Source organism: Alligator mississippiensis, chromosome 1, assembly GCF_030867095.1.
Source record: "Alligator mississippiensis isolate rAllMis1 chromosome 1, rAllMis1, whole genome shotgun sequence".
Classification (NCBI taxonomy): Eukaryota; Metazoa; Chordata; order Crocodylia; family Alligatoridae; genus Alligator; species Alligator mississippiensis.
In genome coordinates this window covers 449,930,978-450,002,190 of record NC_081824.1, presented here as the reverse complement: position 1 = coordinate 450,002,190, position 71,213 = coordinate 449,930,978, and the positions used below count along the sequence as shown (strand labels likewise).

At 48.7% G+C, this 71,213-nt stretch overlaps 2 long non-coding RNA genes and 2 other non-coding genes across 5 annotated transcripts; 2 read left to right on the top strand and 2 right to left on the bottom strand.

Annotated features, from left to right (window-relative positions):
* Positions 1–1,795: 1,795 nt before the first annotated feature.
* Positions 1,796–17,320, bottom strand: LOC132248373 (uncharacterized). The gene is made up of 2 exons (XR_009459556.1): positions 17,052–17,320; positions 1,796–12,483 (listed from the first exon to the last, which is right to left on the bottom strand). It is a non-coding gene; the product is annotated as an uncharacterized LOC132248373 (long non-coding RNA).
* Positions 17,321–20,523: 3,203 nt separating this feature from the next.
* Positions 20,524–20,709, top strand: LOC132247968 (U2 spliceosomal RNA). Its single transcript, XR_009459343.1, has one exon. It is a non-coding gene; the product is annotated as a U2 spliceosomal RNA (small nuclear RNA).
* Positions 20,710–42,724: 22,015 nt separating this feature from the next.
* LOC132248377 (uncharacterized) lies at positions 42,725–59,941 on the top strand. Of its 2 annotated transcripts, none has more exons than XR_009459561.1 (3): positions 42,725–43,162; positions 49,947–54,336; positions 55,304–59,941. It is a non-coding gene; the product is annotated as an uncharacterized LOC132248377 (long non-coding RNA). The 2 variants fall into 2 exon arrangements; XR_009459558.1 differs by having other exon boundaries at positions 42,739–43,162; positions 49,947–55,154.
* Positions 59,942–62,508: 2,567 nt separating this feature from the next.
* Positions 62,509–62,695, bottom strand: LOC132247965 (U2 spliceosomal RNA). Its single transcript, XR_009459341.1, has one exon. It is a non-coding gene; the product is annotated as a U2 spliceosomal RNA (small nuclear RNA).
* Between the last annotated feature and the right edge of the window lie 8,518 nt (positions 62,696–71,213).

Below are 71,213 nucleotides of genomic sequence, written 5' to 3'. Positions count from 1 at the left end.
CTCCCCACTCAGATCCAAGAGCAGCACAGGCCTGGGCCTGGGGCCTGAGTCACTACTCCTGGGTGACCGCTGGGGGGGGGGGGGTGGTCAGGCCCTATGCAAATTGGGGCCAGCCAGTTCACAGGGAGGCTGGAAGGGGCTTAGGCCAATGCATGGGTGCACACTCACCTCCCTGCCAGTCTGGCAGATGGCAGGCTGGGGCAGCCCCTGTTGCCAACAAGTACAGTGGCCTCCCTCCCTACCCCTCAGCCTCTCCAGGAAAGCCGCCTAAGACAAGATGCTGCCTTCGTCGAGCATTAGAAATCACCAGCACCAGCCAAGGCAAGAGGAGCAAGGGGGGGAAAGCCAAGCCAAGACACAAATAGCCAACCCCAAGAGCACGTAGGCATGCGACTGGCAGGAATGAAGGAACAGGCAGCACCTCACTGGTTGCCTGCCTGCCAGGAAGCCTCCCCCCAGAAATGCAACTGTGCCCTACAATGCCCCACCCCACCACACACCTGCAATGCCACCCACAGGGCCACTGACTGACTGTGGCTTTCCTGCAGGGGAACCAGGCACTGTGGGACTGCCACCCAACCACAGCCCCATCCAGAGAGCCTTCAGGCCCTGCCATGACCAGGCCTCATCTTGGTGGGCCAGGGCCCATCTTACCCTCAGCCCTGGTCCTCTCTGACCTGACCTCACTCATCAGGCCCCCTCGGCCCCTGGCCCTGATCCACCTCTGGCCCTGGGCAGCTAATCTTGAAGGCTCATATCAGGGCAGCCGGGGTGAAACCCAGCTGTTTCCTGGCTTGCCCAAGAGGGACCCAGGAGGATGGCAGAACAGGAGAAGACAGCAGAGCAAGATCCGGGCCAGACATGAGGGTGATCAATGGAGGAGAGACCCACAGGACTGCAGTGCTTTGAAAAGGTCAGGTACCTGAGGGGAGCAGGCCATGGGAGCAAGAGGTGGTGGGAACCCCAGGGTAGGTCAAGACCAGCAAGCTCATCATGGGAACTCCCAGCAAAGATGGAGTCCAAACCCTGGTATTCAATAGTTATAGGATTTGGATGGGGTCATGGAAGGCATAGGTAATTTTACATGCACAGGTGAGACATGGATGGGATTTATCACCTTCCTTCAGTAATTTCTTTTGGGTCACCCCAGGGTTATTTTGGACAGCCCAAACTACGTAGTAAGCGAGGGGGCACTTGATTTTTTTTGTTCTAGGACTGTTTGCTTTGGGTGTGGGGAAAAAGGCTAATACTTGTCTAACAAAAATAACATGCATCATGTGCAAGGAGGAGGGATATATCCCTTGGGATTGCCAGACCTCATACACAAATAGAGCAAAAATGGGGAAAGCGGGGAAGGGGAGGGAGGAGGTGGAATCTGAGAATGTATGTGAAAGTGATATGAAATGATCAATGGGAGACGCGCACATCTATGGAGCTGGGTAAGGGGGAAGGAAGGGTAATTGAATTGGGGTCAGGGGTGGTTATTTGTGGAATGAAGCCAGTGGCTCAGTGCATTACAAGGGATAGGGGAAGAAGGGGGTGGAAGAAGAGGTGAAGATTTGTTGTATATGGATGATGTCACTATAGTAGTTTGGGGTAGAAGGTCAGTGGAGAGAGTCTTGGGACATGTAGGGAGTGACAGGGAGGCATTGAGAGACATGGGTTACAGGTGCTGGGGAATCATTTAAAAAAAAGGGTTGGGGTACATTTTGAGATGAAGGGGAAAAGGAAGAGGGTGTGGGAGGAGTTGGGGGCATGGATACAGAAGGTGGTGGGATTGTGGGGTACAAGGGGATTATTTTGGGGGTGGGGGAAGGTGGAATTGGGCAAGCAGGTGCTGCTGCCTATTATTTTGTTTACGGGGAGGGTTCACGCTCCTTCATGGTTGCAAGTGCAATACATTTTAAAGAGAAGTTGGCATTTTTTTGCGTGGGGGGAGGGGAGAGGATGGCAAGGGGGAGATTTGTAAAACTGGTGAATTGGGGGGCTGGGGTTACTCAAAATAGAGCTTTTTCTGTAAGTGCATGTGGTGGCTGTGACTAAGGGAAGTGAAAAAGGGAGAGGGGTTACTGGGGAAATTGTTGAGACTGGGGAGAGCAGTTGTTTAGGGGTTACAGTTGTTGGCAATGAGATGGATGGATTTACAGGCTGAAGGAGAAAGAAAAAGAAATGATACATTATGCTAGGATGGGGTTTTGTTTTGTTTTTTTTATAAAGGGCAGAGGGACTAAAGAAGCTAGGCACAGAAGGGTGGGACAATGCAAAACCACTATTTAAAGTAATAAGCAGGGGGAAGCGACAAGGTGATGGATGTAGGGGATCGATCAAGGGCATAGGTGAGAGGTTTGGAAGGGGATAGTAGGTAAAAGGTGGCATTTATTAGCAAGGAAGGGGTTGTTTTTATGGTTAAGGAATGTTTGCAGCTGGGGTATTATTAGGCATGGGGATATATGGGAAAGGAAGGGCAACTGAAGCAGTGAGTATGGCAAAACGTGAATTGGGAAGAATAGTTTGCCCCTACAGGGGACTGGATAAGAAGATTGGGGGCGGGGAGGCGGCAAGTGTGGTGTCGAGGGATGACAATTATGATAAGGGATGTGTAAGAGGTGAAGCAGTGGGGATGAAGATAAGCCAGTTGTAAATACATACATACACACTTTTGTTAAATGTGTTACAGATAACAGAAATCTTTAACATGTTGGATATATGATTTACCAATGTGTAAGGTGACATGGAACCAGGTTGTGCAAGGTATCTGTGGCTGAATGATAAAGGGTTGTAGATGCTTCTAAATCTGGAGATGGTTTTGTTGGGTTTTGTGTTGCAAGGTGGAAAGTTTGGTTGAGGTTGGGCATTTTAAATTCGTTACCTTATTAATAAAAGAAAACCTGTAAGCATCCTGGTGGCACATGAAAATTATTGCATCTGGGACAGAACGTTTTAGGGAAAGGAAGGCATATAGTGTCTTTTGGGAGAGGCATGCAGAGGAATTAGCATGGAAGAGACAATTAACAGAACTGCGCTTTCAAGCCAGAGCAGACTCCCATGAAAGAGGGCTGTTTTAAGAACGTTCAATGATGTAATTGAACTGGAGGACATCCAACATTGTCTGGAGGCTAAAGGAAAAAGAGAGTCCTTTGGGTGGACAGAGCTTTCAATAAGAACAAAATATGGACCGGTTCACGGAGAGCTGGAATGGCGAGAGATCATTGAGGAATCAAACATCTTCCTTCCAGCTTCTGTTTGGGTCCCCATAGGGAATATATCTATTATTTTGGTCAACCAAGGTGACATAGTAAATATAATGGACCAGGGCCCATTGAAACATGTTGTCCATTGACAATAAGTTGCTGATGCAGTGGGATGGGGTATAGGGCAGGGGTATGCAAGGCTGAAGTAATGTGCAAAAACATGGTGGGAGGAGGGGCACAATTTTGAAGAGTGCCCCCACTCATAAGGAAGGAAATGTCAGAACGGGAGGGAGAGAAGATGGAAGGGGACAGCGAGTCCCTGGTATCCCTTCAGAGGATGGAAACATTCAGTATGGGAAGGAAGATGGCTGGGAGAGTATTGGAGCTCAGGACAAAGATGAATTTATTTGAGGAAGTAGAGAAGCTGGCTACATCAACTGTAGAAATTGTTGTAGAGCAATGGACAGCCACAGTAGAGGAGAGGGAGGCAGGAGAAAAAAGTGACAAGAAGTGCAAGGGGCATGGGGTTAATTGGTGTAAGTAACTATTTGGAAATTCTTTTGGGCAGGGAAAGCCTTTGCTGGAAACATCATGCAACCAACCAAAGAGTGAAAGTGGGGATACCAAAGCAAAAACGGGAAGAACAAGAAAAGAGGAGTGAGAAGGGAAAAGATATAGGGGAAGAAGCAAGACTGACAAATGGTGTAAGTGAAATCAGGAGGAGAGTCGGGGTGGGGGCAGCTTTTCTAATAGCCCGTCAGCTATTGTAAGCTAGGCTTAAGCAACAGGGATGTGGAGGGTGGGGGTTGAGAAGAAATGGAGGTATGAGGGGGGAGGGAGGAGGACACTTGGGGAGTAAGACAGGGGAATGCATTTCATATTGTGGAACATGAGAAATTTGCTGAGATGGAGGTAAATGGGAGCAGATTAAGAGGGTTCTAAAAGATAAAGGACATGCTAGTCCTTCAGAAGCATAGGATAGGATGAGGAAAAAAGGTGCTGGGAATATGGGGAGGGAGAGGTTTGTCTAAGACAGGGAAGGTAAAGCTAATCAAGTCTGTGATCTTACCGATCCTGCTGTTCATAGGGTGGGTATACCCTCCATCGTGGAGGCAAGCGAGGAGGATACAAAGGGAATTGTGTGTGTGTTTCTGGGGAAGTAAGGGAGAGAGGGTAGCACGTAGGGAGCTTTATAAAGCGGGGGAGCTAGGGGGATGGGGTTTTCCAGAGATGGAAACGTTCATATATGGGCACAGGGTGGCGGCATTAGACAGGGAGGCACGGAGAGGGGAAGGAATAGTGGGGAAATGGGTAAAGTACTGGGGAGGTAGAGTTTTGAGGGAATGGGGGATATTTGGAGAAAGGTGGACAGGCATGTGGGCAGGGAAACCATCACAGCACATGGATAGGCTGGCGGCATTTGTCAGGGCAAAGGGTTTGGTAAAACGGGATGGAAGGATTACAAAAGGCGAGGGTAATTTTCAATGCAATTAGGGAGGAAGATGGATTAACGGATGTGGGGAATTTGGTATGGGAACAGGTGAGAGAGGTGTGGAGGGGAATAGAAGACACAAGGTGGAAAGGGTTTCACAGGGAAATAGCGTGGTGTATAGTTAGGCGGGTGCTATCAGTCAGAGAAGTACTACACCGATAGAGGCTGGTGAGATCGGCAGAAAGCCTGGGGGAGTTCTGTACAAAGGAAGAAAATGGTTTTTGGGAGTGCACGTCTGCAAGAAGGGTATGGGGAAGAGTAGGGAAGTTTCTAAGGGCAATAGGGTGGGCACAGGGGGTGTCCTATGAGACCGCAGTGTATGGACCAGTGAAACAAGGCAATGGGAAGTGCGGGTGATTTTGATGGGGATGAGGGTGCCATTATGGAAAGTGAGGTGTTTGTTGATAGGGAAGGGGGTATGCTTTACACAAAGGGAATGCGTACAGCTGGGGTATTATGAGATTAAAGACTACATGAAGGGAAAGGGAGAAAAGGGCAAAGGGAGTAGGGCATGGCAAGGCATTCGGTGGCAGGAATTATTCCAGCCGGCCGGGATAGGGAGGAGGGAAAGAAAAAGCATCGGGAAGTAGGGAAAGGAAATGCGTCAGGAATCAGGGAAGGTGAAAACCAAGTGAGGAAAACAGTAATACTGAAACAAAAACGAGTTGTGTATGCTATAAATAAAGACGTGTGGAAAATGTGGTAAAGGCAAATAAAAAGAAGGGAAATACGAGACCACAGGGAAATATTGTGTAAAATGTGAGGATGCATTATAAATGTTGAAAGTGTCCCAAGAACCTGTATGAGAGAGCAAAATGTATTGTCATGGATTGCATTGATGATTATGTAAGAGGAGGATCTGGTGATCCAATTGTGAAGAAATTGTGATGGAGAAAGGAGACAGGAAGTTCCCACGGTTGTGTCATGCATTATTGATTCATGTATGATATTGTTTATTGTGAGATATTGACAAAAGGAGGCGGTGTGGAGAGATAAAGAAATATTTAATATTTCCTTAATAAAAAAATAGAAGGCAGAAAGCGTGCTGTACAGCCTACATGAAGATCAAAACATCCTCTAGCAAGAAACAAGTCACGGGGCATGTCATTAGAAAGAGCATTAAGGCAAAGAGCAGCGAATAGCGAGGCAGCAGGAATAACCTAAAGGCACAGTAGGGATCACCATTAAGATGGCTGCATTACCATGCCCACATCCCTCCTCTCAACATCCCATGGTGAAATCTTTGCATGGCTTCCACAGATCATCCCCTTCTCCACAGGGGCATTCTGATCAGGGTACCACTTCTTCCTCAAAAGATGGAAAGACAGAGCTGGCAGGGACCACAAGAGGTCCTCTAGTCCAGCCCCTGCCCAAGGCAGGGTCATCTCTATCCACGGTACCATATTACTACTAGAACTAAACCAATGGCATTGTCACACACCCACAAATCACACGACCCCAAGATGTCCTTTTGCTTCGCCTGTGGCAATAGTAACCCATGTCCTCCTTCTGCAAGGGTTGTTAAAAGATGCTGAATGGCACACAAGGAAGAGGTCCATGCCTCTGCTACAAGAAGGCACTCATCCCCACAATCTGTACCCATCTGACCAAGGGGTAAAACTTCTTCCTGACCTCAAACTGGGTGACCAGCTTGACCCCGAGCAAAGGGGCAAGTCCCTCTAGCCAGGAACCTACAGGTTTTACTTGAGGAAGGAGTATTGGCAGTCTCCAGCCTTGGTGACAGTCGCTCAACGCTCCTGAGGAAGGAATATGCCTACCACAACACACAGCAAAGGACAAAGAAAAGAGTCTTTCCCAGCCTCATGCTTCTGGGCTTCACTGGTTGCCTCATGAGACACAAGCAGAGTAAAGCATAGGCACAGTTACTCCTAGATCATTCCTGATCAATGTTTACCCGACCTCTTTTTCAACACCCCCAGTGATGAAGGCTCCACAACTTCCCTCAGCAGTCTAGTGTACTGCTGCGCCCTTTTAACAGCCAAGTCCTTACACCTATCCAACAGTAGCAAGACCAGCCCTCTGTTCACGGGACATGAATAAAACAAACCAAGCCTTTCCTGTGGCCCTCTTGATGACATCCAGGTCAGTCCCGAATGCCCTGCCCCACTCCACAGGCATTAAGAGGCACTGGAGCACAACTTCACCTCAAGCTCTCCCTCCTTGACCTCATCCTCTACCACCCGCTCTCATGACAAACTGCTCAGTTCCTTTCCTTCAGCACTATGCACATACTGCTGAGACATCAGCACTGTGCGCCACCATTCCCACATATTCCTAACACAGATTTACATTGCCCGCCACCCCTTACAAGAGCTCTCTACAGCCCCTACACTCCTCCAACCACATATTTGTATTTCCAGAAGACCCATCATTACACAACATTTCTCCATACCCACCACCCCTTTTAGCATGAAGTGGTCAATAAAGCCCAAGGGTAAAACATCTTGGGCACCATCTAAAATACAAATAAAAGCATGACCACTCCTGTGCCACTCTCCACCCTTGTCTTCACTCTCTCCCTTTCAAATCAACCCTTTAAAAATGCCATCCACAGGGATGGGCCAGGAACCACTGAGAGTATGACAAAAGCCAGCAGAGGCCTACCGTTTCTGGTCTGGCTTCTGTTAGACTAGGAAGTGGCTTCAGGAGCTTGACTGCCTGGATGGCCTCATTGAGCCCAGGTGGGACCAGGCTTCTGCTCTGACCTTGCTGAGATGCCACCTGCTCAGGAGATAAGATCAGATTGAGAACCTGCAAGTCCAGGGCCCTGATCTGGCCTCCTTACAGTATATCCAGGAATTGTGCTAGAAGTGGCGGCTTTTGGGCTAGCCTTCTTTGGGTGGCTCTGACAGAAGGCTCATACATTTTCTGCAGGTTGCTAGAAATAGTCTGCCAGTCCATAACCTTGCCAGTCAAACACATTAATACCATTTCCTCCCTAACTTCTGGTTGTCAATGGTGATTTTTTGAGTTGGAATTCCTTATGCCCCCAGCCAAAGAGGATGGTTTGGGGACTGCCAGGAATAGGTTGTCTTTGTGCATAGCTTTGCCAGGGAGATGTAGAAGACAGGGTGGGCACGCAGAACATCAGATAGCTACAAGCAGAAGGACACCATGTTGGTGACTGCAGAGATGGCATAGAGTCCTAGATACCCAAGACCTTGTTTGACAGAGTTGAGGGGTGGCTTTCAGGTATTAGGAAGAGAGCGATTCTTTACTCCTACAATGGACGTGGAGCCCCCCCCCCCCGAGCACTGTTTGTAGCCTAAAACTAGACCTTCTTGGCAGGCTAGTGGTGGTGCTTCACGTCATCATGTATTCATTGCAAGTGGGTTCCCAGTTCTGTGACTACAGGGGTGGAGATGTTGGACAGGGCTGTGGGGAAGTAGGGATGAAACCCACACTTGGCATCAAGGGGCTGCACTGGCTGGGTGACAGATCCAAGTTGTTGTATGCAGATATAGACACGGGCAGGAGCACAAGCCAGTCATGGTGATGGCAGTTAAGGAAGCCTCATTTAGCATTGCTCCAGCACCTGGTTCTCCCTTGTCTGCCAGTGTTAGACAGACTAGAGCTCCTGCTCTACCCCCAAAAGGGACAGAAAATCCCACATGTTGGACATGAACAGAGGGCCCAAGACTGATACAGTACAGGTAAGCACCCCATGCAGCCAAAACAAATGTCCCAAGTTACTGGATCCAAGTTGAGTGGGATGCCCACAATGGACTACTCCATTGTAATGGGGTTCACCCTGTGCCTCACTAGGAGGCACCTCTCTTTGCAGAAACACTTGTCCATTAAGTTGTCCATAGCACCCAAGCCCACAAGGACTGACAGCTGTACTGCTAACCAGATGGCATGGGCAAGGTCCTTTTGCTCCACAAGACTAGCAGAGGCCCAAAGCTCACAGCTGGTTGTTCTAGGTCTCCCACAGATACAGTTCCCTGGATTTCTAGAGCAGTAGATCTTCCTGGGGCACCAGGAGACCTGGGATTGTGGTGTGGGGTCCCCTCTCATGGCCATCTTTTCCACACACTCCTCTGGAAGGCAGTGGTAGATCCACAAAGAGCTTGGGGCCCTTGACTGAGCTAGCAGGGGACTCAACAGGAACAAGTTCATCCTTCAGCTCCTCACTAAGCCTCTGGCAGAATTGCCACAACTTCAATCACCTCATTCCACTTGAGGCCAGGGGCCTACCACTGACGTGAGCCACTGTGGGCTTTAGCTGGCTGCCATGCTGAACATTTTAGGGGGCTATTTTGGCAGAGATGAACTGCAAGGGGTGGGCAGGTGCCTATGGGACTTCTTCCCTGTAAGGCTTGGATGGACAATTTGAAAGACTGAAGCCCTCGAGGAGCAAGGAAGCCCAGGTCAGGACTTCTCCCTGCAAGCAGGCCAACCATTAGTCCCATCTTGGCCTGGTCTGTGGAACAGATGATGGGGCACAGTGGAAAGAGCAGGCAACGCTGATCCAGGAATCCCAAAACACTTCTTTGGATCTGGCTCAAGTGCACTGGGAGTGGGACTTGTGGTAGCAGCAGCAGTCTTCTGACAGCAGGGCCCCAGCCAAGGCTCGATTGTTGCTTCATCTCTTGGGGATGGTTTTGCTCAGCATTTGCCAGGCTCCAGCTTTAGCCTGTGCCCCTTCCAGGCAGTCCAACAGCTCTGGTTTTTCCCCTCTAGCTGTTCAAACAGTGCCTGGAGCTGCTGAACTGCCTGCTGGAGATGGGCGATCATTTCTTGGGATTCAGGGGGTTGGAGGGCTTGCAGGGATTCTCGGGCAGAACGGAGTTTGTATTTCTACTTTGGGTCCTGCCCCACAGCTCCAAAAAGACTGGTCCAGGTAAAAGGTTGGGACCGAGGCATTGGTGGTCTGGCCTAATGATTGGATACTTGAAGCATGGAGGGCAGTCCAAAGTGGTTACCTAGGGACTGGGGGTATCAGGGGGTCGGTACTGGAACTGGAAGCCGCTGTCAAGATGGAACAGGGCCAAAAGCTGCAGCCAGAGACAAGGTACTCCCTGCATCTTCTTCCAGGGTACCCACAGATTAGTCCAATTGGTAGGCATCCTAACTGGTCCCTAGCATGATGTTCTCCCACATTCATTTGCACAGTGATCCATGTCTGAGCCAAGGCTGAGGTAAGCCTCACTACCCTTCATGTATCTCATGGGCTCACCCGGGATCCTGTTACTGGGGGCCATAAGTTTCTCTTTCCAGAGGTGATGATGTATATGGGCACCTTGGACTGGAGGGGAACAAAAGCTCTGTTCAGTCAGCTGCCTCTCAGCTGTTGTCCAGCACCTGCAGGAGTTCATCAAGTCACCCTCAGAAGCCAGGAGGTTTAGCTTTTGGTCCTGGGCCCTTGGTAAGCCTCCAATGGTGGGACTTGGGAGGCAGCCTCATTTCAAGTTCGGAACAGCATTTCACCATTATGATCAGGAAGTGACAGTGTAGTTGTTGTAGGCCTTGGGGACCATGTGTGGAAATCTGGCCTGATATCCCAGCTCCTGGAAGACGCATGGCTAAGGCACTGAGCCAGAGGCCTGCACTGATCTCCACATGGACACCTTGCCGTCTCGGTGCTGTCGTAGGTCATCAGCAGCCAAGGTGCATTCAACAGCCCTCGCTGGACATGAAAGCTTTCTGGTTCAGGCTACAATCCACCCATTCACTGCCCAGTCCATGATCTGAGCTGTGTTGTGGCCCAGCATATTGTTTACATTTAAATATGGTGGAGCAAAGGGTGATGGGCCCTTCAGGGATGCAGATGGTCAGGCTCACTGTTTTTGTGGATGAGCCAGGTCATTACCTTCTTCCAGGACTTGGCCATGCAGCCAGAACTTCCATCAGGTGGCCAGAGACATCAGCACAAGGCCGTCTGGGTCCCACTTCGTTAGCTGGACTCAGTGCGGTCTTGGTCTGGAGCTGTAGTCCATGTCCTGCTCTAACCTCCACCTCTTCCAGCAATAAGCTTAGCTTGGCAGACAGCTTGAGCGTAACTGGCAGCAAGGGTCCCCGAGGCAGGTCTGTAGATCACATTGACAGGCAGCAGCCTTCACCATTGAGGACACCACCATAGTAGGCAGTCTCTCCTGCAGGGACTGTGCAAGATAACCTGGGACCCACCAGATCTCACTGCCTCAGGGAAGACTGAACAGTCCAGTTTCTGGATCCCAGAGCTGGTTGCTGATGTGCAGGCCAGAGCTGTGGTGAGTAACTGGAGCCACACAATGACAGGTGCAGACAGTGGACCTTGCACAAGTTGGTATTGGGGATACTATGGGCTTATGCTGATCTAGAGCAGCATAATCTACACACTACCAAGCCATAGCCTGGAAAAAAAAGAAGGAAGTCTCTTGGTTGCGGCCAACAGTAATGCGCTAGACAAGGAACAAGGAGTTGTCTCTTGGAACGTGTTAATAGTAGCTGAAGGCAACAGCTGTAGTGCCCCACCACCTATTTTTATATAATTAGCCAGTTGGTCTCCAAGTGATAAGGTGTTCTTGCTAACCCCATATGGTAATCCTCCCTTCAGGCCCATCATGGCCATTTGCAATTCTTATGCCATACTACAATAGCATGGCTCAAGCAGGAGGCGTCCAAACTGTTTCTAGGAGACCAAGTGAGCCTTACAGATATTACCGTTGTTTCATCAGTCAAGGAAAGGAATAAATCAACTCATCCAACTAAGCCAAAGCAAATAGAGCAAATGGCCTAAATGATGGCATACTTAAGTAGACCATCCCAATACACAGCATCATGTCTTTGGCTTGAAAGCCTTAGTAACAGCAACTGATCTAACCAGATGCATCTGTTAGAGGAAAATATATTTACCCACGTGTCCAGTTCCTTGGAACAAAGCTTTTTTCTTTTCCATAATTCTAGCAGCTTTGCCAGCATGGACCATAAGTCAGAGGCGAGAAGAACACACAATAGGTGCAGGCAACAGCAGCAGCAGCGTTCCACGATGGTGTGGGGAAAGATACAGTTCTGGAAGGGAGGGTTCTGCATCTTGCTCAGAAAGGTGAAAACCCCACCTAACTGACACCTTCACAATCCATACAAGAACTGCTTTGCTTCAGTTCCAAGAGGTTCCAGGGAAACCAAGCAATGTCAATAAAAACAGGTCACAGCCTTTGCGATGGTACTGGAACAAGCTGTCTCTAAACACAGGGCACAGACTACAAGGGAAAGTTCGAGAACTTCCCAGATTCTAAGCCAGCTGCTGCCAGTGCGTGCTACCTCCCTCCCAAGTTTCCCCAGTTGGTGCAAGTGAGAATTTGTTGTGCACTTGTGGGTTGCTGGACATGCACTGCAACAAGCATGTGTTCTCTTGCTTTGGCATGTAACAATAAGGCATCAGACTGAACAGGTCACCTGCTCCTTTTCTCCACTGAGGGGTGGCAATTATGGGAGCCATGACTGTACCTTAAGTCTTTGTCCAAGCCTGCAAAAGAAGTCCTGATCCCTGAAGGGCTGCAGGCTCATCTCTTCACAGCCTGACAAGTCCCAAGGTTTGGGGAACAGGTGGCTGGCCCACTGCTGGAGAGAAGAGCAGTTGCATGCGACTGGTCTCTTGTTACAAAGGCACCTGGGATGGCTGTCCATCTTCCACTGCCTTAGTTAAGCAACAGCTGACAATTCTTTGGTCAGTCTGTTCCATGAAGTTTCCAACTTCCAGCAGACTGCAGACTTCCCAGGTCTCTTCACCCAGCTTCAAAAGCCTATTCTGCAACTCCCACTTCAGCAGTTCAGGCCTGACTTCAAGCTGCGAGGCTAGAGATGGAAAGAGAGAAAAAGAGACAAGTGTGTCAGTAGCGTTAAGGTGGTTGTTACAGCCTTATGAATGCATGAAGCAAAGGAACCTTATGCCTATGAAGCTAAATATACTACAGGTTTTAGTGGCCACAAACTGGGACTCACTTCACTGGCCATGGCCAGAAGCAGTCAAGTCTGTTTTGTATCCAAGATCCGAATCATCCCAACCAGCAGAGCAATGCCCAGGCTTTCAATACATGAACAATACAGGTGCAAAGTTCAGATGCGGATGGACATTGCCCAGACACAGGATTTCTGTTTTGGGCTCACTGTAGCACCACTATGGGCATGTGTGTACACGTGTTTTACAATCAATACGTTATAGTACATATATTATTAATATGTTACAGAAAATTGTATCTTTCTACAAGGAGTACATGTATAGTCCTCCCCCGCCATAGAGAAAAAGCATTACGTGTTTTCACAAGATTTTGCACATGTACCAAACTACCTACTCCTGGACAATAAATGCAGTGCTCTAGGATGCTTGTACACATGCCAAAACTAGCCTTCAAAAGTGGCTTAATTGCCCTTTTGCACCACTTTAGTGGTGTTGCCGTTTACACACTTGGCAGCACATCGCACTTTCATTTCATGACAATGTACATTTTAAAGCAAAATATGCTGTGAACAGTATAGAAGGAGAGGAATTCAAGGCAGGTGTTTCAGGGCACCTTATGAAATACACCTCTCCTTTGAAAAGAGCTGCTAGGTACTTGGTTTCACTGGGCCCCAGGGGCAGTTGTAAGATCTGGAAAGGTGGCAGGGGAGGGGGAGGAGGGGCTGCCACGTCGCTCCATAACACAATGACTGTTTCTACAAATGATAAAGAAACTAAAAGCCTTGCTAATATGCTATGGGTCCAACCCAGCCTGGCCACAGACGGAGCAGCTCTCTACACTCCCACATACGCATCCCTGAGACCCTCTGCAGGGCCCCAAAATGCCTCCCTCTGCCCTTTCTGCACTGCCCTGCCACCTGCAGTGCCCCTTGCCTCTTCCACCCACCATCCCCTCTCACTCCTCCAAGTCCTGCCCTGCCTTCTCTCCATCCCATAAATCCACTATATCCTGCACATATGCATCCCACCATATCCCAGCTCTCCCAACTCCTCACTGCCCACCCCCAGCTCACTGAGCCCTCCCAAGCATTCAAACCTCATTGTAGCTCCTCATATCCCCTGGCTTCCCCCCTGCCCACAACCCCTTTTCATCCACCCAAAGTCTTCTCCTGCCTCCCAACCTCACCCCCCAGCACCTGCACACCTCCCTATACCTGCAGTGCCCCAATCCTTCCTCCCTATGGGGCCTCCTGCCCCCCAAAGTCCCCTCATGCTAGTGACCAACCCTCATCCTGCAGATGCTCATGGCCTTGCAAGTCCCTTCTCTAGAAAAAAACAAACAAACAACTCTCCCAAGCCCTTTCCTTCAGAGACCCTGACCATGAGGCATGTGGGGACAGGACTTCCCCCTCCCCCCACACATCCCCCCCCTCCTCCTTACACTAGGCCAACTGGCTTCTGTGCTCCACAGACAGAGACTAAGCTATCTCTGGTATCCCAAAGGTATCCGACAAGCAGCATCCCTACTGGGAGAATCAAATCCACCCATCCACCTCTGCCAGGCAGCGTTTGCATTATAGCTCAAAATACCACCTTTCCCTTCTATACGGCATGTGGGGGGCAAGGAGGTGTGTATGGGGCTTGGTTGGGAAGTGGTTGTGTGGGGGGTGTGCAGGAAGTTGTACGGGGTGTGGGCATGGTGGGTGGGGAAAGACTATGGATGTGTGAGACCATACAGGACGAGTCCCCAGACAACCCCAGACCCTAGATCTGCATTCAGGGGCAGACGGTGTGGACACATTGGCAAGATAGCATGCAGCTCCAGACATGGGCATGATAATTAGGGGCTCCTCCAAGGGAGGAGGCAATGGGCCCAGTTTGAATTTCTTGGAAAAATACATTTCTCCCTCTCCACATATATAGCAACATAGCATCTATCATAAGCTTCCCTTTACATACCTTACAAACAATTTGAACTCCTACATAGCCATTACTACCAATGCACCCATCTCCCTCATACCCACCCACAGACTTTATCCTAGTTCAAAAGCAGGAAAAGCTAAGAGACTATTTGGGTTTCACATTGGCCCAGGACCTTTTTGCTTTCTGGTACTGTTGCTGCTGTGGTGCAAGACCCGATTCTCAGTCACTCATTGGCAGGTTATGTGGAGCAATATAAAAGTGAGTAAGGAGGAAGTTGATTTTCATATTTCAAATAGTCAAAGGACTTTCCAGCTTCTTAACACATCACCCATTCCAAGCCTTCCTCAAACAAAGACGAAACAAAACAAACAAAAAACCAAAGCCCAATCCTTCAGCTTTAACAAGCAAAAGCAGGGCTCTTCCCCTCATAACACAAGCCCAGCCCTTTCTCCTTCCTAGCTATTAAAGCCACCCCAACCACCTCCCTTATGCTCTCTCAGCTAGCCCCTTCACTGTTTCCACCTGCAGGGCCACCCAGGGGCCTGATCCTCTCCACCTGCACCTCATCACCAATTCAGGCTGTCTGCACCTCTTAACTCACGTGGTCCCTTTGGAGAATTGCAGTAATACTTCTTGCTCATTATTGGAAGTCCAATACTATGTGCTCAGTGTATTTTCTCTGGGAAATTTGAGTCACACTCATTCATTAGGGGTTATTTGGCCTCTAATTTACTTCTGGCTAATGTCACACACATTACAGATTGACTAATGACCTGCTGTAGTCTCATGGCACACCTTAAATGAGCTGGTAATTCAAACACATTTCCTGACCACCTACTCCACAGCACAAGGGGCTAGGACCCTCAATCCAAACTGGCAGAAGGAATAGGTATATTCCTAAGATTCCTCCTGTACAAATTAGAAATTGCAAAGGCACAGCTCATCTGGTCCCCTTCTGCTACTGCTCGAATGTCTCCCTTAGGCTAGTGTCCCACTCACACCCAAGAACATTTGTTAGCAGTTCCTACAGCTGGCCAATACAAGGCTGTGGTTATCTACCACAACTGAACACAATTGAAGTCAGGGCAGTCACTGTAAACTTTCTGGATCAAAGCAATTAGCTCCCAACTCTTTTCAACAAGAGGCTTCCACTCAGTGGGGATCTTTCAGCTATGGCAACAAAGGCAAAGCAAAGGACCTTTTCCTTTATGTGCCAGATGTTTGTGCTGTACGAAAGGAAGTGTTTTTAGATTTTCCAGCAAGAACATGGAGATGACAAATTGCTATTTCCATATAGAATAAGGCCTTCAGTTTTCTCAGACAATAAATGTGTCTTCTAGTGCACATGCACTGCCACCAAGAACTATCTTTTTAACAACTTTAATCTCATGACATGGTGTAGCTGAGGTGATCCTTGAACAACAGCAGTCACTAAAGCACAGTTTAACCAGGTACAGCACAAATTCTGCAGCCTGGACCGTTTGCTTGCTCATTATGATGGTTTTCTATAGCTGGTTTATGAACACTTCGTTTATCAGCATGTCACAGGCAGAAGCAGCATCTTATCTAAGAATTTATAAGCACGTTAGATGGAATTGTTTTTAAATCGTTACTAGCACAGTAACCCATTAGCCTTTTTGGAGCTCATGTCATTTCTAATAGATTCTTTATTAAAAGTTCTCCCAATAATGTACTAATCCTCTGTAACGTGTTAAAAGTTGAAACTGTAATACAAGCAGTAAGGCCCAAAGTGAAAAAAAATCAGTATATCTGGCATATCCATTGAAGAGTCCCTTTTTTGTTCCCTGAAAATAGGGGGCAGGAGTGAACAGCAAGAGACTTTCCTGAGGTTTTACTTACAATATGCATTCAGCATTGTCCACAGAAACTGCTTATACAAATGACCTCTTTTTACCTGACTATGTAAGGGTCACTCTACTCATGTTTTCCATGCTTGACTCTGGTTATGTGCTAGAAGGGTAACTAAGAGTATTCCTGATCTGCACCCTCATTAGTATGCATGTTTCAGGAGGGGGCTTCTCACACCTTTTCTCACTGTTTGTGGCCTTGGGTTTACTGTTTGAGGTCTAAAACAGGCTATTGTAAAGGGCAGGTGGATCAAGTTGTGTGTCCACTGGCCTTCTCTGCCAAATCAGTGACACCTGTAGGCACACACCAGTTGGTAACACAAAGTTAGACAAGGGTCACTGATGGGTCAGCCCTCCTCTAAGCAGTGCCAGGTCTGCAATGGGGTAACCCTTCATTTTTATAGAAAGCTGCTATGTAAGTGGGAGAAAGAGGAGAGATCCCAGACAAGAGTCACTTCCTGGGTGGTCTTTTTAAGTCAATAAAAATCCCTGTAGTGGGTCCAGGGCTAAACCTGATACTTCCTGTTGCTAATGTGCGGGCCAGGAGCAATCCAGGGCCCTTTTGTGCACGCAGGCTGTGGCCAGCAGCCCGGGCACACGGGATCAGAGAAAACAGGCAGCAAGCTAGAATTAGTCACAGACACTTAGTGGTTGATTTAAGATTGTTTACTTACACCAAAGATGGTCACAGTGTAGGCTGGACAGTTTTCCAGGCACAGCTCCACTTAAATGCTTGTTCAAGGACTACAACAAGCTCGGTATCTCCTACAGATGTGTCAAAGCTCCGTGGATCCGTCTCCTTTGCACGCAGGGAGGGGTACATCTAGGAATCAATCAGCAACGGGAAGAGGCCAGAGGCTGATCAGACCCCTGTTGCCTTTTAAGAAATGCATTGGGTCCAAAAGGATCCACAGTACTTAGAGATCTTCCCACAAAACAACAAATTCTCTTTCTCTCCAACTTGGACAGAAACCACCCAAGCTTCTTATACGGCTAGCAATCCAATCACTAGCCGCCACGTGTGCATAATTTAACACAAACCAATAATGTGGCTCGAATTCTAATACAAATGGCAGGAACTCTTTGCAACAAGCATTTCTCAGATGCAAAGAAGAAATGTACACTGTAAAGAAAGCTGCAAATTTGGTGGGAAAATAATTTAGCAGTGCCAAAGCACACACAAAACAAAAATCACAACTTTGGGTTGTGACAGCTAAATGAGCTGAAATTCTGTGCGCTTGCTGTTGAAGGTGGTCAGGGTCCAAAAGGACTGTGGTTTCACAGACAGGCTGAGGAGGGCCAGTAGTGGAGTAGGGCCAAGTCCTGGTGGTGATGACCCAGTGGGGATGGTCAGAGCAGCATTCCCCAGTAGTGCTCTCCAGTGTCTAGAGCAGTGCCGCCCTGTATCAGAGGTGCAGCAACTCCTGCGCAGGTTCTCTAACCAGCACTTACTACTTGGGCTGGGGTAGGTGGTTGAGTGCTCAGGGCAGAGTGGCAACCCCTGGCAGCAAGGACCAGCACACATGTGGGATGGTGGCCCTACCCAGCACTGCCACCATTTGCAAGTGCAGCTGGTAGAGCCCTTGGGCAGCACCTGCTTTCTAAGGGAGGTGAGGGATTGTTTCAGCTGGCCACAGCCTGCTCTTGCTTTCATTGTCCAGGGTGCTTGGGTCTGTGTCTTCTTAGAGACTGGTGCCTGCAACCAGCCATCTGGAGCCAGGGTGCTACAGAGAAAGACAGACTCAAGTTCTTGTTTGATGGCAAAAGCTCGGAAATGCTTATTGTCTCTTAAGAAAGGAGGCTAGCTGGTCTTCGCAGCAATCAAGCCAGCATAGAGAAACTGCCCAGAAACAATGGTAAGGATGAGGTACATGCCCATGCTGCCCTAGGTTGCTAGGGGAGGCAAGTCTTGCAGCAGCAGCTGCATTTGCAGTATCCTTTCCCTGCCTCAGCCACTTGCCATTGTTCTCTCTCTGTATCTCTCTCTACCTGCCCCTTTTCACTTGTCTCTTTGCCAGGTATGAACACACCTGCAACTCACTTCTGTGCCAAGTTGGGACACCTGCTACATGCTTCTCTTTCAAATTCCTTATCTTCTTCTCAATTTGTTCAGCTACTGTTTTTTGCTTCCCTCTCCTTTGAATCAATGCTGTTGCAACTTGTGCACCAGGCCATTCAGCAGTCTGTAATACCTGCTACTCCCAGGCTCCTTTTTGGTGTCTTAGATTAACTGTAGCTTAGCATATGTATGGCCTGGCCTAAGCACAACTCCTGCAGCAGCTGGTGTAGGAGCAAAGATCCACTAGGGGATGTTATTTTGGGGAAAGGTGATGCCCATTAAGGAGGCAGGGCTTCTGAAAATGTATCTGCCATCCTGGAAGCAGGTTAGGAGGGTGCAGCAGCAGATCTGCATTATTTTTGGTAGAGTAAAACAGAAAAGGTGGTGAGAAAACAGTGTATAAAGCAAAATATCTGGGATGGTGCAAGCTGCCATATTTGGGGGTATTTATTTGTGTTCATTATGCAAGAATGGTTGCAAGGGAGGTGATGAAGGGGGAAGGCAATAGGGCAGACGTTTGCAGGTTCTAGGTGGGAAGGATGTTACAGAGACTGGGTCTGTATGGCGGGAGCTAGAAGAAGTTGTGGGTATGGAAGCCATGGCTCCGCTACGGGAGGTTGGAGAATGTCATAAGAGCAGAATAGCTAGAGGAGCTGGGGCTAGAAGGGTTGGAAGAACAGAAAAAAAAGTTAAAGGTGATTAGAAGGAGGGATAGAGGAAGAGATGTGAGGGGTTTGACAGATGAGCAGACAAGGGAAGTGTGAAGGAGACAACAGATGAGAACTTGAAAAGAGAGCACGCAGATACTATGTGGAAGGCTGTAAGGCAGATCCTGCCAGGTAAGGCTATATAGCATAGACGGGACTGTTGAAGTTGGCAAAATGCCGGAGGGAAAGCAGCAATGGAGAAGAATCGGCGGTGCGTGCACTGTGGGAGTGTTCGTTCACAAGAGAGGTGTGCAGGGTGTGCAGAGGTTTCTGCAAGTCATGAAAATGAGTCTGAATAGTAACTTATGAGATAGTGATGTATGGATTAGTTAAAAAAGGACCAGAAGAGTGGAGGGTGAGGGTTTGGATAACTTGTATAAAGGTAGCAATATGGAAAGTAAGGAACCTGCTGGTTCTTAAGGGACTGATACAGGCAGTGCCGACGCACAGAAGTTTGGCACCTGGGGCAAAGCCTGCAGTGGCAGCCCACCCTAGCCCTGTGCACAGATCTGGGGGGCATACACCCCACCATGCTTCCCAGAGTGCACACAGTGGTGGGAGCCTCTCTTCCCCTGTCCCCACGCTCCCCAAATGAGTTGCTTGTGGCTCCATCCCCTGTCCTGACCCAGCTGGGCAGCACCTGTTGGTGCCCCCTTTGCTTGGGGGCCCGGGGTGGTCACGCTGCTCGCCCCCTTTACCACCTCCTATGGCACCGGATACAGGACTGCTTACAGCTGGTGCTGTGTGAATTGTGATTTTTACATGAAGGAGGGAGGAAGGGAGAAGCAAGTGGAACGGAAGAAGAAAGAGGCAGCATCTCTTTAAGTGAAAAGGGAATTGATACTGCTGTGTTGACTGTGCTGTCACACAATAGATTGTAACATCAGTTTTGAAGTTATAATGCATGTTTTGGGATGATGTAAGTGGGATCAAAGTGGCTTCATTGTGGGAATAAGTTGTTATATGACAGAAGGGTGGGGTTTGGAAATGACAGCGAAGAACATGGGTAAAGAGGATGCATATGGATTTAAAAAACATTTAGTTGAGGTCCTTTATGATTGGATGGGTTCATATGGATATTTTGTAATGTCATTTGGAGTGGTTTTGTATGTGTGAGGGCAAAATATTAATGGTGTGTGATACCATTTGGAGTCGGTTTGGTTTAAATATATGGCTATGTAATAATGCTATGTGTTGCTAATTCAACTGAAAATGTTGTGTTTGTGTATGTATGTAGATATCGTGTGATGCAAATCTGTGTTGGAGCTGTGGGACTGCGGATACGTGTGAAGCAAGACAATGGTATTTGAGTTGGCTATATGTGGGTTTGTGTATAATATTGATGGTATGTCATGTTGTTGGTTTTATGTTTTGTAATGAGTACATTTTGCTGTTAAAAAATAAATAAATAAATCTGTTCTTCTCAGTTTAATCATTGATATGTCCTCCATGTGAGGTCTAATGCATTAAACATATTTTTGGCACCGGGACAGGGCCTTGGAGCTTGTTCCTGCCACTCCACTCATCAGCCCAGTATAGCACCCAGCTCCAAAAGCAGTAGTAGCAGCCAACCCCAGAAAGAGTTGGACCATGATGGGCCCAGTTAGGGGAGCCTGAGCCCTGACTCCTGGCTGCCCAATAAGCAGGCCCTATGAAAAGATGGGACAGCCCCAGCCAACATGTGCGTGTGCCTGCCCACCAGGCAGTGGGGCCAGCAGGCTTGCTCATGTGTTTGGAGGCCAGGGCTCACAGCCACCCATGGCAGGCAGGCCCACCTGGGGGAGGAAGGCCCACCTGCAGGCAGGCTGTGCAGGTGGCAGGCAAGCAGGTCTAGTGGCCAAGTCCATGGAGCTGGGTAGGGGCCTGCTATGTCCCTGTTGTGTCCCAGCAGCTGGTGGGGCAGTACGGTATCAGTGGATGGTTTTCAACTTGGTCTAATGGAGAAGGTGTCAGAATTGGTTAAAGCACTCTTCCAGCGTAACTTGGTGTTGTAAGCCTCAGCAGCTGAACTAAATCCTTTGCTCTGTGCAGATGTCCTGTGTTTGCTAAGTCAACTTTGAATTTTCTGTCTCTCCCTTTGCTCTTTATGCTAATACATACCCAACACAGCTGGCCTGAGAGGCTTAATTCCTGAGCTTTTGAAGGTGAGTTGAGATGCATGGCTGGAAGGTGTACTAGACACACCTGAGCACTGACCCTTTCCTGAGTAGCTAGATACTATTCAGAGCTAGAGGACAGCAAATGGGGGCTTAAGCATTGTACAGTGTGGGATGCTCAGAGGACCAATCCGGAAAGCTTAGTGTCAGCCCAAACGCTGAACGGGTTCAAAATTGTATCACCTTATCTTGGTGAACTGCTGAACTGTTCCAGGAGGTTTAGCCCACTGTCAACTGGCTTGTACACCTCGATGCTTGTGGTTCATATGGCGCTTGAAACTGTCTACCTGTTTGCGGTGTGGGTGACCAATTATAGCCATTCCTATTATTGATTGTGATCCTGCAGTAGTTTTCCACCAGGTGCTGCTGCAGTTGAGTGGGTAGATTGAAAGCTTCCAGTCCAAGCAGCACCTCAAGTTTGAATCCTCTGCTTATGACTACTCTGGTCTTAAAACTCTGCAAGGGCTCTAGCTTACTTGCTCCCTGTCATGCTGGGCAGTCCTGAGTGTACTCCTAAGGTAAAGTAATAAGCAACTATCATTATGACACTTGTTACTAACTTATCACTTCATAACCAATCTCTCAATCACACCTGGGAACTAGAATGGAACAAAGCAGGGCAACATGGCCCAAAAAGCTGTCATGGTATAATTTTTTTCCCCCCGTACCTTAGAAGCATCAACTTCAGGAAATGTGAAGCTGGGTACCCCCTGTGAAGCATGGCTGGCTACTTCACAGGTTGGAAACAACTCGTCTACTGCTGGGCAAGTAGGGACTAAGACTCTTTTGAAAGTCAGGGTTAAAAGGCATGGGGTTTCTCAGCAAGACAGCGTTATTACAAAAGTCCCTGCAACAGGGCTCCAAAACTTGTCATGTGGTATGTCTAGATGAAGTGCTTTGCTCCTGGTTTAAATCAAGCAAGGGCAGAAGAACTTAAGCACGAAAGCATGCAGCTTGCATGAAAGCCTGAGATGACCTAGAGCTGTGTGTTTGGGGTGGGAGGGGAGGTGCTGCTTGCTAGTGTGCTCTGTGGTTTTGGTTTCACTTGTTTAGGGCTTTCCCCCTTCTCTGGAGTTAGGGCTGTCTTGTATCCCCTAAAGCTTTTGAATCTCTAAATGCCACTTAAAAACAGAAGGCAAGTGTTAACCAATGTCAAGCTGTCTGCAGTGCTCATCTCTGGTACTAGCTCAGCAGGTTACTAATGACCACTGAACTACCAGCATGGACCTTTCTCTTGCCTCTGTGCCAGGCAGGGGAGGAGTGGGGGACAATCGGTTGGGAGCAGATCTCACTTCAGAGATCTATGCTAGTGGAGGCTGGAAGAGTAAGGCTATTTAGCTGGGCTGCAAGTTTCTGAAAGCCATGGTCTTGAATGCAAAGAGCTTTCTTGGGTAATGCAACCTAAAGGGTGTCAGACAGATGTGCACCCCTTGCTTGTTCCATCCCACTGGAAGGAAGACCAAGCCTCCTTTTGTGTGGTTAGGTTCAGCTGCATGATTAGCTAGAAAGCAGCCAAACTCAGAAGCCCACTGAGCTTGAGTGCTTAAAACTGAGTTGGGTGTGTGGTGGGAGAAACCTCCCTAAGTTTCGTTGTCTAGCTGTAATTTGATAGACAGACAATGCGGGTAAAGAAAGACAGCTGTTTATTTGCTCGAGCAAAGACCATAAAACCAGCAAAAGGCAAAATGGCCCCCCCTCAAGGGTGAGGCGATCTTTTGTACTTCTTACAATAAGGCAAGACTTACAGGGTTAACAAAAGCATTACTTGGGCGGTGCTTTACAAACCTTTGTAACAGCATATTTCTATTAAGCTGAACTAGCACTTTTTAAAAGCTAAATGTTAATTAACAGTAACATTATAATATGTTAGCAAAACCTTACACAGTAGTAGATACTTCTCAAGGACACAACCACTGCACCCAGAACAATGGCTTCCCTGTCTTATCTTGCTTCTTGCTGTAGCTGATTTTTCAGCACACAGACACAGATCCACTTTTTAACTCAGAAAATGCTTAATACAGTTAAAATGATTACTTGACACAAGCAAAGGCTTAGCTATCATTCTGCCTTGTGGTCAGCTGCACTGCTAGGCCACAGGTCATGCCTTGTATTCAGCTGTAAAGCTAATACTTCTTAATAATCCAAATTATTGTTAACCTAACAGTATGCTATCAAAAAACTATTCTATTTCAGGGTAATAACAAACCTGCGCACTACAAGTGGGCAGCCATTTCCTCACGAACTCCCCCTCCACCCTGCCCCCCATACCTTTTTTGCTTGCTTTGCTTTGCTTTGACTGGGCAGCAAGCCCCTGGGGTTTTGCTCACTCATGCTCATGCATCCTTGCAAAACCCTGCCTACCTCTTTGTCCTACTACCTTTGGGTTGTGTGGATTCAATGTGAAGATGAGGGTGACAGACTGAATCTTTTACCCTGCACTGGAAAATGTTCCTGATCGCTTTGCAAGGCTGGATTAAGGTCAGCAAGATTAGGGCTCGAAAATACATGTGGAGAAGGAGAACCGTCTATCAGCCCTGGAAAACCAAACAAAACCTGCTGTATTCTGTGCTTTCCGTAATTCAGCCTCGGCCCCCCAGCCTGGGTTGACCAGCCCCAGCCTGGAGCCAGGCAGCTGCAGGAACAAGAAGCTTCTTCCTCAATGGGGCTCCTTCCTGGTACCATGCAGCTTCTCCCTGCCCACGAGTGGGAATGTAGGTGAGGGCCCGCGGCTGGGGCAGGGGCTTCAGCTGGAGGAAGGGACGGGAGCACAGGGGTGCTGGTGCCGCTCGCTGCAGGGGCACAGGACTGTGCGCTGTGGGTCCAGGGGGCAGATTGCTGCTGCCACGTGTGGGCAAGATTGTGGGCTGCGCTGTGCCAGGAGTGAAGATCCAGGGCCCTGCACACCACTAACCCTAACCCCCCCTGCACCTTCCCGCACACCCCACCAGACGCACACCTGCTCCCGACCCACCCCCTCCGCCTTGCCCTCCACCTGCAATATAGAAGGGAAAGGTGGTATTTTGAGCAGAGGTGGGTGCGTGGATTTGATTCCCCAAATAGAGATGCTGCCATATCTTAGTCTCTGTCTGTGGAAGGCAGAGGCCAGTTGGCCTGGCGTGAGGAGGAGGTGCGGTTGGGGGGAAGCAGCTGGAGCCCTGTTCCCACGTGCCCCATGGTCAGTGTCCCAGAGGGAAAGGGTCTGGGGGTGGGGGCCTTCACAAGTTCCACGGGGCTTTTGGTGAGGACCCCATTGTTGGAGCACTGCAGGTGCAGGGAGGTGTGGGGGTGGCTGGGGGCCGGGGTGCAGCAGGAGTCTGGGCGGATGAAAAGTTGGGAAGAAAAGGGGTTGTGGGGAAGGAAGGAGGCTGGACATGTGAGGAGCCGCAGTGAGGTTTGAATGCTTGGAGGTGCTGGGATGGGCCCAGGGGAGGGGGGTGGGCAGTGAGGAGTCAGGAGAGCTGGGGCATGAGGGGGTGCATCTATGCAGGAAGCAGTGGATTTATGGGCTAGTGAGGAGGCAGGGCAGGACTTGGAGGGATGTGAGGGGCTGGTGGGTGGAAGAAAGGGGCACTTGAGATGGCAGGGGCAGGGGCAGCGTATCGGGGCAGAGAGAGGCACTGGGGGCCCTGCAGAGGGTCTGAGGGATGCCCATGTGGGAGTGCTGGGAGCAGCAGCTCTGTCTGCAGCCAGGCTGGGGTGGGAAGGTAACAGCTATACCTCCCTAGCATTATGTGCCCCTGCCCCCCCTGGACGTGGCAGTGACCCCCCAAGGTCTAGATTTCTTTCTCTGCTTGGATTAGAAACTGAATTTGTAAGGCATCTAGTTCCTTTATCATTGGTGGAAAAATATTCACTGTGTTATTGAATGATGCACCACACAGCTTAACTGCCCCTCCTCCCCCTCCCCTGCCACCTTTACAAATCTTACAACTGCCCCTGGGGCCCAGTGAAACCATGTACCCAGCAGCTCTTTTTAAATCAGAAGTGTACTTTATAAGGTGCCCTGAAATACCTGCTCGAATTCCTCCTATTTTATACTGTCTCCACACGCTGTAAAGGTGGCTGGCCCTGCATGCGAGATACGGGGGTTGCAGGCAGCCGGGGGCTGGAATCCTGGACCCTGCTAAATTTTCACCCAACACGTTCTCAGCCCTGGTCTTCGATCTCGGGGAATGGGGCAGACGAGTGGATGGGGCGACGGTTTTCTAGCGAAGTCAGTAGAATCAGCCCTACCGCCAAATGAACCTGCGTGTTCCCTGTGTAGGAGGCGGCCAATATTTGAATGCGAATGAGACAAAGGACACGATGGGGATGCAGCAGGATTCGCTGCGCCTCCTGAACTTATGTGGATCATACTTCACCATTCTTCATTTTGGTGCCCCCAAAATTGTAACTGCTGCCCCTGAGATGCCAGAACTGTGATTCTCCACCTCTTCAGACACGAGGTACGTCTCAGTAAATGTCAGCTTTTTTAATACTGTTTTTCAAGTTTGGAAAAACAATAAAGCCGGCTTTCTGTTGCAAAGCCCTATGAAAGACTGCAAGAAGTAAGGATGTTTTTGCTATTGTGTGCTCCTGTTTGAAATCTCTGGGTTTATCTAATGAGTCATGTTTGCACTTTTAACAGTGTGACCTGGTGAGGTCCCCTGTGACCCTTGTGAAAGGCTCTCAAGGCACCCCAGGATGCTAGCTCCCTGGTGGAGAATCGCTGCACTGAGCTCCCCAGACCAGTTCAAGAGACTGAGAACAAGCAAAGCACTTGCTGTAGCAAAATGGCCTTTCCTCATAGTGCTGTTTGGAACAGTCCTGCCCTGTGATACCAGTACAGGGCCCTCCATTCTCCTGGTGTGCTGCCTTGCTGACCTGGAGCAGAAGGACTGGTTGATTTGGCCCAGACTAAAAACAGTAAAACATTCAGTTAGTTGTCCAGGAGCAGCTAGTTTTGGTTCATGTGCAAAACTGTACAAACACCTGATGCTTTGTTTCTCTCTATCTTTATTGAGGGTGTGGGGGGAGGTATACATGCACTCTTTGAAGAAAGATTTGATGTTTTCTGTAATATGTTAATATATCTACTATAATGTATTGAATCTAAAATATGCACCTATACTGGTGCTATGATGACCAAAACAGAAATCCTATGTTTAGGGAACTTCAGATCTGAACTGGCACTTGCATGTGTATTGTTCCTGTACTGAAAGCCTGGGCATCGCCCTGCAAGCTCGGATGATTCAGATCTTGGGTACAGAACAGACTTGACAGCTTCTGTCCATCGCCAGTGAAGTGAGTCCCACTTACGGTGGGCACTAAAACTTGTAGCTTATTTAGCTTCATGGGCATAAAGTTCCTTCATCTTTTGCATTCATAAGGCTTTAACTACAATCTTGACTCTACTGACACACTTGTCTCTCTCTCCACAGCTTCAGGCCCGACTTCAAGCTGCAGTTCTGAAGTGAGAGACCCAGAAAAGGCTTGGCAAGCTGGGTGAAGAGACCTGGGAAGTCAGCAGCCTTCTGGAAGTTTGAAACTTCTGTGAACAGATTTACCAAAGACCTGTCAGCTGTTGCTCGACTAAGGCAGTGGAAGATGGACAGCCAGCCCAGGTGCCTTTGTAACAACAGACCAGAGTCCCATGGCACTGCTCTTCTCTCCAGCAGTGGGCCAACCACCTGTTCCCCAAACCTTGGGACTTGTCAGGCTGTGAAGAGATGAGCCTGCAGCCCTTCAGGGATCAGGACTTCTTTTGCAGGCTTGGACAAAGACTTAGGTACAGTCACAGTTCCCTTAATTATCCTTGCCCAGTTGAGAAAAGAAGCAGGTGACGCATCTTCAGCCTGATGCCTTATTGTCGCATGCCAAAAGCAAGACAACACATGCTTACTCCAGCGTGTGTCCAGCATCCCACAAGAGCACAAGGCAGACTGTACTAACTTGAAACAAGGCTGCCTCCTAAGTCCTGCCATCAGAATGGTAGCCAGGGGCCCTGGATGAATGTAAATGTCTTGGACCCTGAGGAAGACTTGATGACCTCCTGAAGGTGCGGGACAAAAGCAATGAAGCAGCTGACTGGACAGAGGTCTTATTTCGATGCAGTCCAGCGCACCTCACTACCTCATCTCTGGAAAGGGAAGCTTCTGTGGCCCCCAGTATCATGATCTAGGGTGAGCCCAGAAGCTAGCTGGAGGGTAGTGAGACGTACCTCGGCCTTGGCTCACACACATGGATCACTGTGCAAGATGGATGCAGGAAAACATTATGCTGGGGATTTTAGGCAGGATTCCTGCTAACTGGACTAATCTGCATGTATCCTGGTAGAAGGAGTACCATGTCTGTGGCTGCAGCGTTTAGCCCCGTTCCATCTTGACTGCAGCTCCCGGTTCCAGTGCCAGACCCCTCTGTACCCCCAGTTCCTAAGAAACCACTTTGGACTGCCCATATCCTCCAAGTGTTTAATCACTAGGTCAGACCACCAATGCTTTAGTCCCTGACAGTTTAGTCCTTTTGGAGCTGTGGGGCAGGCCCTGAAGTGCAACTACAAACTCCACTCTGTCTGAGAATTACCAAAAGCTCCCTGGAGCCCCTGAAAACTAGGAAACAATTGCCCATCTCCAACAGGCAGTTCAGCAGCTCCGGGCCCTGACTGAATACCTGAAGAGGAAAAACGGGACCTATTTGCCTGCCTGGAAGAGGCACAGGGCAAGGCTGGGCAAGGCCTTCCCCAAAGATGAGCTGTCAGGCAGCAGCAGAACTTGCTTTTGGCAGCAGGGCCCCAGCTGAGGCCAAAGTCCCACTCCCACAGTACTTGAGCAGGATGCAAAGAAGCCTTTTGACATTCCTGAATCAGTGTTGCCTGCTGTTTTCACTGTGTCCCCTCGCTGGTCTCTCAGACCAGGCCACAATGGGGCTTAATCTTTAGCCTGCTTGCAGTGGGGAGTATGGACCTGGACTTCCCTGCTCCTAGAGGCCTTCAGTCCTTTTCTGAAAGGCTTGGATGGGTATTTTGAAAGCCAAGTCCCATATATGTAGCAGGAGTGCCTGTCCACCCCCTGAAGTTCAGGTCTGCAGAAATAGTCCTCTAAAATCTTCAGCTAAAGGATTGAACATGTGCTGGTTGCATCCCGTGGTTGCTTGGGGACTTTGAGTGAGCTCTGTGTGGATCAACCACTGCCTTTCAGAATGGTGTCTGGAAAAGATGGCCTGGCAGAAGGGACCCCACACCATAATCCTAGGTCCCCTGGTGCCCCAGGAAGAGCAGAAAGAGCAACAGATCCTGAGATGGAGAGCCCCATCTGTCCGAGGTAGAATAACTCATGGTGGGCAACTGCCCTTTGCTTATCTTGTGGAGCACAAGGACCTTCTGCAGCCATCCACTGTGCAAAGCACAGGGGTCCCCACTATAATGGCACAGAGGCTTCTGGTCAGAGCAAGGGGAACCAGGCTGTGTAATGGTTTTATAACCTACTCCTGCCCATAATTTGCTCCTTTAACCTCAGGGGCAGGGACCGCTGTAGAATGCAGCCCTTTTCTGTTGTTGCTCACCCCACCTTGTCAGTAGTACAGCCAACAGCCCTGGCCCTGGCCTGGCGGTTGACTGGCTTTTGCTTCAGGGTCCCACTCTATGTTTTCTTTTGTTTCTGCAACCCATTTCCTTTTCCCTTCTCAGCAGCTGTATCCAATTCCATATGTTGTCCCTCCACATCCCTCTCCCTCACCCTTCAAACATCTCTTTTGTTCCTCCCTTTCCTTCATACAACCCCATTTCTACTCCCCAGCAAACTCAGCATGGTCAACATTTTGCAAAACTTCCTCCATCTGGTCATCCTTTTCTGATTCAGTTAGCAGTTTCGCTGCCTCAGTGATGGAGTCCTGCTGGGTTCCAGCCTTGGGTGTTTCTTCAACAGTAAAAATGCCCAGCTCCGACCCACTGCCCCTGGTCTCTTCCTCCTCTTCACTCCTCTCTCCCTCTTCTGCAGGTTCTCTAGCACGATTCACATGTGACTTTGGATACTGTCTACAAACATGTCCTACCGCCCACTCCCACCACATAAAGGTCACATTGTAATTTCTCCTTACACACAGCTGCTCTGTGCCCATTACCACTGCACCTGTAATAAATGGTGAGACTACAAAATGCAGCCAGGTGCCCTTCCAGCCCACATCGGGTGCAGCGTTTCGGTGGCCCATAACAAATTAAATATCCACCCTGGGGCCCAATGGCCCAGCATGCTGTGATCACTGTTCATTCAAACGCTTCCAGGTAGGCCTCCACATTGTCTTTGATGGTCATCTTGGGGATCCTGAACTTCTCAGAGGCTCCTAACACTGCAGCCTGTTGGGCCTGTATCTTTTCATTCAAGTCCTGCTGTCGGGTAAGCGCAGCTATCCGTGCATCCGCTTCTTGGGCCCAAACCCAAATCAGCTCCTTCAGCTGTACCTGTTGAGCCTGCATAATCCGAACCCTCATTTCGTGGGCTTGTTGCCAGTCTCGCGGGACCGGTATCCTGTAGCTGGGTGGAGGGGTCCTCCATCTCTCAGGGCTGGGTTAGTCAAGACTTACAGTTATGTCGGGTCTCTTCTGTTTCCTGGCCAATGCACCACTGTAAGGGGGTCAATGTTGTGTTGCCCAGAGTCACGTTGCCTTTCGACTGGAATAGTAGTGTCTCGTTGTTGTAGACCACCTGCCATGCCTTCGATGTTATGAGAGATACGTCTAGACACTCCTGGGAGACAAGTGAGAATGGTTATAGACTCAGGGTATCAGCGGCTCTTCGCAGGGCTCTGCCATCCCCATCCCCTGTCCTCACAACACCTGATGTTCTGGGCATTGTTATTTGCCCCTGAGGTCAATATTCCTTCCTTCGTTTGAAGCACCTTTGGCTAGGGCCCATTTCTAAGTGGCTGCTTGCCCCTTTCTTCCCCGCACGGGGCCCAAGTCAGCTATCTTTCTCTCTTCTGGTTCCCCCGTCACCCTCCTGCGACTGGGCCCACTCTCTTGTCCCCCACCTTTGGAGAGTAATTCTGCCTATGTTTTCTTCTTCCCCTTAGGTCACCGGAGTGGTTCTCTCCACCCCCCGGTACTGGACTTAACAGCTAATCGAGCCTCTTTGTTGGATCAACTTTCTCACTGGCTCTTGCCAGGTAAGTTGCGAGTTGGGGTCTCACTTTAGCTTCTGGGTCAGTCTTTTCTCTTCATCTGCTCACTGATCTCCTGTTCTTCTCCTCTCTGTTCCCTTGTTTCCTCCAACCCCTGGACCCTCCCTCAGCATCCCTTAAATCTTCCTTTTTCCAGTTGCGTCTGCTGTGGCAGCTTCCTATTCGCTACCCATCTGACCCAGCTGTTCCTGCTTTTCCTCTCTGGTGTGGTTTCCTTTTTTTTCCTTTTTCTTTTCCCACATCATTTTGCTCTTCCCAGGCTTGAATCCCAGAGGCTGGGTTTGCTAGGGCAGCCTTTGATCTGCCACGGCCCCAGCTGACTCCTCCGGTCATTTTGAGTGTGGCGTTTTGCGTCTCTGGGTTTGCCACGGCTACTCCTGCTCCTCGAGGTAAGTCTTTCTCTCTTGTTTGTCTCTCCTCCTGCCGGTGGCAGAGTGGTTCAGGCACCCTGTCATAATGATCAAATGGTTCAGCCTATCCTCCCCAGTCACTGAGTGCAGGTAGTTCTTAATAATCTTAAGCTTACTAGAAGTGTGTTCCCCAGATGCAACAGAGACTGGCAAGGCAGTTGTCATATTGAATGAAATAGTTTGAATGTTTGTAATAGTTGCCCATTAGCCAGTTCAGGAAGACGACAAGATTTATCTTCTTATCTAGGCCATTGTTTTGGTCTACGTGCAGAAGGTCCTGACTTTGCTCAAAGTCTTAACTCTTGAATTTTATCTTTAGAGGCCTTTAACAAAGTGAACATAAAAATGACCCTTAAGCAAACATCCCACATTCTGAGAGATCAAACCCTAGGAGCCTTTTAAAAAATTGGAAAGAAAGGAAATTCCTCAAAGTAATTAAAATGGTCAACAAAAGAAACTAATTACCAAGCAAAAGAATCTGTTAAGAAAGATCTGAGCCCAAATTTGGGAGTAGTGACAGGTTTGGGTAGGAGGGGCCCAAGACGGCAACTCACTCAATACAAACTGTAACCTACTGTCCCAATTTGGAGGTGACCTCACTTGCAGAACGACGAAGGAAGAATCGCAAGTGTAGGCCGGATCAGACCGATCACCTGAACCACCCTCTCTGTGAACACAAATCTCTTAGTTCACGCTGAAGCCGCAGAGCGCCCGAAAGGGATTGAAGGAAGGGGACTTAGTCCTATCAGTATTGAGGCCAGCCCATTGAATTGTAATCCTGAGGTGAGCCCATTGAACCGTACTACTGAGGCCAACCCATTAAATTGTACTACTGAGGAATGAAGCCATATTTAGGTGTTTGGCTTCTTGGAATTCTAGGATGGTAAGTATATTATGCAAATAATAGTATTGATTCAAATTTAACTTTTAGTTGTAATTGTAGTTGTTTTTGTAATACTAATTCTTATAGCATTGTTTGGGAAGGAAGTGCATTTGGAGCATTGTTTCTGATATCTGTAGTTATTGTGTTTTTAATGTTTGTGGTATTTCTTAAAGCTAAGCAGTGTTATATGTGTAGCAAAGAAATTTGAAATAAAATTGTGTTGTATGAATTAAGTGTGTAATCATTGTGAAATCGTGCAATTAACCAACTACTCCCCCAGCCAGTGCATCAAACTAATCAGTAAGTTGTGTGGGATTTTCTCTATTCCATAACCCACTAGAGATAGCAGTGAGCATTTTCAAGCAAATGCATATTTGAGGGAACACAGATTCTAGATCTTTGCCATAAATCCAGTGGCAAAACTCAAGTGCAGTGCCCATGGCTCCTCCAGAGGTGCACAAATATGAGTCTTTTCTGATTTTGTAAAACAGGCAAAGTTCTTCTTGCAACTCATCCTTGTTCACATCTCTTGGGTATGTGGTGGACAGGCACGCTGCAAACTTTGTAATTTCTTCATCCTCTGCAACAGCTGGTGGGTCAAGTATGGGTAAGAACAAGCTTGAGAGTTTCTTCATGGTCTCAGCTAGGCTTCAGAGATCAGAGAGGAGCATATCCATGGCTGTGATGAACACTTCAACCCTGAATCTATCTTCAAGGGAAGAGATTGTGTGTTCTGTATTGGCTGGCTCATCGTGGACAGGCTTCATCCTTTGGATTCTTCTGTGTGTTCTCTTGAATTTGGTGGTGACACCTAGCCCCTCAGCGATGACCTTAACTTCTGTGAGAAGACTTGGTCAGGAATTATTCAACCACTGAATTTCTTTCAGGAGGCTCTTGACATGTTGCAGCCCTTTTTCCATGGTGAGCTTGGATCCTTGGACAAGCTTGCTTTGGTTATTGATAGACTTGTACCACACTGTAGTCCGAACGATGCATCCTTCTCATTGCATTGCATCCAGTCTCATTGAAACTTCTCATTGAAACATCAGCCTGGGTTTCTGTTGTCAAGTCCAATTCTTCCTCAATTTTGAAGAGAGAATCCAGCAACCCTTTAGGATTTTTCACAAGGGGGTGAACAGCATCGATTCTCGAGCCCCATTGAGTTGTTGACACACAATGAAGAGAGAGTTCTGCAGTTTCCTGAAGAATTTTCCATCTTGCAGGACTGTATGAAAATACAGCGTACAGACTCTGTACATTTCTGAAATACATTTTCAATGCAGGGCTCTTTTCCATGGCCTGGGTACCACATAGGTTTAGAGAGTGTGCACTGCAGGGTAAACAGTGCCTGAGGATTTTCATCCTGTATCCTAGTTTTCACGCCCTGGTATTTCCCAGACCTATTTGAAGCATTGTCATACCCTTGGCCTCTACAGTCCTGCAACTCTACCTTTCACTCCACCAATACTTTCTTGATCTGCTCCACGATGTCTACTCCTTTCTTTATCACAGTCCACCATTTTCAGAAACCATTGCGGCACATCCCATGTTCCATCTTTTTCGTGTACATAAGAATCATATTTAGTACTTTCTTGGCGCACACCTCCAAATACTCGTTCTGACTACACCAGGACATGTAGTGTGCTTGCATTTTCTCCCCAGTCATTCAATGCTCCGTAATAGTTTTGAGGTGGCAGTTCAGATCTTGATTGTATTTACTGATGAACTGTACCGTAGAAAGGAACAAGCCTCAGTTGACATGCTCTAGGGTAGAATGTGATCTTCAGAACAGCCAATTTCGCTCTGCTAGAAACAGCATAATGTCAACCAGACCTCACAACACTTTACACCACTTTTCCTTCTCTGAATGTATACCCTTTTCAAGAGTATTACCAATGGCTCCTTTTCCACTAAGAGCATTTGTAAGATCTTTCCACGACCAGAATTGGCCTTGTGACTCTTCATTTTGTCATACAGTTTTCTCCAGTTATCATTCACACCCCCATGGCAGAATCTGCAATGGTACAGGGCTTGATTTTTTTTGTTCTGATCTTGGAAGAGACAGCATGGAAAGCAGAATAGGCCAGCTGGCTTGTGGCTTCACACGAGCCCGTCCACTTTCACGCTCTTGTTATTAGTCTTGCGGAAAACAGATGTAGGGAATGACTGTTTGGAGGAATCACGTGGGAAGCTTGCAGGTTTGGGTGGTGGGCCCTTGGACACAATTAGATCCCTCTGCAACATATCGAGATGCCCCCAGATGGCTGGGTCTTTAGAGAACATTTCCTGGTGAAGCGTCACAGGGTTTCTGGCTGTGGCCTGCTGGCTGGCCTCCTCCACTACTCAGGAAGGAAGAGTTCCTCCCTTAAGGCCTGGCCTCACACCACTCCTAGGCCTTGTCCCTGTGGTAACTGCCACAGAAAATTACTCTCCAATGGGACCTTACCTGGAAATCTTAGCTGGTGCTCACGTAACCCCCGTAAGCTGAGTTGTACTTGGTTCAGGTTTGTGGGTGTAGCAGAGGATAAGCAGGCCTTGCTGTAGTATGCATTTTTGCATGTTAGTTATTATGTTAAAATGATAATAGTATTGAATTGATCAACCTCTATGATTGTATGAACAACTAAAGCTCCATTTTGTGCATGTTCCGTCCTTGACATGAGTAGATGAACTTCATATGCCCTGTGTACGTGAGAGTCTGTGTGAGAGAGGTGAATGGTGAAAGAATGGTAACTATTTGCATGAAAATAGAAGAAGATTTAACTGATTGTACAAGCAACAAGGCACCAATGTATAAGTTACCAGGCAGTAAACTAATTAAGCTCATTAATGGATGGCTGAAAAACTCATCTGCAATCAAGTTCAAAGAAGATAGTCAGAAGAAGGAATTCTGCATATCTTGCCTGCCATTTGAACTACACAATGCTTCAAGAACATAATGCTTCCAGGCAAATATACCAACTACACAATGACTGGAATTACCTCATTGAAGATACACTAGAATGACCTAAAGACTGAGCATGGAAAAACCCCGAGGCTGCACAGAGATTTGAAATCCCTATAGAAGTGAGATGCAGACAAACCAAGATGGGGAAGCCACGCTCTGCAACCTCATGGAGCAAGGGCATGCATGTCTGTTCTTCCCCCCCTCCTATCACCCTCAATAAGCCTGGACCTGGCCATCCAGTGCTAATATTGAGTAACATCTTCTGTTAACTATAACATCTTACTGGAGGGGTTTTGTCTGTATGTCTCTTTGTATGACTGGTGTGTCCAAGCTTATGTATCTGCTTCATGTAATCAATAAACACAGCATTTTGCCTTATCCCCCTTTTTAAGGTCTCGCTCTTCATTTGAGCTATTGGCAATTTTAAGTAACACTGCCCCTGTTTAAGGAAAAAGAAAATTTACTGCAGAGAGAGTAGACAGAGGAAGGAGGATTGTCTTTGTACTGTTGCTGGAGACTAAACTTGTATATTTAGCCTTTAATCCCTTGATTAAGGGCATTGTGAGACTGTTCTTATTCTTATGGGCCTTGGTAAGCAACTGCTGTTGTTTGAAGGACCAGAAGAGAGCAAGTCATCTCTGCAATACTCGAAAGCAAGATTTGCAGTTTGCAGCACAGGCTTCTTCAATCAAGCTGGACTTCAATATTTCCCCCCCAAGAGTTACATAGACAATTTGCATTTAAGTACTTTTTGAAGTGGGGAAATACGTGGACCGGAATATGTGTTCTGTCTAACGTTGTTATTTTCCATGGCAAATATAAAGACAATAATACATGTATAATTTTCATTATTATAGTCTTGCAAATTCATTTCTGACTTTGGCCGTTAAGAACACACAGAGCTTACATTCACTCGCTCCTTGAACGCGTTCCCCTGGAGGTCTTTCTGTGACAACAGGCCCGCTCTGCCACGGATCCCTCCTTAAAGCCTTCCCTGTTCCTTCTCTCTTCACAACAGACTCTGTAGCCAGGGCTACTTCGCCTAGGCCCTAGGCTTTGCCAATCATAAGCCTGCCTGATCAATCTTGTCTCTTTTGCTACCCGTAGATAAAGAAAGATGTTACCTTACCATGATTGGCTTAGACTCCCCCTTGGACATCAATGCGACCACCACTTAAGCCTCAAATGAGCATTTGTTTCACACGCAACTATTTATAATATTTACTTCATGGTTGGGGGCGGGTCCCATAATGTCACGATTTCATGTTGAGACTGAATCAATGTCATCTTACACTTTAATACACCAATTTCCTCTTTTTTATGAAAACAAAATACCAACAATTCTGGTGAGCAATGTCTTGGGGCGGGGGCCAATGGTACACACAGGAGCTGAGGCGGGGGGCCCTTGCCTTGCAGGGGCCTGGGGCAAATTGCCCCTATTGCCCCCCACCCTGAGCAGCCTTGTACCTTAAACAGGAACTCATGGTTAGCCCTGTTATAGGCTTTTTCCAGATCCAAATTCCCTAACATCTCATCCCATTTATGGCCTGTACAGCATGCCAACAAGTCTCTTATTAACCAATGGGTGTGTGTGACCCTTGGACTGCGCATGTTTGCTCTGTCCCTATCACTTGCTCTAAAACCCACTTCACTCTTTTCGCCAGCACCTTTGTGAATAACTTATAATCAACGTTTAGAAGGGTTTCTTTCCCACCCTTTATATGTAAGAGTGCTACCACCCCTTTGGCAAAACCTTTGCCTACCTCCCCTTTTTCCATTATCTCCATAAAAATTTCTACTAGATTGAGTCCTACCCATTTCCAAAATTCATAGTAGAACCCTTTTGGTAATCCGTCGATTATTTGCTCCCATTGCCTTTAGGTTGCCCTCCACCTCCTGCGCCGCAACGTCTTTTTCTGAACCACTCTGCTCTTTTTCTTTATCCTGCTCTCTAATCCCTCCATGAAATTCTCTCTCCTTGCTGAGTCCAGTCCTCCTGCTTTATATAGTTCCTCACAGAACCTTGTAGTCTCTTTTAATATTTCGTTTTGAACTTCTATCCACTGCTCCCCCTCTACTTGTACCTTTCCTAATTCTCCCTTCTCTTTCCTGACCGTGATGCCAGGTATTGGTTCCATTGTTCCCTTTCCTCCACTCATGGCGCCTTTGCCAAAATCACTCTTTCTTGTGTACGCTTCTGGAACCACACCTCTACTTTGCGTTTTGCTTCCATTAGTTCCTCATTCACCGCCTTCCCCTGTGCTGCTTGTTTTAGTAATACTTGCACTTTCCCTTGTCTCTTTGTGAGTTCCTGCGTTCTCTCCCTCGCTTTCTTTTTCCCCAGAGCTTGAAACCATTCTTGTATTCTTGTTTGTTTTATCACCACCCACCCTTCCCATCTTGTGCGGAAGAATCTTTTGATTGTTGTCCAACCCTTGTATACTGCCACAAACTCCTTACACGCTTTGTCGTCTGTTAGTAAAGTTGTGTTCAATTTCCACACCCCCTTTCCCTTTTGTCCGTTTCCCCTGATCCCTATGTTTACTCTTACCATCCTGTGGTCTGAAAAACCCACGTCCACCACTGCTTTCTGCTCCACTACTACTCCTTGGGATACAAAAACAAACTCAATCCGTGAAGTTTTTCTTTCTCCTACTTCTATTCTTCTGAAAATGTTCTCTTCCTCCCATACATCCCTAATGCTCTCTTCTCGGATCCATGTCCCCAAAAACCGCCCAGTACTGTCCAATTTGCCATCTCCTACTCCCCCTCTCCTCCCACAGCTTTTCTGTCCCTGGGTTCAGTGATACAACTGAAGTCACCTATTAGCACCTGCTGGCCTCCCCCTCCCCCACAGACAGCGAGCTTCTTGAAGAAAGCTAGCCTTGCTGCCTTTTCTGCTGGTGCATAGAAGTGAAACAGCAGCAGACTTTCTCCTCCAGCTTCCCCCACTGCTTTTTGCATACGGCCTGCTACTAAGGTCTGTACAGACTTCACCTTTAGATCTGTCTTTAAAAAAAAATAAATTGTTCATGTTCCAAGCTAAATCAAGTCCAAATCCATGAGTCTGTCCAGGACCATAAGTGGCCCTACAACCAGCAAACATCCTCTAGCTCCACCAGGGGCTTCAGATGTTTCCAATGTCTTTTGGCAGGCATCCTAAGTGCAGGCCCAAGTCCAAAGGCTTGGGGTTTGGATGCCCCCAAGGTTTGCTTGTCCTCAGCCCTATGGCTGCAGGAACAAGCTAGGGAGGAGCATCCCATTTCCATAAAGTGGGCTTAAAGCCCCACCACCTCAGTGGGTACTAAACCATGCTAGGAGAGCAGTTATCCCCAAGGCATTTAAAGAAACCTGCCCTCATAGATAGAGATACATTGTGTTTCTCTTGCCAGGCTTTTTTGTTTGTTTGTTTTTGTTTTGTTAACATAATTTTATTGAAAAGCAAACAAAGCCAGACATTTTAAAAATGACCGCAACAGAGGCCTCAAAGAGGAGGTTACAACAGACAACTGTCAAGGATTACATAGCACAGACATGATAAGTGAAGTCTCATACCACTTAAAACATGCACAGGAGCCAGGATCAGCCAGCGAGATGCGGTGGTAATGTCCCCACAACAACAAAAACCATGTTTCTTTACGTACCTCTTCAGTCATATGGCACTTATGCCAAAAACAAAATGCGAGGCGCAAAAACCCTCCCCTCTGTATCCCACACATAAAGCCCTCACCCACCCACTCCAGCACAGCGTGCCTTCCCGCAACTTAACCAATACCTATCCAGGGCTGGAACAACCTCTTGCAGTCCAGCCCTTGCCACAACCTCGCACCCCTTTCTTCCCTCTTGTCCCCATCCCTACCGCTATAAAACTCCAACTCGCGGATCCCTAAGTGCAAGCACGTCAATGTGGAAAAACACAGCCCCTTCAGTGCTAACATGCAGAGCACCTTCCACAGTGCTACTTTCATACATGTGATCGACACCCTCAGCCCCCACGTCCCATCCATCCCCTCTGATAACCCATACAAGACATTTTCAAATGTGACCCCATTCCCCTTCCCATATTCTTCAAATACATCACTGCCCGTCCCCACATCTGTTGAGCATAAAAACAGTCCCACATGTGTGACACCAACTTGGGCTGATCCGAAATCTCGCTTGGGCACTTGGGTGACCGTGGGCACTTGGGAGACCGTGACAATGGTAGAGCACCTGTCACACCAGCAAGATGTTCCACACTGCCCTCCATGCCAGCTCCTCATGCTCCCCTTTCCGTTCCCTCCTCACCACCCCTTTCCACACCATATTTATCTGCTCCCATTCCAGCTCTCCCACATCTGTCATCCTCTCCTTCCCCTTCACGAATTTGAATAGCCTTTTTGCACCCCCCAGCCCTTCAAGCCCCAGCCCGTCCAAGCTCTGCCCTGTAATAAAATTTCCCAGTCGCGCATCAGGAAGCGACATCCGCCAGGCCTACACCCCTCTCCACCCACTCCCAAACAACCCCAACCTTTGTAATAATCTTCCCTCCGAGAACCTACAGAAATTTGAAACCATCCCCGGTGCCCCCTTGCTTCCCTCACCACCGTTTTCAGGAAATGAACATAAACAAAAACTTCCATGTTAGGGAAACCCCATCCTCCCAGCCCTTCCTCCTTACACAATTGTGTCCTAGCCACTTTCTCTGTCTCCTCCCCGCCCCTGCAAAGACGAGGCACAAAGCCCACTGAACCTGCCGGGCTTGTAGTCGGGATCGGGGGTACACCATACCCGTGTACAAAATCATTGGCAACAGGCACTGTTTGATAACCTTCACCTTCCCTCTAGATGATAAGCCTCGTGTTCCCCACATCTCCACCGTGTTTCACCCTACCCTCCAGTACCTCCCATGTCCACTTCCCTTTCCCCTGGGTACCCATCCATACACCCGGTACCGTCATTTCCTCCCTCTCCACCTGCAATCTGAATTTCCCCAAATCCCCCCAATTCCCTACAGCCAAGACAATACTCTTCCTCACATTCACCCTCACCCCCGATACCTCCCCAAACTCATCCATTTGCTTCATCACCCTCTCCAGGGACACCTCATCCCTCACCCTGGACATTGTGTCATCCATGTATAACAAAATGTCTCCCCTGATCTGCTGCGCCAGAGGCTCAATGGCACAAACAAAGACAACCTGGCAACAGCGGACACCCTTGTCTTACCCTGAGTCCACTCCAAATGCCTCCCCCAAGAAACCCCTCATCGCCCTCCTATAAAATGCCCGGACTGAGCCCACAAATTTCCCTGGCATCCCCATCCCTTCCAAAACCCGAAACAAAAACCCATGCCCAATGCTGTCATATGCCTTTTGCAAACTGAGGCTCACAATTATAGTGTTCCACTTCCAGTCAGCAATGTATGACAACGTATCCTGAAGTACCCAATGCGCTTGTGTCATCCGCCACCCTGCCACCAGATACACTTGTTCCCCACCCAGCACCTGTGGTAGCACATCCCCCAACCTTGTCGCTAAGATATTTGAAAACAATTTATAATCCAAATGTAATAAAGTAAATGGCCTCCAGTACTTAATGTGGTCCCACTCCACATTCTTATAGCTCAGACCCACAACAGCCTGTGCAAACTCCTCCCCTACCGAGCCCTGGTCCATAATTTCCATAAACAGTGCCAATAGACCCCCCTTTAGTAAATCCCAGAATTTCAAGTAAAATTCCACCAGGATCCCGTCGACTCCTGGTGTCTTCTTTAACGGCGTCATTCTCAGCACCCCCAGCATCTCACTTTCCATCAATTCCCTTATCAAGCCTTCCGTGAGCAACTGGTGCTGCTTTAGTCAGGGGGAGGCACATGCCCCCTCTGTGACCAGTTCCCCCCGACTGGGGGGGATCCCCCCAATGGCAGACCTTGCTGCCCGAGGGGCCCCCCACAGCTGATCCTGCAACAGCTTCTGGGAGCCGCTGCAGCAATCGGCCAGCGCTTCCAGGGCGGGCACCGGCATTCCCACCTGCTCCCCCTGCCCAAGTGGAGAGCATTGCTAGTCAGGGAGTGCACATGCACCCCCTACACATTGCCACTGAACCCCTCTCTCCCTTCCACACCCCCACCAAACTCTCCAGTTGTTCCTGCCGAGCAGAACAACTGCTCCTGTTTCCTGCAGAGCAACTCATTGTAATACTTGGTCACCTCCTGCAAAACCCCTTATGCATCTTCCATCCATCCGCTGTACAACCCCTGCCCCACAATCACCTGCTTCTTCCTTTTCATCTGAAAAGCAAAATACCTCCCCCATTCCTCCCCCTCATCCACCCACTCTGCCTTTGCCAGGAACATCCGCTCTTTCATCCTGCTCCGGAAACAATTTTTCACCCCCTCTTTTGCCCTTTCCCATTCTTTCTGCACCACTTCCCCGTTTTTCAACCTTTCCCACGGTTCTTGGATTTCCCCTTGCAAATGCACTAGCTCGTTCTTTTATCCCCATGCCCGCCTCCACCCCACTCCACCAAACCACTCCCTCACGTGCCCCTTAATTTCCACCCACCGGTCCCACCATGTTGGAAAAAATGGCTGCAAAGTTTGCCACTGCTGGTATGCCCTTTGGAAGGCATTGCACTGTTGGACATTGTCTAGTAAAGAAACATTCAATTTCCATACCCCTTTCCCTTGTTTGACCACCTCCCCAATGCCCACCTCCATCCACAAGACATGATGATCCAAAAAGCTCACATCAATCAGCTGCTTATTGCGGATCTCCAACCCCTCCAGAAGAGGTCATTTGTATAATTAGTTTCTGTGTACAATACTGAAAGTGTGTTGTAAGAATAACCTCAGGGAAGTCTCTTGGTGTTCACTTCTGCCCCCTATTTTCAGGGAACAAGAAAAGGATTCTTCAATGGATACGCTAGATGTACTAATTTTTTTTCACTTTGGGCCATACCACTTGTATTACAGTTTCAACTATTAACATGTTACAGAGGATTAGTACATTATTGGGAGAACTTTTAATAAAGAATCTATTAGAAATGACATGAGCTCAAAAAAGGCTAATGGGTTGCTGTACTGGTAACGATTTAAAAACAATTCCATCTAACGTGCTTATAAATTCTTAGATAAGATGCTGCTCCTGCCTGTGACATGCTGATAAACGAAGTGTTCATAAACCAGCTATAGAAAACCATCATAATGAGCAAGCAAACGGTCCAGGCTGCAGAAATTGTGCTGTGCTGTACCTGGTTAAACTGTGCTTCAGTGACTGCTGTTGTTCAAGGATGACCTCAGCTACACCATGTCACGAGATTAAAGTTGATAAAAAGATAGTTCTTTATGGCAGTGCATGTGCACTAGAAGACTTGGTGGCAGTGCATGTGCACTACACATTTATTTTCTCAGAAAACTGAAGGCCTTTTTCCTTTTTCTGTATGGAAATAGCAATTTGTCATCTCCATGTTCTTGCTGGAAAATCTAAAAACACTTCCTTTCTTACAGCACAAACATCTGGCACATAAAGGAAAAGGTCCTTTGCTTTGCCTTTGTTGCCATAACTGAAAGATCCCCACTGAGTGGAAGCCTCTTGTTGAAAAGAGTTGGGAGCTGATTGCTTTGATCCAGAAGGTTTACAGTGACTGCCCTGACTTCAATTGTGTTCAGTTGTGGTAGATAACCACAGCCTTGTATTGGCCAGCTGTAGGAACTGCTAACAAATGTTTTTGGTTGTGAGTGGGACACTAGCCTAAGGGAGACACTCGAGCAGTAGCAGAAGGGGACCAGATGAGCTGCGCCTTTGCAATTTCTAATTTGTACAGGAGGAATCTTGGGAATATACCTATTCCTTCTGCCAGTTTGGATTGAGGGTCCTAGCCCCTTGTGCTGTGGAGTAGGTGGTCAGGAAATGTGTTTGAATTACCAGCTCATTTAAGGTGTGCCATGAGACTACAGCAGGTCATTAGTCAATCTGTAATGTGTGTGACATTAGCCAGAAGTAAATTAGAGGCCAAATAACCCCTAATGAATTAGTGTGACTCAAATTTCACAGTGAAAATACACTGAGCACATAGTATTGGACTTCCAGCAATGAGCAAGAAGTATTACTGCAATTCTCCAAAGGGACCACGTGAGTTAAGAGGTGCAGACAGCCTGAATTGGTGATGAGGTGCAGGTGGAGAGGATCAGGCCCCTGGGTGCCTCACCAGCTGGAAGCAGTAAAGGGGCTAGCTGAGAGAGCATAAGGGAGGTGGTTGGGGTGGCTTTAATAGTTGGGAGGAAGAAAGGATGACTGGATGGGTCTTGCTTGTTAAAGCTGAAGGATTGGGCTTTGGTTTTTGTTTGTTTTGTCTTTGTTTGAGGAAGGCTTGGAATGGGTGATGTGTTAAGGAGCTGGAAAGACCTGTGCCTGTGCAAGCCCAGGTTGCAGGGGCCTGACTAGTTCTCAGACCTTCAGAGCCAGGTGGACAGTATCTCTGCTTACTGGTATGTAGCTCTTCTCAATATTTATCTCCTTTACTTTGCGTGTGTGAATTGTGCATGAGTAGAGCCCCTTGTTTCTTGCTACCTGAGTAGTTGTTAATGTGATGCTATCTAGATGCTCTTCTATTCCCTTTTGCTAGTTCTTTTCCTTGAGTATGCTGTGACTACTTACTGATCCCTTTCTCCTTGAAAGAAGGAGACCTGTTCTATAATTATGCTCTGCTTTACCCTGGTACTATATGTTTTGAACTTGTGTTGAAATCTGTCTCCTGAAAATAGGTCAGGACAATTGGAGGCTTCTGGAAGAGTCTAGACAGTATGGTATCAATGAAGTTTGAAACTTGGTCTGGTGGTGGAGCTGGTGTCAGGACTAGTTAGAGCTCTGGTTCAGTGTTACTTATTTTCCTGAGCCCTGGAACCTGAGTTAAATCCTTTGCTCTGTGCAGATATCCTGTGATTGCTTAATCTAGTCAGCTTTGAATTTTCTGTACCTCCACTTGCTCTTCATGTTAATACATACTCATATGCCCTGAAAAACTTAATTCCTGAGCTTTTTAAAAGCAAGTTTCTTTAGCTAGATGTGGTATCTTTTACTATACCAACTAAGTTGCTGGGGAAGAGAAGTTCTTTACAAGCTTTCAGGTGACACAGTCCTTCTAGCATCAGAAGTCTTGGGAGTCTCAGAACAGCAAGGGATGAAAAGCTTGAAGTGTGTGAAGGGCTGTGGGTGAATAAGTGGAAATTAGAAAAACAAAAGCTAGAGTGGGGACAAGATGTGGGGGGAAACATGCAGAAGTAAGGGAAACTCTACAGTAGTAGTTTCCCAAGGTAGAAAAGAGACTTGTCTCTTAAAAAGAAAAGAGCTGGAAAGAAGGAAGACAAAGGGTAGAAAAGGAGGGTGGGGGAGGAAGAGGGGAAAGAGGAGTGTAAAAGGTCAGGTACATAGACCAACACAGCTACAGCCTATACCCCTAAGAGGCAACAAGGTTCTTTGGGTAAATCTGATACCTTAGACCAACTCAAATAGTTGGAAAAAGTCTTTTCTGCAAGCTTTAGGGTATAAATACCCTTGCTCAGGCTAAGGCAGCATCTGCAGTTGGTGTGTGCTCTTCCTGGATGGACTGAATAGTAAAGCCAGAGGCTGGTATGCATGCAAGAAAGCCAGTCAATGACTACATACAGTAAGGAGGCAGTGGATGAGAGAGAGGTAATAAGTAGGGAAAGGGGAATGAATGAAATTGGTAAACGGTGGACAGGTATCTGGGGAGTCAAGTTAGGCAGGTTATAAATGAAGACATTGGATTTCAGACACGTTAGTCCATGCCTCTGTCTTTTTTTGATCCAGTAGGTTGATGAAGTGAAGCTTTATAGGCTTTTCTGTGAAAGGGGCTTTGTCAATTCCTTTTGAGGATCAGAACTGAGAGGCTGGGGGGAGAGAGGTTTTCTTGTGTGACACGTGCTCCCACAGGGAGTTGAGTATTCTTGTCTGAGAGACGTTTGGTGTGCGGTTGTTGTTTGGTCTCCCACTTATTTTCCATCGGGGCACTTGATGCAGTGGGTGACATGTATAACATTTCTGGAGGTGCAGGTGTAAAATCCTGGGATAGCAAGGGCTCTGTTGAGCTTCTGAAGGCAAGTTGAGATGCATAGCTGGAAGGTGTGTTAGATGCACCTGAGCACTGACCTCCTGAGTATCTGGGAGTTTTTCAGAGCTGAAGAACTGCAAACGGGCTGAAGAGCTGTACAGTCTGGGATGTTTAGAGGACCAATCAGGAAAGCTTGGTGTCAGCCCAAATGCTAAACAGGCTCAAACTGATACTGCATTATCTTCTACTGCTGAACTGTTCCAGGAAGTTCAGCCCATTAGCTGACTGGCTTGTACACCTGGATGCTTGTGGTCTACCTCCATATTTCCCAGCCTTTTCCAGCCCAAGGCACACTTAAATTAATGAACATTTTCCATGGCACACCTGTTGAGGCATTCCCCATCATACTGATTGTAGCAATTGCCCTGGCAAACCTCTGCAGTACACCTGCCTGATCACTTCTGATAGCAGCCTGGCTGGGAAACCCTGGTCTAGGGGTTTGCTGTGCCCATGGCCAGCCATACCAGTTCTTATTGTTGATTGATCCTGCAGTAGGTTTCCACCAGGCACTAGTGGGTAGATTGAAAGCTTCCAGTCCCAGCAGCACCTCAAGTCTGAATCCTCTCCTTAGGACTGCCCTGCAGTTAAATCTCTGCAAAGGCTGTAGCTCACTTGCTCCCTGTCATGCTGAGCAGTCTTGAGTGTACTCCTAAGGTAAAGTAATGAAGCACCTATCATTATGACAGTTCTGTGACCAACTTGTGATTGAGAGACTGGTTAGGAAGTGTCACCTGTGAGCTAGAATAGAATGAAGCGCAGCAATGTGACCCAAAAAGCTATAGGAATATGGCGCATTCCTGTCCCATCTCCCATTTAAATGGGCTGTCATCCGGTTTGATCTCTGATGCAAATGAGACCCGGGGAGTTGGTTCCTTCTTGTCTGGAGGGTGCTAGGTGTGTCTCCCACTGCATCTTCACTGTCTCTTGGAAGTCCTTCCTGGAATGGGCTCTTGTTCAGGCAGAGGTGTGGAGGGGCTGAGTCCTTGGTGAGACGGACAGGCTGCGCACTGTGCCAGGGTTCCCTAAGAGCACAGAGCTGAGAGGTAACAAAAGTGCTGTTTCATTTTTGATCATGGAAAAACGTGTGTTTTGGGGTTTTGTGTTTTTCTTTTTAATCCAAAATTTGAGCATTTTCTTTCTCACTAGAGAAAACCAGGATGCTTGCTGCTGAGGACCACTGAACTACTAGCATGGTGGACCTTTTTCTTGCTTCTGTGCCAGGTGTGGGAGGAGACAACCTATTGGAGCAGATCTCACTTCAGAGACGTGTGCTGGTGGAGGCTGGGAGAATAAGGCTAATACTTAGCTGAGCAGCAAGTGGCTGAGGACCCCGGCCTTGAGGGCATACAGCTTGCCCCGGTAATGCAACCCAGCAGGCTGTCAGAGGGATGTGCTCTGAGGCACTTGAACTAGCTAGCACCGCAGGGTTGTTCTGTCCTTTCTGGAAGGAAGACCAAGCCTCCTGTTGCATGTTTGGTCAGGTTCAGCTGCATGAATAGCTAGAAAGCAGCCAAACTCAGAAGCCCATTGAGTTTCTCTGCTTAAAACTACTTTGGGTGAGCAGCCATTTCCCTACAACCCCCACCCCCTTTCTTTTTTTCCTTTGCTTGATTTGCTTTGTCTGGACAGGAAGTCCCTGGGGTTTTGCTCGCTCATGCTCATGCAACCTTGAAAAATGCTTCTTGCCTACATGTCCTACTACCCTGGGGTATGTGAATTGAATGTGAAGATGAGAGTGAGAGACGTGCTCTTTTAGCCTGCACTGGACAATGTTCCTGACCACTTTGTAAGGCTGGATTAAGGCCACCAAGACCAGGGCTCTAAAATACGTTTGGGGAAAGAGAAATGGTCGGTCAGCTCTGGAAAACCAAACAATCCTCTGAAATGTGACCGCTAGAGCCCTTCTGTAATCTCTGCTTTTCCTAATTCTGCCAACACCAGGGTTGGCTGTGGAGTTTGGATTGGAGTAAACTCAAGACAAGACACTGAGTCTCTAGGTCATGGAATGAGTAGCCCTGGCTGACTGCAATGGGAACGTAATTTGGCTGCCCAGATGTAAACTGATGTGACACATCTCTACTCTGCTCCTTATCAGCAGGGATCCTGCTTTCCTTTGATTTAAAAAATCTTTTTAAAAAACGCACAATTTTTTTATTTAAAAAAACCAAAAAACAAAACCATTATCTGTCTCTTTCCATGATTAAAATGAAACATCACTAATATATGTACTAGTGGCGTTTCCTTTTAATAGGGGGAGGGAGGGAATGTGGGTTTTGGCTTGTTTTTTATTTTAACCAGAGAAAACCAGGTTCCAGGGTCATCAGCAGGCATCCTGCAGAGTTGTAGCAAAGTTTAAAGCTACTGCCTCTCCTGGGGCTTAATTCAGTCCACCATCCCCCTAGGTATGCCACCTTACCGAGGCATGGGACTGTGCGGTTGGCACCTCCCTACACAAGGGAGTCTCCTGACAGCCCACTAAATCACTTCCTTCTTGACAGGATTGAAAATAGGCTTTGCCAATAGATTTTCTTAAATACATGTGACCCAAGTCAAATCAGCCAAATTGATTCCAAATAGTCATTCAAGAACCATGTGTGGCTCTGCTACTGGGAAGCATCCTCCACCCCTGCCTGGGGCTTCAGATGCTTCCAAATCCTCTGGCAGGCATCCTATGTGCAGGCCCAAGTCTGGAGGCTTGTGGTCCTGATGCCCCGGGGTTTTGTTTGCTTTCAGCCATACGTCTGCAGGAATAAGCTAGGGAGCAGTCTCCCACTTCTATAACATCAGTGTGTAATGAAGATCCTCCCTCTTCAATTTTGACATGACTCTCATTCACTCACTGCAACGTGTGGGTAAACATGAAGATGATTTATTTCTGTACCTATCTGCATATTGTGGACCAGAAAATATGAAAATAGGCTTCCTTCTTACTTACTTTTTATATTGCTTCCCATAACCTGCCAATGAGTGACTGAGAACCAGGTCTTGCACCACAGCAGCAACAGTACCAGAAAGCAAAAAGGTCCTGGGCCAATGTGAAACCCAAATAGTCTCTTAGCTTTTCCGGCTTTTGAACTAGGATAAAGTCTGTGGGTGGGTATGAGGGAGTTGGGTGCATTGGTAGTAATGGCTATGTAGGAGTTAAAATTGTTTGTAAAGTATGTAAAGGGACGCTTATGATAGATGTTATGTTGCTATAGATGTGGAGAAGGAGAAATGTATTTTTCCAGGAAACTCAAACTGGGCCCATTGCCTCCTCCCTTGGAGGAGCCCCTAAACATCATGCCCATATCTGGAACTGCATGCTATCTTGCCAGTCGGTCCACACCGTCTGCCCCTGAATGCAGATCTAAGGTCTTGTGGTGTCTGGGGACTATCCCTGTATGATCTTGCACATCCATAGTCTTTCCCCACCCACCATGCCCACACCCTGTACAACTTCCTGCACACCACCCACACACAACCACTTCCCAACCAAGCCCCACACACACCTCCTTGCCCCCACATGCAATATAGAAGGGAAAGGTGGTATTTTGAGCTATAATGCAAACGCTGCCTGGCAGAGGTGGATGGGTGGATTTGATTCTCCCAGTAGGGATGCTGCTTGTCGGATACATTTGGGATACCAGGGATAGCTTAGTCTCTGTCTGTGGAGCACGGAAGCCAGTTGGCCTAGTGTAAGGAGGAGGGAGGATGTGTGGGGGGAGGGGGAAGTCCTGTCCCCACATGCCTCATGGTCAGGGTCTCTGAAGGAAAGGGTTCGGGAGAGTTGTTTGTTTTTTTTCTAGAGAAGGGACTTGCAAGGCCATGAGCATCTGCAGGATGAGGGTTGGTCACTAGCACAAGGGGACTTTGGGGGGCAGGAGGCCCCATAGGGAGGAAGGATTGGGGCACTGCAGGTATAGGGAGGTGTGGAGGTGCTGGGGGGTGAGGCTGGGAGGCAGGAGAAGACTTTGGGTGGATGAAAAGGGGTTGTGGGCAGGGGGGCAGCCAGGGGATATGAGGAGCTACAATGAGGTTTGAATGCTTGGGAGGGCTCAGTGAGCTGGGGGTGGGCAGTGAGGAGTCAGGAGAGCTGGGATATGGTGGGATGCATATGTGCAGGATATAGTGGATTTATGGGATGGAGAGAAGGCAGGGCAGGACTTGGAGGAGTGAGAGGGGATGGTGGGTGGAAGAGGCAAGGGGCACTGCAGGTGGCAGGGCAGTGCAGAAAGGGCAGAGGGAGGCATTTTGGGGCCCTGCAGAGGGTCTCAGGGATGCGTATGTGGGAGTGTAGAGAGCTGCTCCGTCTGTGGCCAGGCTGGGTTGGACCCATAGCATATTAGCAAGGCTTTTAGTTTCTTTATCATTTGTAGAAACAGTCATTGTGTTATGGAGCGACGTGGCAGCCCCTCCTCCCCCTCCCCTGCCACCTTTACAGATCTTACAACTGCCCCTGGGGCCCAGTGCAACCAAGTACCTAGCAGCTCTTTTCAAAGGAGAGGTGTATTTCATAAGGTGCCCTGAAATACCTGCCTTGAATTCCTCTCCTTCTATACTGTTCACAGCATATTTTGCTTTAAAATGTACATTGTCATGAAATTTTTGAAGGCTAGTTTTGGCATGTGTACAAGCACCCTAGAGCACTGCATTTATTGTCCAGGAGTAGGTAGTTTGGTACATGTGCAAAATCTTGTGAAAACACGTAATACTTTTTCTCTATGGCAGGGGAGGACTATACACATACTCCTTGAAGAAAGATACAATTTTCTATAACATATTAATATATGTACTATAACGTATTAATTGTAAAACACGTGTACACACATACCCATAGTGGTGCTACAGTGAGCCCAAAACAGAAATCCTGTGTCTGGGCAATGTCCATCCGCATCTGAACTTTGCACCTGTATTGTTCATGTATTGAAAGCCTGGGCATTGCTCTGCTGGTTGGGATGATTCGGATCTTGGATACAAAACAGACTTGACTGCTTCTGGCCATGGCCAGTGAAGTGAGTCCCAGTTTGTGGCCACTAAAACCTGTAGTATATTTAGCTTCATAGGCATAAAGTTCCTTTGCTTCATGCATTCATAAGGCTGTAACAACCACCTTAACGCTACTGACACACTTGTCTCTTTTTCTCTCTTTCCATCTCTAGCCTCGCAGCTTGAAGTCAGGCCTGAACTGCTGAAGTGGGAGTTGCAGAATAGGCTTTTGAAGCTGGGTGAAGAGACCTGGGAAGTCTGTAGTCTGCTGGAAGTTGGAAACTTCATGGAACAGACTGACCAAAGAATTGTCAGCTGTTGCTTAACTAAGGCAGTGGAAGATGGACAGCCATCCCAGGTGCCTTTGTAACAAGAGACCAGTCGCATGCAACTGCTCTTCTCTCCAGCAGTGGGCCAGCCACCTGTTCCCCAAACCTTGGGACTTGTCAGGCTGTGAAGAGATGAGCCTGCAGCCCTTCAGGGATCAGGACTTCTTTTGCAGGCTTGGACAAAGACTTAAGGTACAGTCATGGCTCCCATAATTGCCACCCCTCAGTGGAGAAAAGGAGCAGGTGACCTGTTCAGTCCGATGCCTTATTGTTACATGCCAAAGCAAGAGAACACATGCTTGTTGCAGTGCATGTCCAGCAACCCACAAGTGCACAACAAATTCTCACTTGCACCAACTGGGGAAACTTGGGAGGGAGGTAGCACGCACTGGCAGCAGCTGGCTTAGAATCTGGGAAGTTCTCGAACTTTCCCTTGTAGTCTGTGCCCTGTGTTTAGAGACAGCTTGTTCCAGTACCATCGCAAAGGCTGTGACCTGTTTTTATTGACATTGCTTGGTTTCCCTGGAACCTCTTGGAACTGAAGCAAAGCAGTTCTTGTATGGATTGTGAAGGTGTCAGTTAGGTGGGGTTTTCACCTTTCTGTGCAAGATGCAGAACCCTCCCTTCCAGAACTGTATCTTTCCCCACACCATCGTGGAACGCTGCTGCTGCTGTTGCCTGCACCTATTGTGTGTTCTTCTCGCCTCTGACTTATGGTCCATGCTGGCAAAGCTGCTAGAATTATGGAAAAGAAAAAAGCTTTGTTCCAAGGAACTGGACACGTGGGTAGATATATTTTCCTCTAACAGATGCATCTGGTTAGATCAGTTGCTGTTACTAAGGCATTCAAGCCAAAGGCATGATGCTGTGTATTGGGATGGTCTACTTAAGTATGCCATCATTTAGGCCATTTGCTCTATTTGCTTTGGCTTAGTTGGATGAGTTGATTTATTCCTTTCCTTGACTGATGAAACAATGGTAATATCTGTAAGGCTCACTTGGTCTCCTAGAAACAGTTTGGACGCCTCCTGCTTGAGCCATGCTATTGTAGTATGGCTTAAGAATTGCGAATGGCCATGATGGGCCCGAAGGGAGGATTACCATATGGAGTTAGCAAGAACACCTTATCACTTGGAGACTAACTGGCTATTTATATAAAAATAGGTGGTGGGGCACTACAGCTGTTGCCTTCAGCTACTATTAACACGTTCCGAGAGACAACTCCTTGTTCCTCGTCTAGCGCATTACTGTTGCCCTCAACCAAGAGACTTGCTTCCTTTTTTTTTTTTTTTTTTTTCCCCAGGCTATGGCTTGGTAGTGTGTAGATTATGCTGCTCTAGATTAGCATAAGCACATAGTATCCCCAATACCAACTTGTGCAAGGACCACTGTCTGCACCTGTCATTGTGTGGCTCCAGTTACTGACCACAGCTCTGGCCTGCACATCAGCAACCAGCTCTGGGATCCAGAAACTAGACTGTTCAGTCTTCCCTAAGGCAGTGAGATCTGGTGGGTTCCAGGTTATCCTGCACAGTCCCTGCAGGAGAGACTGCCTACTATGGTGGTGTCCTCAATGGTGAAGGCTGCTGCCTGTCAATGTGATCTGCAGACCTGCCTCGGGGACCCTTGCTGCCAGTTACCCTCAAGCTGTCTGCCAAGCTAAGCTCCTGCTGGAAGAGGTGGAGGCTAGAGCAGGACATGGACTACAGCTCCAGACCAAGACCGCACTGAGTCCAGCTAACGAAGTGGGACCCAGACGGCCTTGTGCTGATGTCTCTGGCCACCTGATGGAAGTTCTGGCTGCATGGCCAAGTCCTGGAAGAAGGTAATGACCTGGCTCATCCACAAAAACAGTGAGCCTGACCATCTGCATCCCTGAAGGGCCCATCACCCTTTGCTCCACCATATTTAAATGTAAACAATATGCTGGGCCACAACACAGCTCAGATCATGGACTGGGCAGTGAATGGGTGGATTGTAGCCTGAACCAGAAAGCTTTCATGTCCAGCGAGGGCTGTTGAATGCACCTTGGCTGCTGATGACCCACGACAGCACCCAGACAGCAAGGTGTCCACGTGGAGGTCAGTGCAGGCCTCTGGCTCAGTGCCTCAGCCATGCGTCTTCCAGGAGCTGGGATATCAGGCCAGATGTCCACACATGGTCCCCAAGGCCTACAACAGCTACACTGTCACTTCCTGATCATAATGGTGAAATGCTGTTCCGAACTTGAAATGAGGCTGCCTCCCAAGTCCCACCATTGGAGGCTTACTAAGGGCCCAGGACCAAAAGCTAAACCTCCTGGCTTCTGAGGGTGACTTGATGAACTCCTGAAGGTGCTGGACAACAGCTGTGAGGCAGCTGACTGAACAGAGCTTTTGTTCCCCTCCAGTCCAAGGTGCCCATATACATCATCACCTCTGGAAAGAGAAACTTATGGCCCCCGGTAACAGGATCCCGGGTGAGCCCATGAGATACATGAAGGGTAGTGAGGCTTACCTCAGCCTTGGCTCAGACATGGATCACTGTGCAAATGGATGTGGGAGAACATCATGCTGGGGACCAGTTAGGATGCCTACCAATTGGACTAATCTGTGGGTACCCTGGAAGAAGATGCAGGGAGTACCTTGTCTCTGGCTGCAGCTTTTGGCCCTGTTCCATCTTGACAGCGGCTTCCAGTTCCAGTACCGACCCCCTGATACCCCCAGTCCCTAGGAAACCAGTTTGGACTGCCCTCCATGCTTCAAGTATCCAATCATTAGGCCAGACCACCAATGCCTCGGTCCCAACCTTTTACCTGGACCAGTCTTTTTGGAGCTGTGGGGCAGGACCCAAAGTAGAAATACAAACTCCGTTCTGCCCGAGAATCCCTGCAAGCCCTCCAACCCCCTGAATCCCAAGAAATGATGGCCCATCTCCAGCAGGCAGTTCAGCAGCTCCAGGCACTGTTTGAACAGCTAGAGGGGAAAAACCAGAGCTGTTGGACTGCCTGGAAGGGGCACAGGCTAAGGCTGGAGCCTGGCAAATGCTGAGCAAAACCATCCCCAAGAGACGAAGCAACAATTGAGCCTCGGCTGGGGCCCTGCTGTCAGAAGACTGCTGCTGCTACCACAAGTCCCACTCCCAGTGCACTTGAGCCAGATCCAAAGAAGTGTTTTGGGATTCCTGGATCAGCGTTGCCTGCTCTTTCCACTGTGCCCCATCATCTGTTCCACAGACCAGGCCAAGATGGGATTAATGATTGGCCTGCTTGCAGGGAGAAGTCCTGACCCGGGCTTCCTTGCTCCTCAAGGGCTTCAGTCTTTCAAATGTCCATCCAAGCCTTACAGGGAAGAAGTCCCATAGGCACCTGCCCACCCCTTGCAGTTCATCTCTGCCAAAATAGCCCCCTAAAATGTTCAGCATGGCAGCCAGCTAAAGCCCACAGTGGCTCACGTCAGTGGTAGGCCCCTGGCCTCAAGTGGAATGAGGTGATTGAAGTTGTGGCAATTCTGCCAGAGGCTTAGTGAGGAGCTGAAGGATGAACTTGTTCCTGTTGAGTCCCCTGCTTGCTTGGGGCCCTTGACTGAGCTCTTTGTGGATCTACCACTGCCTTCCAGAGGAGTGTGTGGAAAAGATGGCCATGAGAGCAGACCCCACACCACAATCCCAGGTCTCCTGGTGCCCCAGGAAGATCTACTGCTCTAGAAATCCAGGGAACTGTATCTGTGGGAGACCTAGAACAACCAGCTGTGAGCTTTGGGCCTCTGCTAGTCTTGTGGAGCACAAGGACCTTGCCCATGCCATCTGGTTAGCAGTACAGCTGTCAGTCCTTGTGGGCTTGGGTGCTATGGACAACTTAATGGACAAGTGTTTCTGCAAAGAGAGGTGCCTCCTAGTGAGGCACAGGGTGAACCCCATTACAATGGAGTAGTCCATTGTGGGCATCCCACTCAACTTGGATCCAGTAACTTTGGACATTTGTTTTGGCTGCATGGGGTGCTTACCTGTACTGTATCAGTCTTGGGCCCTCTGTTCATGTCCAACATGTGGGATTTCCTGTCCCTTTTGGGGGTAGAGCAGGAGCTCTAGTCTGGCTGACACTGGCAGACAAGGCAGAACCAGGTGCTGGAGCAATACTAAATGAGGCTTCCTTAACTGCCATCACCACGACTGGCTTGTGCTCCTGCCCGTGCCTAAATCTGCATACAACAACTTGGATCTGTCATCCAGCCAGTGCAGCCCCTTGATGCCAAGTGTGGGTTTCATCCCTACTTCCCCTCAGTCCTGTCCAACATCTCCACCCATGTAGTCACAGAACTGGGAACCCACTTGCAGTGTATAAATGATGACTTGAAGTACCACCACTAGCCTGCCAAGAAGGTCTAGTTTTAGGCTACAAACAGTGCTCGGGGGGGGGGGGGGCTCCACATCCATTGTAGGAGTAAAGAATCGCTCTCTTCCTAATACCTGAAAGCCACCTCTCAACTCTGACAAGCAAGATCTTGGGTATCTAGGACTCTATGCCATCTCTGCAGTCATCAACATGGTGTCCTTCTGCTTGTAGCTATCTGATGTTCTGCGTGCCCACCCTGTCTTCTACATCTCCCTGGCAAAGCTATGCACAAAGACAACCTATTCCTGGCAGTCCCCAAACCATCCTCTTTGGCTGGGGGCATAAGGAATTCCAACTCAAAAAATCACCATTGACAACCAGAAGTTAGGGAGGAAATGGTATTAATGTGTTTGACTGGCAAGGTTATGGACTGGCAGACTATTTCTAGCAACCTGCAGAAAATGCATGAGCCCCTGACCTAGTACGAGCCTTCTGTCAGAGCCTCCCAAAGAAGGCTAGCCCAAAAGCCCCCACTTCTAGCACAATGCCTGCATATACTGTAAGGAGGCCAGATCAGGGCCCTGGACTTGCAGGTTCTCAATCTGATCTTATCTCCTGAGCAGGTGGCATCTCAGCAAGGTCAGAGCAGAAGCCTGGTCCCACCTGGGCTCAATGAGGCCATCCAGGCAGTCAAGCTCCTGAAGCCACTTCCTAGTCTAACAGAAGCCAGACCAGAAACGGTAGGCCTCTGCTGGCTTTTGTCATACACTCAGTGGTTCCTGACCCATCCCTGTGGATGGCATTTTTAAAAGGTTGATTTGAAAGGGAGAGAGTGAAGACAAGGGTGGAGAGTGGCACAAGAGTGGTCATGTTTTTATTTATATTTTAGATGGTGCCCAAGATGTTTTACCCTCGAGCTTTACTGACCACTTCATGCTAAAAGGGGTGGTGAGTATGGAGAAATGTTGTGTAATGATGGGTCTTCTGGAAATACAAATATGTGGTTGGAGGAGTGTAGGGGCTGTAGAGAGCTCTTGTAAGGGGTGGTGGGCACTGTAAATCTGTGTTAGGAATACGTGGGAATGGTGGCGCACAGTGCTGATGTCTCAGCAGTATGTGCATAGTGCTGAAGGAAAGGAACTGAGCAGTTTGTCATGAGAGCGGGTGGTAGAGGATGAGGTCAAGGAGGGAGAGCTTGAGGTGAAGTTGTGCTCCAGTGCCTCTTAATGCCTGTGGAGTGGGGCAGGGCATTCGGGACTGACCTGGATGTCATCAAGAGGGCCACAGGAAAGGCTTGGTTTGTTTTATTCATGTCCCGTGAACAGAGGGCTGGTCTTGCTACTGTTGGATAGGTGTAAGGACTTGGCTGTTAAAAGGGCGCAGCAGTACACTAGACTGCTGAGGGAAGTTGTGGAGCCTTCATCACTGGGGGTGTTGAAAAAGAGGTCGGGTAAACATTGATCAGGAATGATCTAGGAGTAACTGTGCCTATGCTTTACTCCGCTTGTGTCTCATGAGGCAACCAGTGAAGCCCAGAAGCATGAGGCTGGGAAAGACTCTTTTCTTTGTCCTTTGCTGTGTGTTGTGGTAGGCATGTTCCTTCCTCAGGAGCACTGAGCGACTGTCACCAAGGCTGGAGACTGCCAATACTCCTTCCTCAAGTAAAACCTGTAGGTTCCTGGCTAGAGGGACTTGCCCCTTTGCTCGGGGTCAAGCTGGTCACCCAGTTTGAGGTCAGGAAGAAGTTTTACCCCTTGGTCAGATGGGTACAGATTGTGGGGATGAGTGCCTTCTTGTAGCAGAGGCATGGACCTCTTCCTTGTGTGCCATTCAGCATCTTTTAACAACCCTTGCAGAAGGAGGACATGGGTTACTTTTGCCACAGGTGAAGCAAAAGGACATGTTGGGGTCGTATGATTTGTGGGTGTGACAATGCCATTGGTTTAGTTCTAGTAGTAATATGGTGCTGTGGGTAGAGATGACCCTGCCTTGGGCAGGGGCTGGACTAGAGGACCTCTTGTGGTCCCTGCCAGCTCTGTCTTTCTCTCTTTTGAGGAAGAAGTGGTACCCTGATCAGAATGCCCCTGTGGAGAAGGGGATGATCTGTGGAAGCCATGCAAAGATTTCACCATGGGATGTTGAGAGGAGGGATGTGGGCATGGTAATGCAGCCATCTTAATGGTGATCCCTACTGTACCTTTAGGTTATTCCTGCTGCCTCGCTATTCGCTGCTCTTTGCCTTAATGCTCTTTCTAATGACATGCCCCGTGACTTGTTTCTTGCTAGAGGATGTTTTGATCTTCATGTAGGCTGTACAGCACGCTTTCTGCCTTCTATTTTTTTATTAAGAAAATATTAAATATTTCTTTATCTCTCCACACCGCCTCCTTTTGTCAATATCTCACAATAAACAATATCATACATGAATCAATAATGCATGACACAATCGTGGGAACTTCCTGTCTCCTTTCTGCATCACAATTTCTTCACAATTGGATCACCAGATCCTCCTCTTACATAATCAGCAATGCAATCCATGACAATACCTTTTGCTCTCTCATACAGGTTCTTGGGACACTTTCAACGTTTATAATGCATCCTGATATTTTACAAAATCTTTCTCTGTGGTCTCGTATTTCCCTTCTTTTTATTTGCCTTTACCACATTTTCCACACGTCTTTATTTATAGCATACACAACTCGTTTTTGTTTCAGTATTACTGTTTTCCTCACTTGGTTTTCACCTTCCCTGATTCCTGACGCATTTCCTTTCCCTACTTCCCGATGCTTTTTCTTTCCCTCCTCTCTCTCCCTCCTTTTCTTTCCCTACCCTATCCTGGCTGGCTGGAATAATTCCTGCCACCGAACGCCTTGCCATGCCCTACTCCCTTTGCCCTTTTCTCCCTTTCCCTTCATGTAGTCTTTAATCTCATAATACCCCAGCTGTACGCATTCCCTTTGTGTAAAGCATACCCCCTTCCCTATCAACAAGCACCTCACTTTCCATAATGGCACCCTCATCCCCATCAAAATCACCCGCACTTCCCATTGCCTTTCTCCTTGTTTCACCGGTCCATAAACCACGGTCTCATAGGACACCCCCTGTGCCCACCCTATCGCCCTTAGAAACTTCCCTACTCTTCCCCATACCCTTCTTGCAGACGTGCACTCCCAAAAACCATTTTCTTCCTTTGTACAGAACTCCCCCGGGCTTTCTGCCGATCTCACCAGCCTCCATCGGTGTAGTACTTCTCTGACTGATAGCACCCGCCTAACTATACACCACGCTATTTCCCTGTGAAACCCTTTCCACCTTGTGTCTTCTATTCCCCTCCATACCTCTCTCACCTGTTCCCATGCCAAATTCCCCACATCCGTTAACCCATCTTCCTCCCTAATTGTGTTGAAAATTACCCTCGCCTTTTGTAATCCTTCCATCCCGTTTTACCAAACCTTTTGCCCTGACAAATGCCGCCAGCCTATCCATGTGCTGTGATGGTTTCCCTGCCCACATGCCTGTCCACCTTTCTCCAAATATCCCCCATTCCTCAAAACTCTACCTCCCCAGTACTTTACCCATTTCCCCACTATTCCTTCCCCTCTCTGTGCCTCCCTGTCTAATGCTGCCACCCTGTGCCCATATATGAACGTTTCCATCTCTGGAAAACCCCATCCCCCTAGCTCCCCCGCTTTATAAAGCTCCCTACGTGCTACCCTCTCTCCCTTACTTCCCCAGAAAAACACACACAATTCCCTTTGTATCCTCCTCGCTTGCCTCCACGATGGAGGGTATACCCACCCTATGAACAGCAGGATGGGTAAGATCACAGACTTGATTAGCTTTACCTTCCCTGTCTTAGACAAACCTCTCCCTCCCCATATTCCCAGCACCTTTTTTCCTCATCCTATTCTATGCTTCTGGAGGAATAGCACGTCCTTTAACTTTTAGTACCCTCTTAATCTCCTCCCATTTACCTCCATCTCGGCAAACTTCTCATGTTCCACAATATTAAATGCATTCCCCTGTCTTACTCCCCAAGTGTCCTCCCCCCTCCCCCCTCATACCTCCATTTCTTCTCAACCCCCACCTTCCACATCCCTGTTGCTTAAGCCTAGCTTCCAATAGCTGATGGGCTATTAGAAAAGCTGCCCCCACCCAGACTCTCCTCCTGATTTCACTCTTGCACCATTTGTCAGTCTTGCTTCTTCCCCTATATCTTTTCCTTTCTCACTCCTCTTCTCTTGTTCTTCCCGTTTTTGCTTTGGTATCCCCACTTTCACTCTTTGGTTGGTTGCATGATGTTTCCAGCAAGGGCTTTCCCTGCCCAACAGAATTTCCAAATAGTTACTTACACCAATTAACCCCATCCCCCTTGCACTCCCTGTCACTTTTTCTCCTGCCTCCCTCTCCTCTACTGTGGCTGTCCATTGCTCTACAACAATTTCTACAGTTGATGTAGCCAGCTTCTCTACTTCCTCAAATAAATTCATCTTTGTCCTGAGCTCCAGTACTCTCCCAGCCATCTTCCTTCCCATACTGAATGTTTCCATCCTCTGAAGGGATACCAGGGACTTGCTGTCCCCTTCCATCTTCTCTCCCTCCCGTTCTGACACTTCCTTCCTTATGAGTGGGGGCACTCTTCAAAATTGTGCCCCTCCTCCCACCATGTTTTTGCACATTACTTCAGCCTTGCATACCCCTGCCCTATACACCATCCCACTGCATCAGCAACTTGTTGTCCATTGACAATATGTTTCAATGGGCCCTGGTCCATTATATTTACTATGTCACCTTGGTTGACCAAAATAATAGATATATTCCCTATGGGGACCCAAACAGAAGCTGGAAGGAAGATGTTTGATTCCTCAATGATCTCTCGCCACTCCAGCTCTCCGTGAACCGGTCCGTATTTTGTTCTTATTGAAAGCTCTGTCCACCCAAAGGACTCTCTTTTTACTTTAGCCTCCAGACAATGTTGGATGTCCTCCAGTTCAATTACATCATTGAAGGTTCTTAAAACAGCCCTCTTTCATGGGAGTCTGCTCTGGCTTGAAAGCGCAGTTCTGTTAATTGTCTCTTCCATGCTAATTCCTCTGCATGCCTCTCCCAAAAGACACTATATGCCTTCCTTTCCCTAAAACGTTCTGTCCCAGATGCAATAATTTTCATGTGCCACCAGGATGCTTACAGGTTTTCTTTTATTAATAAGGTAACGAATTTAAAATGCCCAACCTCAACCAAACTTTCCACCTTGCAACACAAAACCCAACAGAACCATCTCCAGATTTAGAAGCATCTACAACCCTTTATCTTTCAGCCACAGATACCTTGCACAACCTGGTTCCATGTCACCTTACACATTGGTAAATCATATACCCAACATGTTAAAGATTTCTGTTATCTGTAACACATTTAACAAAAGTGTGTATGTATGTATTTACAACTGGCTTATCTTCATCCCCACTGCTTCACCTCTTACACATCCCTTATCATAATCGTCATCCCTCGACACCACACTTGCTGCCCCCCCCCCCCCCCCGCCCCCAATCTTCTTATCCAATCCCCTGTAGGGGCAAACTATTCTTCCCAATTCACATTTTGCCATACTCACTGCTTCAGTTGCCCTTCCTTTCCCATATATCCCCATGCCTAATAATACCCCAGCTGCAAACATTCCTTAACCATAAAAACAACCCCTTACTTGCTAATAAATGCCATCTTTTACCTACTATCCCCTTCCAAACCTCTCACCTATGCCCATGATAGATCCCCTACATCCATCACCTTGTCACTTCTCCCTGCTTATTACTTTAAATACTGGTTTTGCATTGTCCCACCCTTCTGTGCCTAGCTTCTTTAGTCCCTTTGCCCTCTATATTAAAAAAAACAAAACAAAACCCCATCCTAGCATAATGTATCATTTCTTTTTCAGCCTGTAAATCCATCCATCTCATTGCCAACAACTGTAACCCCTAAACAACTGCCCTCCCCAGTCTCAACAATTTCCCCAATAACCCCTCTCCCTTTTTCACTTCCCTTAGTCACAGCCACCATATGCACTTACAGAAAAAGCTCTATTTTGAGTAACCCCAGCCCCCCAATTCACCAGTCTTACAAATCCCCCCGTTGCCATCCTCTCCCCTCCCCCCACACACAAAAATGCAAACTTCTCTTTAAAATGTATTGCACTTGCAACCATGAAAGAGGGTGAACCCTCCTCGTAAACAAAATAATAGGCAGCAGCACCTGCTTGCCCAATTCCACCTTCCCCCACCCCCAAAATAATCCCCTTGTACCCCACAATCCCACCACCTTCTGTATCCATGCCCCCAACTCCTCCCACACCCTCTTCCTTTTCCCCTTCATCTCAAAATGTACCCCAACCCTTTTTTTAAATGATTCCCCAGCACCTGTAACCCATGTCTCTCAATGCCTCCTTCTCACTCCCTACATGTCCCAAGACTCTCTCCACTGACCTTCTACCCCAAACTACTATAGTGACATCATCCATATACAACAAATCTTCACCTCTTCTTCCACCCCCTTCTTCCCCTATCCCTTCTAATGCACTGAGCCACTGGCTTCATTCCACAAATAACCACCCCTGACCCCAATTCAATTACCCTTCCTTCCCCCTTACCCAGCTCCATAGATGTGCGTGTCTCCCATTGATCATTTCATATCACTTTCACACTCATTCTCAGATTCCACCTCCTCCCTCTCCTTCCCCGCTTTCCCCATTTTTGCTCTATTTGTGTATGAGGTCTGGCAATCCCAAGGGATATATCCCTCCTCCTTGCACATGATGCATGTTATTTTTGTTAGACAAGTATTAGCCTTTTTCCCCACACCCAAAGCAAACAGTCCTAGAACAAAAAAACATCAAGTGCCCCCTCGCTTACTACGTAGTTTGGGCTGTCCAAAATAACCCTGGGGTGACCCAAAAGAAATTACTGAAGGAAGGTGATAAATCCCATCCATGTCTCACCTGTGCATGTAAAATTACCTATGCCTTCCATGACCCCATCCAAGTCCTATAACTATTGAATACCAGGGTTTGGACTCCATCTTTGCTGGGAGTTCCCATGATGAGCTTGCTGGTCTTGACCTACCCTGGGGTTCCCACCACCTCTTGCTCCCATGGCCTGCTCCCCTCAGGTACCTGACCTTTTCAAAGCACTGCAGTCCTGTGGGTCTCTCCTCCATTGATCACCCTCATGTCTGGCCCGGATCTTGCTCTGCTGTCTTCTCCTGTTCTGCCATCCTCCTGGGTCCCTCTTGGGCAAGCCAGGAAACAGCTGGGTTTCACCCCGGCTGCCCTGATATGAGCCTTCAAGATTAGCTGCCCAGGGCCAGAGGTGGATCAGGGCCAGGGGCCGAGGGGGCCTGATGAGTGAGGTCAGGTCAGAGAGGACCAGGGCTGAGGGTAAGATGGGCCCTGGCCCACTAAGATGAGGCCTGGCCATGGCAGGGGCTGAAGGCTCTCTGGATGGGGCTGTGGTTGGGTGGCAGTCCCACAGTGCCTGGTTCCCCTGCAGGAAAGCCACAGTCAGTCAGTGGCCCTGTGGGTGGCATTGCAGGTGTGTGGTGGGGTGGGGCATTGTAGGGCACAGTTGCATTTCTGGGGGGAGGCTTCCTGGCAGGCAGGCAACCAGTGAGGTGCTGCCTGTTCCTTCATTCCTGCCAGTCACATGCCTGCTCACTCTTGGGGTTGGCTATTTGTGTCTTGGCTTGGCTTTCCCCCCCTTGCTCCTCTTGCTTTGGCTGGTGCTGGTGATTTCTAATGCTCAACGAAGGCAGCATCTTGTCTTAGGCGGCTTTCCTGGAGAGGCTGGGGGGTAGGGAGGGAGGCCACTGTACTTGTTGGCAACAGGGGCTGCCCCAGCCTGCCATCTGCCAGACTGGCAGGGAGGTGAGTGTGCACCCATGCATTGGCCTAAGCCCCTTCCAGCCTCCCTGTGAACTGGCTGGCCCCAATTTGCATAGGGCCTGACCCACCTCCCCACCCCCAGCGGTCACCCAGGAGTAGTGACTCAGGCCCCAGGCCCAGGCCTGTGCTGCTCTTGGATCTGAGTGGGGAGTTCCCCTAGTAGGGGAGCAGGCATCTGGCTCAGCAGCACTGCAATACTAGGCTGATACCTGGAGTGGTTGAAGCAAACCTGGAGGCCCTCTCCCTGTGCCAAGAATGCTTCTAATGCATCAGTGATGCCACCAAGGTTGTCATTATCAATTAAACTGATAAGAACAGATTTGAATTTTATTAGTGGATGTTAAGAGTTATGAACCAAAAAGATGACGAAGCCAGTAAGGAAATATAGACCGCCTGAGGGAGGGACTAACAAAAGAGGGATGGGGGATGAGGAGGGGAATTCAACTAGGTTTCAAAAAATATGATGTTATCCAACTAAGCCAGGGGGTGGGGACAGGGGAGGCAGGGGGGTTGCAACACCAAGACAGAGGAGAGATGCACACAAATCTGTACAACGGTCTGTAATGGAGAGAGTAGGCTGAAGACGGTTTCCTCAGTCAATATATAGAGTCTCATTGCAGGGTTCCTCTTCTGGTGGACCGGGGTGGTCCATTTTTGAACCTTCTGCTCAAAGTCTATCAATTGCAGCACCAGGTTCAGGTGGTCCCCTGAGTCCAGTCCAGTGGCAGTCGGTCTGGGGGGTCGGAGTACTGGTGATAGCGCGTGATGTGCTCCACGTAGATGTCGTGGGACCAGTGGATCATGTCTGATGCCATGAGGCAGGGCATCAGTTTGGCATAGGGGTGGGAGATGCAGCAGGCACGCAGGACGATCTCATTGCTGGGATCCCAGGGTCCGAGCATTGCCACAGTGACCACATGGACTGTGCTGTCATAGCCACAGCCTCTCAAGATGTTGGCCAGCGGGGTGTACTTCTCCCGCTTGTGAGCCCGGACATTGGTGAAGGCTTGGCGCCAGTTCTTGAAGGGGATGGTTACGTCCATGATCGTGCCCTTCTTGGCCTCTTCGCTCATGCTGATTGTTGGGTCACATCTGGCTCTCAGGCCAGGACAGTGCGGTTCACAGAAATCTCCCCCGCTGTGGCTGGGATGGCCCTCACCAGGTGATCCTAGACAGTGTTGTGGTGGAGCTGCCAGGCTCTGGCATGCAGCTTGCAGCTGCACAGCACGTGGGGGAGGGTCTCCACTGTGTAGCCACATCACCGGCATCTCTTGTCCCAGTGGCCAAAGTGGACAGCCCCATTCAGAGGCAGGCAGTTGAGGCGGGCGTGGTAGAGGAAGTGCCAGTCTGCAAAGTGCATGACACTCCTGCTGGGTATCAAGTCATTGCTGGAGTCCCACTTCAAGGTGATGTCAAAGACCTTACCCTGGTTGGGTTTGGCCTTCAGGTCACCAGCTTACTTGTTTCGGTTGGGGTCCTTCAGGAACCGCTCCAGGAAGGTCCTCATGCAGGGTGTCACTGTGATGCGGTCGGCATGCAGGGCTGGTTCCAGGGAGACTCTTGGCACTCCTTGGTCCAGATCCAGGAGCAGCCAATGTGTTTCTGAAGGCAGCATGTGGTGTTGTGGGCTCGGCTCCACGGTGATGCAAAGTCCTTGCTGTCTCTGCTGAACTCTTCCTCCAGCGGGCCACTGAGGAAGATCGCCAAGTTGCATCCAGTTGGCTGTCTCGGGATCCTCTGTGGGTGATCTCCTCCAGGGTGCTGGCAGCAATGACATTTTACCATGGCATCTGGGCAGGTCAGGAGGCAAATGGCATATGTGACCACCACCATGTTGCAGAGGTCTCCCATGAGGGGGATGCCGTCACCTCCCTGCTAGTAGGGGATGTGCAGGACCTCGTTGCTGGCCTTTTAGTGGCAGGTGCAGTTGCTTCTTGAACAGCCACTGAATCTTGGCATCCGCTTTCTTGAGGAGGGTCTTGGGGACCGCCGAGCCTCTCGGGATGAATACGACGTGGGGAATGAGGAAGGTGTTCCCTGCTGGCCCCCTGGCAGAAGATAAGTGCTGTGATGAGTCCAGCTTGCAGGCATCCTGCACAATCCCACTGGTGGCATCTTGTGGCATCTGCTTGGACCAGTGCCTGGTGGGAGTCTCTAGGTGGCAGTAGGTCTTACTATCACGCAGGTGCCTCATCTCTGTCCTGAGCTCTGTCCTGATCCTGGCCCTGGACTGTGAGGCTGGAGTCCAGGATGTGGCTTTTCTGCCTGCTGTCCATGTGCAGGAACATGCACTTGGTGACGTTGAAGTGCAGGCCCCTCCACTTGGCCGCCTTGGACGTCACGTCCAGCATTTGCTGCAGCTGGGTGGCATCAGGGATGAGGAGAATGAGACCATTGGTGTTGGTCAGGACACTCAACTTCTGGCCATACAGGTGGAGCTTGCTGGGGCAGGCTGTGGCTCTAAGGAGCAGTTCCATGGCTAAGCTGGGGCTGACGGGGCAATCCTGTCTCACCCGCAACTGGATGAGGATCTCCGTGGCCTCTACGTCAGTGGCACGGAAGGTCATGGTGCATCCATGGCAGAGCTCTCGCACCACGATGATGCCATCCAGTAGGCCCAGCTCACGGAGGGTGCTGAAGATGTGGCGGTGGGGCATGGAGCTGAAGGCATTGGACATGTCCAGCCACACCACCGTACACTGCTTCCTGGTCCTCTGGGCATTGTCCACTTCGATGGTTGCAGGATGTGGGGCGGCAGCTTCTGCTGCAGGGTAGAAGACCCTGCTGAAGTAGTTGAACAGAGTCTCTGGGGGGACCTGGCAGAAAGCTGACGGTCCCTCCAGGATCTCTCTCAGTGCCTTGGGATGGTTGGTCCAGTACAGCTTCTGGAGCTAGGAGGCTGGTGCCGGGTCACAGCACTGTCACCTGGGTTGCCTCTGTGGCTGCAGTCTGTGGTCTTCGGGTGGCTCTGGGATCTTCAGTGGGCCAGCGGCGTCGGGTGGCTCTGGGGGTCCGGGAGGAGGACTTTCTGGTTTGGGCATCACGTCTGGTCGGGGATCCCTGGGCTTAGACCTGTGTGGTGGCATCTCTGGGGCAGGCCTCTCCATCAGGGGATCCACTGGACCAGACCTTCAGGAGGTTGTTAGTAGGGTGGCTGGTCTTCACACTGTGGCTTGGGTCTGACGGGCAGTGGCAGTGGACAGCACCAGCGTGCCAGGTCTTCTCTCGGCTCTGTGGCCTTTGTATCCCTTGTGGTGCTTCTTCAGGGTCTCGTACTCGGTGCCACAGAGGGTGCAAAAGAATGCTAGGCAGAGCTGGTGGAAGCGACGTAGGTGTTATTGCATGTCGTCGTGTGACCTGTGTTGTCTTTGTGGGTGGCAGGTCGGGCATGACAGCTTCTCGGGGAGGGGGAAGAGGAGGAATATGAGCACTGCCCTGTCTGCACCTCCCCCTGGGTCATCTGTAGGGGTATCTAGTGTTGGGGGTTCGGGGCTCCTCCACCAGGGGAGGGAGGGATTCTTGGGGGGGGGCAGGTCTTCCTTGGGACCACCAGGGTCTGCGGGCCATCGCTGCTCAGGGCACGCTGTTAGCACTGAGGGGCTGTGGGAGTTTGGAGGAGTCTGCTGTTTCTCAGGGGGTTCAACCGTTGTCTGGGGAGTGTCCTCGGGGTCCTCTGCCGGGAGGTGGGTCTTGTCAGCTGGGGTTCTGGGCTCAGAGTCCCTCTGCCTCTGGGGGTCAATCAATGGCCAGGGGTCAATAGCCGCCTGTTGGCACCCCGACATTGTGGGGGGGTTTGTCACCAGCTCGTGTTTGCTGGTTCACCCTCCTGGGAGGGTCCTCTGTGACGCCTAGTTAGTGGTCCACCCTAACTGGGGTCTCCATGCGTGCCTTGCAGGTTCTTGACAGTGGATCGAGACGTCCTTGGGACCTGGGGGTGTTTATCCACGTTCTGTCCTTGGAGCACAGGTGTTCCCCTACTCCGACTGAGGGAAGACCCAAGGTCTTCAGCTACTAGCCTGAGCCAGGATTTTCACGTTATTGGGTCAGGCAAACCGTAAGACCCTTCAGCTACTCATCTGAGCGGCGCGGTCGCTTGTACGTCCGGAAGAGCGCCGGTTGCACTAGCAGCACTGCCTTCCCTAGCTCGTCATGACAGACAAGAACCCATGCTGCACGGGAGGAAGGAAAAGCAAGCTGCTAGTCAGCTCACTTCTTACTGCTGCTGTTCTGGCAATCCACCAGACTGTGTTGGTGCTGGTCCTGGAGAAAGTGCAATAACAGGCCAGTGACAATTCATTTTCCCATATCTCTTCTTGAATCACTTTAAATCTTCTCAGAACTCTTCATCTTTACAAATAGTCTTTTTTTTTTTTCCTTTCCCATTTATGTTTCTCATTTCCTTCATATATATAATTCCTTTGTCTCGTATTTCCCCGTTCTTATTTATATACAATCCATACATTGACTCTTTTTTCCCCCTTTTAATGTCATCTTGCATCTTTCCCCGCTTTATTTCCAGTTAACACTTTTTTTCGTAATGCATCATTTGTGATGCAGAATTCAATGTTTTGTACTAGTGTCTTCCCAATTTTTTTTCCCCACCTTTTCCATTTATCTCTCTTCCCTGATTCCCGACACTTTTCCTCTCCCTTTCTTGGCCGGATGAAAGAAATTCCTGCCACCAAACACTTTTCCACACCCTATTCCCTTCACTTTTTTGTCCTTCCCCCAATGTAGTCCTTGATATCATAATATCCTAGCTGTGTGCATGCCCTTTCCGGGAAATATACCCCCTTCCCTACCAACAAACATTGCTTTCTGTAGTGCCACCCTCATTCCCATCAAGATCACCAGTACCTCCCTTTGCCTCTCTCCTCTTTTAACCAATCCATACACTGCACTTCCATAGGATTGGGCACAAAGGGTATCGTATCTCCCTTTAGAAATTCCCCTACTTTTCCCCACACCTCTCGCAAACGCACACTCCCAGAAGATGTGGTGAACCATTTCTTCCTGTGTGCAGAACTCTCCAGGGCACCCGCCCATCTCACCAGACACCATCTATGTAGTACTTCCCTTACTGATAATACCCGTCTCACTATACACCATGCTACTTCCCCATGAACCCCTTTCCATCTTTCATCTGCTATTCCCTTCCACACCTCTCACCTGTTCCCATGTCGAATCCCTCATGTTTGTTAATCCATCTTTACCCCTAATTGTTTTGAAGATCACCCTTGCTTTTTGCAGTCCCTCCAGCCCCAATTTTTCCAAACCCTGTGCTCTTGCAAATGCCGCCAGTCTATCCACGTCCTGTGATGGTTTCTCTGCCCACGTTCCTGTCCATCTTTCTCCAAATATCCCCCATGCCCTCAGAACTCTGCCTCCTCAATACTTTGCAACCTTCCCTGCTATTTCTTCCCCTTTTCATGCCTCCCTTACTAATGCTGCCACCCCATGCCCATATACAAATGTTTCAACCTCTGGAAAACCCCATCGCCCTAATTCCCTTGCTTTATAAATCTCGCTATGTGCTCCCCTTTTTCCCTTTAGTTCCCCAGAAAAACACACACAATTCCCTTTGTATCTGCCTTGCTTGTCTGCACAATGGAGGGTGTACCCACCCCATGAACAGAAGGGTCGGTAATATGACTGATTTGATTTAATTTTAATCTTCCCTGTCTTTTTTGCCAACCCTCTCCCTCCCCATATTCCCAGCACCTTTCTCACCCACCCCACACTTCTCCCCACGTTCTTTCCCCTTCCCATCTTCAACAAAACTTTATCCCTAATATTTTTAACCCTCCCTCCACCACCTGCAACCCATATTATTTCAGACCCTCCCATTTCCCTATTCCCCACATATTGCTTTTCCCTCTACTTAATCTCGCTCTGGCTACCCTTCCATATTCTTCCATGTGCTCCAGAACCCTCCCTACTGACCTCTTACCTCTCACCACAAATGTTACATCATCCATGTACATCAATGCTTTGACTTCTCCTCCCCCTGGTATCTTTATCCCTTTTTAATTAAATCATCCTGTCTATCTAGCTTCCTACTGCTTCTATCCTGCATACAAATAGCCCTGGTGACAACGGGCACCCCTGCCTTTACCCCCATCTCTATTTTAATCTTTTCCCCTCAAGTGTCCCTTTAACAGCACCCTGCTGAATGCCCCCTGATACGTTTCTCTCACCCATCCTATGTATTTTCTTGGGAACCCCATTCTTTCCAATGCAGTGAACAGGTACCTGTGCCTAACCCTATCATACACTCTTTCCAAAACTAAATTTCCCACCACCATATTCCAATCCCTGTCCCTGACGTGCTCTGTTGTATCCCTCACCACTCAGTGTGTTCTTTGCTGGCTTTCTCCCTTCCACCACACATCTGCTCTTCTCCTATCACCTCTGACAACACCTCCTTCATCCTCTCCATTAACCTTTTCATATACAACGTATAATCCACATTTAGTAATGTGATTGGTCTCCAATTTTATAAACACCTTTTCTCCCCCTCTTTATACAACAGTACTATTACCCCTTCTGCAAACCCTTTCCCCCTTCCATCATTTCTTTAAACACTTCCTTTTATGTCTGTCCCCAACCACCCCCAAAATTTTTTGTAAAACTCCCCTGGTATCCCATCCACCCCTGGCACTTTATTTGTCTTCATTCCTTTCAGACGCTCTTCTATTTCTTGCACTGTTAGCTCTTTCTCCAAATCTTCCCTTTCCTTTTCCTTCATTTGCTGTATTTCTTCCCCTTCTGCCATCTTTTCTTCCTCTTTCTTCCCTTTTACTATGCAGGTCCTTATAGAAGCTTGTTACTTCTTTTAAAAGATCTGCTTCTGCTCCTTTACGACCTGCCCCCGTTCCGTTACTATTATCTTCATTTCTTTCTTCCCATTCCGAACCCTCTCTGCAAAACATCCGCTCCACTCCTCTCCTTTCTGCACCCACGGTGCCCGCGCCAAAAATATTCTTTCCCTTCCTCTCCGTTCAAACCACTCTTCCACCTTCCTCCATGCCATCCCCAGTTCCTCTTTTACATCTTTTCCTGCTTCTGCTTCCTTTACTAATCCTTGTACTCCTTGCTGCTTCTGTATCAAACTGTGCTTTGTCTGCTTTGCTCTTTCCCCCCCCCCCCTTCCTTCCTAAACCATTCTTTGATCCTTTCCTTCACCATTACCCACCACTCCCACTTTGTTTCAAAATACTTTTTCAATGTTCTCCATCCCTTATATTCTTCCACGAATTCCCTGCATCTCTCTCCATCTTCTAGGTCTTTGAAAATCAATTTCCATACCCGCTTCCCCTCGTCCGATCTCCACTCCTAAGATGTTATGATCCGACATTCCCACTTCCCTTATCGCCTTTTGCACCCTCAATCCTTCTGACATAAACACAAAATCTATCCCTGATCTTCTCCTCCTCCCTGGCCCCATCCTTGTACAGACAGCCTCCCCTTTCCAAATACCTTTCAGTCCTTCTTCCTGTGCCCATCACCCTAGCAATCTCCCTGTCCCATCCAGTTCTCCCTCACATTCTTCCCCTACCCTGTCCCCTTTTTCTCAGATGCAGTTGAAATCCCCCACCACAACTGTCCCCCTCCCCCACAACACACTCCCAGTTTCTTAAACAAGCCCATCCTCTCTCCTGTCACCCCCGGTGCATACATGTTTCAGATGGTGACTGTCTCCCCTTCCCACTCCAGCACCATCTTCTGTACATGCCCCTACACCAGCACTTGCATGGTTTTAACTCTTAGCAGCACTTGTCCTTCCCCAATCAAAATTCCCAACCCCAGGTTTTGGTTCCCTCCTGCTCCCGCCCACCAGGAAGGTCCCCACTGCCACTGCTTTCTTAACCAGCTCCACTCTCTTCCCCACCCTATCCCACACTCCTGCACACACAGCACTTCTGCTTCTGTTGTTTCTAGTATCTTTTTAATCCTCTCCCATCTCTGCTTCCTCAACCAACTCCTCACCTTCCACAATATTATTCTTCGTGTTTTCCTCATCTCCTTACTCATGGATGCCCTTTCCCTTATGCCCCCTTTCCTGCCCTGCCCTGCCCTTCCACCCAGTGACCTCGTCTCCCTCATACCCGTCACGTGAGCTATGTTAACGATTGCCGCCAGGCTGAAATAACCCTCTGCTCCTTTGCTCCCTTCCCCCTCCCTTCCAGGCTCTGTTCCCCTGCTGCGGGTTCTCCTGGGTGTTTCCTCCCCCTGCCTTGTCTCCCACCCCTTTCCTCTTCATCCTCTTCCCATCCCTGTTTTGTTTTCCCTCCCTTTGCCCCTTTCTTTTCTCTCTTTGGCTTCTCTGTCCCACTCGCTGCCTGCCCCAGCGGGATCCCCTGACTCCCTCTTGAGCAGGACTTGTCACTCTTGGAAGCTGGTTGTCCCTGCCTGCTTTCCTCCTTCTTTCCTGCCCTCAGGCTCCCTCTCGACCACAATTTTCAACCGTGGAGGTGGCCAGTCTCTCTAGCTCTTCCAGCATTTCTAACCCCATTGCCAGCTCCAGCCCCTCCCCTGCCTCTTTCCCCACACACAGATGCTTCCCTATGCTCTGAGACCTCATTAGCAGATATCCCTTACTCATCTGCCTCCATCTCGCCCTCTTGAGCTTCTCTTTCTTTCTCTCTTGGTTTTTTGCCTTGTTCGCATAAGAATACAGGCACTCTCTATGTGTGCCCCTCTTCCCCACATGTGTTACACTTCATCTGTTTCTTGCACTCGTTTGCCCTGTGTCCCATCTCCCCACATTTGAAACGCCTCGTTTGTGCACAGAAAGCCGCAATGTGCCCTCCTTTCCCACATCTACTGCATAACTGTGGCTGCCCAACATAGTTTGCGTAGCCTGTAT